Raw genomic sequence first — 72089 nt, 5'->3', positions numbered from 1 at the left:
ACCCTATTTCCTGTTAAGATGTTTATCAAGACAGTGCATGCACAGCGGGACACAGACCCTCATCAGTAATTCTAATTTTGCCTTCACCTTGTGATCTTTATGGCCCGTTGAAGCATGTGATCCTTGTGACATATTCCGTGTTTGTACACCTCCTCCCCTTTCAAAATCCCTAATAAAAACTTGCTGGTTTTGCAGCTTGAGGTCACCATCACAGTCCTACCAATATGTGATGACACCCTGGGAGGCCCAGCTTTAAAATTTCTCTCTTTGTACTCTTTCTCTTTATTTCTCAGACTGGCTGACACTTAGGGAAAGTAGAAAAGAATCTACGTTGAAATATTGGGGGCTGGTTCCCCCAGTAGTTAATCTCTTCAGGATTGGGAGGGCCTAGAAGAAAAAGATCTAGCTATGTTAGAGAGTCTTTACAGATGCAAATTTTCCCCCACAAAGGACAGCTTTGCAGGGCCATTTCAAAATATGCGAAAGAAACATGTTTGGGGGTAAAATATTTTGATTTTCTTCTTTATCACATAATGTTATGACAGAGTCATATTGGAAAGCAAGTTATGATATATAGTGTTAAGTAAAACCAATCTGATGAGAATTTATGGTTTGTAGGGCATGACTCCCCAGATCCCTTAGAAAGGAATTTGGGCATTTTGTAGATGATGAAAAGAAAAATTGGGAGTTCAATAAAACTTTGACTAAAATCCAGGTCTCCTGATTTTCCAAGTGAAGGCAAGATTCTGCCAGTCACCTGCTGTGTCCTTCTTATACTCCTAGAGCATTTGCTTATAAGCCATCTCCTCTCTAGCCTCCACAAAACTGAAACTCCAGAACAGCCTTGACTTCAGATGGAAGAACTTGATTCAAATCACAGCTCCCACGTATTAGCTGGGTGTCCTTGGACAAATTGTATGCTCTCTCTATGCTTTCATTTGCTCCTCTGCAAAATGGGGCTGATGATGTCTAATGTGCAGTGGAAGCAGTGGAAGAATGTATTTTACAGTGCCTGATGTGTAGGAGCAGGGTGACAAACAGCCATGATAATGGTGATAATGAGGGAAAATGAGCATAGTGGACTTAGACACCTGTCCAGAAATAGACCTGCACAGAGAACTTAGAGAAGGGATGTGGCATGAACTTGCCTGAGACCCACGAGGGGCATCTGTGGTTTTTCTGCCTTGGGATAGCAGAAGCAGTAGTTTCCCTGAACTAGGTGTTATCATGAATTTAATGAGCTACTGTTGGATCAATGCACCTTTGGGGTAGGATAGAGGAAAGCAGTAATGGATCTTAAGATTCAGAGATTTCCCTGAGGATAGGGAGATATTAGTTTGGTGCAAAACTAATTGCAGTTTTTGCCATTACTTTTAATGGCATTACTTTTTTTTTTTTTTTTTTTTTTTTTTTTTTGAGACAGAGGCTCACTCTGTCACCCAGGCTGGAGTGCAATGGCACAATCTTGGCTCACTGCAACCTCCACCTCCTGGGTTCAGCCTCCTGAGTAGCTGGGATTACAGGTGCACACCACCATTCCTGGCTAATTGCTGTATTTTTAGTAAAGATGGGGTTTTGCCATGTTGGCCAGGCTGATCTCGAACTCCTGACCTCAAGTGATCTGCCCACATCTGACTCCTAAAGTGCTGGGATTACAGGCATGAGCCACCACACCCAGCCAAATGGCATTACTTCTAATGACAAAAACCACAATTAGTTTTGCACCAACCTAATAGATTTCTCAAAAGGAAAATGGAGATGCACCCCATGGAGATTGGAAGAATAAGACAGTTGATGGGCAGGAAAAAAACCCTGAAGGTAGAAAACAGCAGGAAAAAAAGAATGTGCCACACGGGACCCCTGTGGACAGTTTATCTTCCTGGGGGCCTTCCTGGTGAGCTACGGATAAATTATCCTTGACAGTTTTAAGGTTTTCCCTCCAATGTTGCAAGTCCCCATTTCCACAGCCTAATCCAAGCGTGAGTGATAATATGATGGAGGACAAAGTGTCAGGAGAATAACGGAGTGCAGTGGTGCAATCACAGCTTACTGCAGCCTCCAACTCCTGGGCTCAAGTGATCCTCCTGTCTCCTCACCAAGCCCCAGTGGTGAACTGCACCTTCTCTGTCTGCTCACAACCCTCAGATTGACATATTGGAACTTCCTTTCCCTTAAAGCCTCTTTTATTTTAACCAGCCCCTTGCACCTTGGTAGAAATGAACCTCCTGAGTAGCTTGAACTACAGGTGTTCACCACTGCACCTGGCTAATTTTTATTTTTTTCGAGATGGGGGTCTTACTATATTGCCCAGGTTGATCTCAATCTCCTGGGTTCAAATGATCCTCCCACCTCAGCCTCCCAAAGTGTTGGGATTACAGGCATGAGCCACTGCGCCCAGCAACTCAAGTGTTCTTTATAAAAACCATTGTTGGTGACCTTGATATCCTCAACTTCAGTGATTCCTGACCAGACACCAGCAGGTCAGGAACTCAGGACGATGACTTCACTTCCAGGCCACCCAGTGCTGCGAAGGTGGACAGGAGGCTCCAGATTCCTAGGGATTCAGCTTTCATATCTCCTTTCTGGAATGACTACTGCCGGGTTCCCCCATGGAACTCAGCATGCTCTCCCCCATTCCTCCCTCCCCATGGGTCTCCACAGATTGTCAAAACACCAGCTGGTTCTCCTCGGCTGCTAAGCCTAGGAGAGGAAAGAGCAGGGGAGTTATGGACATGGCTTTGAGGGTTTTGGATCATCTAAGGGTTCAGTATTTAGAGCAATATTGATTCAATTTATCTAGTGTTGTAATGTTCCATTGGTTGCTAGACAACAGAGTTCTTCCTGCTGTGTACTCTGGATGGCTCATGGGAGTTTGACTACCAAAGAGATTACTTTGTGTATGTGGGACTAAATGGACCATAGGTGCCATACATAAGTGTAGGGGGAAATACAGTTTTACTGGGCAGTGTTAAGACCAGTTTTTCTATCACATCTCAGTAGTTGCAATCCAGCCTCCAGAACAAACACAGTAATTCATTTTCACATTCCCTTACAAGATACCCTCTGAGAACAACTTAACACAAAGTTGTGCTGACGCACAAAACCCTATGTTGTGTGCTTACCATTCCATCCTCACAAAGTTCAAACCTGCACTGGAGCAAGGATGGATTTATTCCTCCCCCTTTCCACCCGCCACAAGCCCATGGATAACCAAAAATAGCAACGTGGATTACAAAAGAGCACATTCTGGTTTGCGCTTCGATCCTAGTATGGCAGGGTCTTTCTTCATTTCCCTTATCCCATCTTCCCTGCTCATCCCAAAATTGCCTTCCCTGTTTTTGTTTTTGTTTTTGTTTTGGAGGCTCTTTTGTAAGTCCTTGACACTGATGCTTGCTGTGACTTTAAAATCCCATCAGAACAGCAGGTAATGAGGCACTGTCAGCTTGGGCTATGTGGTTCAGTGACTTGGCATTGATGACGTTTATTTTAGAACCTGCATGATGGCCTGACCTACTTTAGGATCTCCGCTTTCACCTTACTTTCCTCCTCCATTTTTGCAATTAGAAGTGAAGATAAAGGGGAATTGGGGGAGGATGGAGAGGGAAAGAGAGAAGAACCTGGAAAGTGATTCTCCAGAAGTAACATGAGAAGCTGCCCACATTGCCCTTAACATTGGAACCACTGTCATACAGACAATTTCAAGCCCTACTGAATATGCACGAACTGAGGCTGTGTCCGCAAAATGGGAAGAAAGTCCAGAAGCAATTCTCTGACTAGTTGCCAGGTGCAGCCACAAACCAAAGGCCACATTTGGTATTGTTCAGCATTTTCCTCTGTGGGAAGACCTGTTTGGGAGAGAAATGATCCTGTTCTTCCTAAGAGAAAAGGTATCTAGAGGAGAGAAAGGAAGGGGAAGGGGCAGGGAGAGGCAAGTGCAGGCAAGTGGCCAAACAATGCAATTTATAGGGAACAGAAATGGAAAACAGATGCTATGCAGGAGTATAAAGCATTGCCCTGGACCTTCATCAGCCTCTGCAGAACAGTTTCTCAGATCCAGGCAAATCATACAGTAAGTCATTGGGAGCTTCAGACTCATTGTAAGCAGCTCTAAGCAATGGCCCTCCTGGGCTGCCTGGTACCCTGTCTCAACATCTTTCTAGTGGCTGTGCAGTAGCCAGCATTCCTCTGATAACCACTGAGGTTTTCTTGCGTTGTCCACAGTGCAGCTGCCCTGGGTCGTGGATCACCGACCTTGACTTCCTTCTTTCCTCCAAGAGTGCTAAACTCCTTTGTTAGACTCTCCGAATAGTGGCCTTGGTCCTTTTGCATCCTTGTAACTCCCACTCTCTTGGAACAAATTCCACTGGAGCCACTAGAAAATGGCTTACAGAGCCACCATCTCCCTCTTGGAGGTCCAGGTCTTGCTGCTCCTGCAAGGTAAGAAGCTCTGCTGTAGATGAAAACACCCCATTGCTAGTTAAAGAGACAAGAACATCTATTCAGAGGAATGCTGTCTACACAGAAGACAGAGAAGGCAAGAAAGAGTGACTGGAAAAAGGATGGCTTCTGATTTTGTCAATCTATTTTGCAGCTTATGGAAGTTGTTGATTTAAATAATCTATTAAAAGACTTTGTGGATGGGCACAGTGGCTCACGTCTGTAATCCCAGCACTTTGGGAAGCCAAGGAGGGTGGATCACTTGAGGTCAGGAGTTCAAGACCAGCCTGGCCAACATAGTGAAACTCCATCTCTACTAAAAATACAAAAATTAGCCAGGTGTGGTGGGGTGTGCCTGTAATCCCAGCTATTCAGGAGGCTGAGGCAGAAGACTCGCTTGAACCCGAGAGGTGGAGGTTGCAGTGAGCCAAGATCGTGCCACTGCATTCCAGCCTGGGTGACAGAGTGAGACTCCATTTCAAAAAAAAAAAAATAGACTTTGTGGGCTGTGTCTTCAGGAAACAATTTGTTAGCTGGACTTATCACTACATTCAATTTTAGTTTTTTTTTCTCTCTTTTTGGTAGAAACAAGGTCAAGCGATTCTATTAGCTTGGTCTTCCAATGCACTGGGATTATATGCATGAGCCACTGCGCCTGGCCACTGTGTTCAATTTTAGTGACTTGCCAGAGCGGACACTTATTTCTTACTTGTATTTCTCTGCTTATGACTTGCCTGGGCCCTTTATGTTCTTAGGACCCATATGCTCTAATGGACTTGCTTCCTGGCCCACAGCCTGGTCAGAGAAGACAGTTATACCTCTGGCTTTCTAACTCCCAGAATGCTGGGACCCCACACCTTTACATTGCTTATTCTGTCTCTTTTTTTTTTTTTTTTTTTTTGAGACGGAGTCTCACTCTGTCACCCACGTTGGAGTTCAGTGGTGTGATCTCGGCTCACTGCAAACTCCACCTCCCAGGTTCAAGTGATTCACCTGCCTCAGCCTCCTGAGTAGCTGGGACTATAGGCACCTGCCACCATGCTGGCTAATTTTTTTGTATTTTTAGTAGAGATGAGATTTCACCATGTTAGCCAGGATGGTCTCGATCTCCTGACCTCCTGATCCGCCTGCCTCAGCCTCCCAAAGTGTATTCTGTCTCTTTAACTGGGAATGAGGTGTTCCCACATACCCCAGAGCTTCTTACCTTGCAGGAGCAGCAAGACCTGGCCCTCCAAGAGGGAGATGGTGGCTCTGTGAGCCTTTTTCTAGCAGCCCTGATGGAATTTGTTCTAGGAGAGTGGGAGTTACAAGGAAGCAAAAAGACCAGGGCCTCTATTCGGAGAGTCTAACAGAGGAGTTGTAGCACTCCTTGAGCAATGAATGAAGTCAAGGTCAGTGGTCTATGACCCAGGCAGCTACACTGTGGACAACTCAAGAAAACGTCAATGACTATCAAGAAGTGTCAAAGCTTGAACCACCTGGGACCTACCTGCCAAGGGGAAGAAAGGAGTGTAGAAGGTGTGGGTTCCCAGCATTCTGGGAGGTAGAAAGCCAGAAGTACAACTGTCTTCTCTGACCAGGTTATGACCTAGGAAGCAAGCCCATAAGAGCAGGGGTCCCCCACCCTTGGGCCACAGACTGGCACCAGTACTGGTACTGGTCTATGGCCTGTTAGGAACCGGGCTTCACAGCAGAAGGTGAGCCACAGGCAGCTGAGCGAAACTTCACCTGTACCATACAGCTGACCCCCATCACTCACATTCCCGCCTGAGCTCCGCCTCCTGTCACATCAGTGGCAGCATTAGATTCTCACAGGAGCGGGAACCGTGTTGTGATGTGCATGTGAGAGATCTAGGTTGCACGCTCCTTACAAGAATCTAATGCCTGATTATCTGTCACTGTCTCCCATCACCCCCAGATGGGACCATCTAGTTGCAGGAAAATGAGCTCAGGGTTCCCACTGATTCTACATTATGGCAAGTTGTAGAATTATTTCATTATATATTACAATGTAATAATAATAGAAATAAAGTGCACAATCTATGTAATGCACTTGAATCATCCCGAAACCATCCCCTTCACCCCCACTGTCTACGGAAAAATTGTTTTCCGTGAAACTGGTCCCTGGTGCCAAAAGGGTTGGGGACTGTTGCATTAAAGCAAACAGAGGACAGCTCTGCTGAGGGATCCAAGAACATAAAGGGCCCAGGCAAGTCATAAGCAGAGAAATAAAAATAAGACATTAATGTCCACTGTGACAAGTCACTAAAATTGAACATAGTGTCCGAGTGCAGTGGTTCACACTATAATCTCAGCACTTTTAGAGGCTGAGACATAAGGATTGCTTGAGGCCAGGAGTTTGAGACCAGCCTGGGCAACATAGCAAGACCCTGTCTCTACAAAAAAAAAAAAAAAAAAAAAACCACGAAAAATTTCAATTGAATCTAGTGAAAAATCCAGCTAGCAAATTGTTCTCTGCAAACTGAACCCATGGAGTCTTGTCATAGATTATTTAAATCAACAACTTTTATGAGCTGCAAAATAGATTGACAAGATCAGAAGTCATCCTTTTACTAGAAAAAGAGTGACTAGACACTCTTTTTTGCCTTCTCTGAGTCTTCTTTTACAATTTCACATGGCAGGTAGGTGCTGCAATATTTTGGGCCCAAAAATATTTTTGAGGAAAGCAAGCTCAAAATAGCAACCTGTCAGACATTGTCTTAGATTCTTAGCCTGTCTGTTGGCTGCCTTGCAGAAGCTGGCTGGAAATTGGACCACGTGTGTGTTTCCCCCCTCTTTCCCTACATATTTCCTTTTTTTGCCCAGCATATTTTCCTAGGGTTATGATTCACATATTTAAAATCAGAGCAGAAAAAGGAGGGAAAGAGGTGATTCATGTTCTTTCCCCATTCCTAGCAATGCTTAGCCTCTGGAATCTAGATTAACAATGTGATGTGCTGAGAGCCTGAAAGAAAATGAAAGAGAGAGGAGGAAGAAAAGGAGGAGGACAAATTGAAGAAGATGGAGCTCACTGCAAATTATATTTCTGGTTCCCAGACTTAGAAGGACATTGCAACTGAAATTGCTTGTGCTTGTAAAATTCTATCTGCTCAAAGAACCTCTTTTATAGATGAAATCAGGTTTACCAGAGGAATATTGTGTCTTGAATAAATCAGTTCCCTAATGAAATATACCATCAAGCATGAAAAAAACCTAAAGGGTAAGAAGTATTAATGTGTTGATTAAGAGGAATGATGTTAAGGATGTCAGCTTATGGAAAGTAACGCTGTGTCTATATACACAGATGGCTTTGAAAGATATCAACTCTTCCTACAGTTGGATCACAACCAACCAGTTACAAACTGCTTGGTTGCTTGACTGAATTCAGCTGGTTTGGTTTGAAAGTCACCCACACTCTGCCTAACATCATCACTTTCCAAACCACTTTGCTGGGTGGTAGCTTCACATGCCTGCCTGAGTTCAAACTATTGATGGATGACACTTGGGAATTGGCTGAAGAAGAGAATTAACAGAAAGTCCTGAAATCAGGAGAGGACCAAACAAGAGCTGCCAGCGGAAAGCCAGCTTCAATTGAACAGAGATACCAAACCGAGATGGTGAAAGTGCCCGAGAGAAAACCAGGCGATTCTAGAAAATTCCATCCTAAAACATGTGGAGCCTGTTTTTTCCTAAGCACCAGTGCTCAGGCAGTAATCCTTGAAAACAGGAAGAAAGAACCAGCTTGGTGATCTGGTCTTTCCATACGGGAATTTAGTGAGGTGGGATTATTAGTCAATGACACCTTTGCACTCTCCCCAACATGAAATGTCATTCCTATTTTCATAATCCAGAATTTTTTAGGAACGGCACTGTTGATGTACTGCTTAACTGTTAGTTCCAAGAGAAAGATGGAGAAGTACACAGACAGCCGGCTCTTACTCCAAACATTTGGGATGGAGTTGAAATGACACAAATGTAGACATTCATTTCTAGCACCTCACAGTATTCACACAGCTCCAGAGAAAGGCATGGGGATGGATTGCTTTCTAATTAGTCACAGAAGCTTTTGATAAGAGCCCCAAGAGATCCGTGCCCCCAAATATCACTTGAGCACGAGTCCACTAAATGCATCCTGGATGAGATGGATAGGTGGTGCCAAGTCCTAAATCTCCTATGGGGTTTCCCTTGACAGCCCACTCTTAACGATTTACGGCACCATCGGTGGCCCCGATTTGATTCCTCACTTGGTAATTCATCTTCTCCAACAAGCTATGGTTCTTGTTTTGTAACGTCCTTCCATTCTTCTCCTTTGAAGAGAAAGAAAAACAGTGATAAAAGCCAGGCTTTGGGACAGAATTCTAGCTTTTTCCTTCCAGAATTAGCCCTCAGTAAGAAGAAGAAAGAAACAGACAATGAGGTCAACTTAAAGAAAGACTGTACCTATGGGCAAAACAATGACCATTTACATCAAGTATGCCACCTGTATTATTTAACATGTTTGTATAAGTCCACTGACCAGTCATAGCAACATATGAACAAGTGAGTGGATTTTTCAATCTGAACATTCTGACTATTTAAAAGTTAAAAACACATATGGGTTTTTGTTTTTTGTTTGTTTATTTTGTTTTGTTTTTGAGATGGAGTCTCGCTGTCTCCCAGGCTGGAGTGCAATGGCGCAATCTCCACTCACTGCAACCTCTGCCTCCCAGGTTCAAACGATTCTCCTACCTCAGCCTCCCAAGCAGCTGGGACTACAGGGATGCACCACCATGTCCAGCTAAATTTTTTTTTTTTTTTTTTTTTTGGTTTTTCAGTAGAGATGGGGTTTTGCCATGTTGCCCAGGGTGGTCTTGAACTCCTGAGCTCAGGCAATCTGCTCCCCTTCGCTTCCCAACATATGGGTTTTTAAAAGAAAATTATATTTTGACTCTTATTTATATGAATTTGTTAATATATTATGTCTCACAATTCTGTCCTACAAGTTATTACTGCCCTTTTTTTGTTTGTTTGTTTTTGAGACAGGGTCTGCCTCCATTGCCCTGGCTGGAGTGCAGAGGCATGATCTCGGCTCACTCCAGCCTTGGCCTCCTGGGCTCAAGTGGTCCTCCCACCTCAGCCTTCCCAGTAGCTGGGACTATAGCTGAGCACCACTACACCTGGCTAATTTTTGTATTTTTTGTAGAGATGGGATTTCCCCATGTTGCTGAGGCTGGTCTCAAACTCCTCAGTTGAAGTGATCCTCCCACTTTGGCCTCTCAAAGTACTGGGATTACAGGCGTGAGCCACCACGCCTGGCCATTATTGCCATTTTGAATTTTGTTATGTATTATCTGCTTTGGCAATTGTAAGTTCCTAAACTTTTTGCTTTTACAACATTTGTAAGCAATACTTAGTGTGCTTTTATTATAGAAGCAATGCATATGCATTATAGTGAACTTAGAAAAATAACATTTCTGGCTAATATAAAGAAAAAACAGTATACTACTATTACTATATACTAGAAATAATCATTATACATAACTTGTTAAATTTTGTATATTTACATATAACATAACATGTTAGATAAAATATATAAATATTAGTGTCCTCTAATCTAAAGGTAACACAGTAACATGTTGCTTTTCTCTGTAAACTTCCCTCATCCTAGTCAGCCCTAATCAGCCTGTAATAAACTCTATCAGTCTGAAGGGAGTTTATTATCAAAAGAAAGCATAGGAAAACTGAAGTAAAATTCAGCTTCTGAAATTCAATAATGGGATTCTGCATCAGACAATATCTTGCAATCCGAAGTATGTTCCGAAGAAATGTTTGTCTAAATCTCGTAATCTCCCCTACCCTAACACAACCCAAGCCAACTATTTTTGTCATTTAGATTGCAGATTTTTATTTAAGAGACTTATCGCTAGAAAGAGGAAAGGGAAAATCTCGCCCTCTAATATAGATGTGCCAATTTTCCTCTCTCCAGCCTGAGAAGGGCAGCCATACGGATAAATGAAGGTGCTACAGAAGGCAGATATATGGATAAATGAAGGTATTACAGAGTGCAAAGGAGACCCTCAGCCTACATTTCTCATCTATGACTCTACTTCTGAGTCTTGCCTCTCATGTTTCCCCAGCACCATCTTGGGGTGCAGTCACATGAATCTGGTTGCAGAGTATCAGACAGGGAAACACCCTGAGATTTGGCTCTCCTGAGCAGTCCTGGGTTCCTGGGTAGCAAGGATATGCAGTACAGAGCCAAATGGGCTGCCCAGGGGTATGACAGAGCAAAGTGGGTGTATTAGTTTGTTCTCATGGTGCTATAAAGACATACCTGAGACTGGGTAATTTACAAAGAAAAGAGGTTTAATTGACTCACAGTTCTGCATGGCTGGGGAGGCCTAAGATGTTTAGATCCACGGATTTTAAACTTGGCTAAGTTTTTATTTATGTTGAGGGTAGAAGCAAAATATTATAGAACGTGTAAGGACCTAGGAAACTTACCAACTACTTGCTCTTTGTGGGAAAAAAAAAAATGGTTTTGGAAGACATTGTCTAATTGACCTAGAGCTAAATCAATATTATCAACTCGTAAAAGTCAGTGCTCTGACATGCTTTGTATATAAAAATGAAACTTACAATCATGTCGGAAGGCACCTCTTCACAGGGTGGCAGGAGAGAGAATGGATGCTGAAGCATCAGGAAAACAGCCTCCAAGATTCAGTTAACTCCACCTGGTGTTGCCCTTGACCCATGGGGATTATTACAATTCAAGGTGAGATTTGGGTGGAGACACAGAGCCAAACTATATCAGTGGGCCTTCTGCAGAGCTGAGATGGGCCCCTAGGTCAGCAGCCTGGATGGAAGATGAGGCAGAAGCTCCAGAATCATGTTTCTTGAGACAGGGTCTCACTGTGTTGCCCAGGCTGGAGTGCAGTAGTGCAATCATAGCTCATTACAGCCTCAAAGGCTGTAGCAATCCTCCTACCTCAGCCCCCCAAGTAGCTGGGACTACAGGCACACACCATCATGCTGGGCTAATTTTTATTGTTATTTTGGAGGGACAGGGGTCTTGCTGTGTTTCCCCAGCTGGCCTCCAACTCCTGGCCTCAAGCAGTCCTTTCACTTCAGCCTCCCAAAGCTCTAAAATTACAGGAATGAGCCACTGCGTCTGACTAGGGATCATTTTTTATACAAAGAGTGTCAGAGCACTGATTTTTATGAGTTCATAATATTGATGTAGCTCTAGGTCAATTAGACAATGCCTTCCAAAACAATTTTTTTCCCACAAAAAGCAAGTAGTTGGTAAATTTCCTAGATCCTTACATGTTCTATAATATTTTGCTTCTACCTTCAACCACAAATACAAATTCAGGCCAGTTTAAAATCCATGGATCTGGCCAGACATGGTGGTTCATGCCTCTAATCCCAGCACTTTGGGAGGCCGAGGCGGGTGGATCACAAGGTCAGGAGATCGAGACCATCCTGGCTAACACGGTGAAACCCCGTCTCTACTAAAACTACAAAAAATTAGCCAGGTGTGGTGGCAGGCGCCTGTAGTCCCAGCTCCTTGGGAGGCTGAGGCAGGAGAATGGCATGAACCCAGGAGAAGGAGCTTGCAGTGAGCCGAGATCTCGCCACTGCACTCCAGCCTGGGAGACAGAACAAGACTCCTTCTCAAAAAAAAAAAAAAAAAAAAAAAAATCCATGGATCTAAACACCTTTTCTGTAAAACTTGGGGGACATTATTCCATCCCTTTCAGCATTTCATATTAAGGAGTAGAAGTCTGAAGCCAACCTGATATTTTGTTGTCCTGTGGTGAAACTGATTATTTTCCTGCCTAGATATTTCTAGATGTTTGCAAAATCCTGGGCTTAAGTGTTCCTCTGCCTCTGCCTCCTGAGTAGCTGGGAATACTAGGCATGCGCCACCATGCCTGGTTAATTTTTTCATTTTTTGTAGAGATGATGGGGGTCTCACCATGTTACCCAGGCTGGTCTCCACCTCCTGGGCTCAAGCTACCCTCCTGCCTCAGCCTCCCAAAGCGCTGGGATTACAGGCATAAGCCACTACACTGGGCCTGTGTGGCTTATTTTAATCCTTGGAATTTTTTTTTATTGCTAAAATATGAGTGAGAGTGTGTGTGTGTGTTTGTGTTTGAGTTTTACCTGTAATATAACAAACCATTTCAATCTTTAAATTTTGATGTGTTTCAGATCATATAGATTCCTTAAACATACATTTTTTATTTTGTTCCATTTGTCCTGTTTCTTTCCTCAGAAATCTCTATCATTCTAAAGTTTTCTCCATATCTGTCTAATTATTCTGGCTTTTATCTATTAGTTTTTTTCTCCTGAACTCTGAGAGCTTCTCAAGTTTGTCTTCCATGTCATTGTGTTTTTTTTAATTTTAATACTGTATATCAGCTTCCTTGATTTCTTCTGTTAATTTCTCTTTCTTCTTGTTTGTCTCTGCTTGTTAAATCTGAATCTCATCCTGTTAAACCCTTCACCTCGTCCATTTCCTTCTTATGATTTTGCTTCCTCTTTGATCAAGGCAGTCTTCCTGCAACTGTTGTGGTCACCAAACAGTTTTCTAAAAGGTCGTCTTTGTTCTTTCAGTAAATATTTTCGGAACTATATTTTTCTACTTAGTACACCAGGAACTTCTGCCCTTTTCTTATTCTTCAGCATTTTTTCCACCTAGCCTATGTGAATTATCCTTTAATGTTCTCATCCTGAAAATAGGAAAGCATACCTATATTGGGGGCTTCTCAAGAGATTTCATGTGAACTTCTTTGGGCTTTACTCACAAGCCCCATAAGTGCCAGGATGTCCCCTTTTCTTTGTATTAGAATGACCTGAATGAGATTCCCTTAATCAGTGGCTACTTTTACATTGTTTAGCCTGTAGATTTAATATATTGATCCCCTGCAAAATGCAAAATATGTTCGAAGCTACTTTGAGGTTATAGTTTTAAGAATAATTATAACAGTAGTAGTAAGGAGACTCTCCCATCCAAAGCCCCTTGACATTATCTTAGGTAATCTTTACCTAGGTTTAGATCAGAGAAGGGGACGTCTTAGCCCTTACGGGGCTTGTGAGTGCCTAAATGATCCCAGCTCATTCTTAACGATCTTAGATGCATTGATCTAGTCCTAATTTTCTGTTTTCTCCCATCCCCACAGCTTGGTCCTCTACCTTTAAGAAATAATGGAGACCTGGTGCAGTGACTCACGCCTGTAATCCCAGCACTTTGGGAGGCTGAGGCAGGTGGATCGCTTGAGGCCAGGAGTTTGAGACTAGCCTGGCCAACAAGGCAAAACACCATCTCTACTAAAAATACAAAAATTATCCAGGCATGGTGATGCACACTTGTAATCCCAGCTACTTGGGAGGCTGAGTTGGGAGAATTGCTTGAACCCAGCAGGTGGAAGTTGCAGTAAGCAGAGATCATGCCACTGCACTCCAGCCTGGGTGACACAGTGAGACTCCAGCCTGGGTGATAGAGTGAGACTCCATCTCAAAAAAAAAAAAAAAAAAAGAATGGAATATAGACTTACTGTTAGCATTTGTATGCAGTAAAAATTAGACCTAAAAGTTTATAATGGCTCAAATACAGCAGATATATATTTCTAGCTTGTGTAAGAGTTCAAGAGCTGCTGAAAGAGAAGCAGCGCTCCTCCATGGAGTGATTTAAGGACTCAGGCTCCTTGAGTCTCCATCCAGAAGATGGAGGAAAGGAAAGAGAACAAGGAGACAAAATCTCCTCTTAAAAGTTTTGGCCTAGGATGAGCACAAATCACTTCGACTCACATTTCATTGGAAATAATTAAATCATAACTATATTCAGCTTTGAGAGAAGTCTAGCTGTGTGTTCAGGAAAAAGAAAAGAACACTCATCTGGGTGAACAAGTCTGCCACAACATTAGAAACTTTCATCACCAGTACATACTACTATGCAGATTTTTCCTGCCTTCTCCCCTTGTCACCATTGCTTTTCATGGTTGTAAAAAATACAACTCCCAAATTCATTACTGTGACTCTTGCGGCTCCTTCTCTTCCTGGCTATTTTGAGTAAGATGGCCCATCCATCCCAGCCTCAGCCCCTGTGGTGCAAATTCTATAACCAGCTCAGGGAGCCTGAGATCATACTAGAAATTAATCAGAGAAAATTACAAGGAGAGGAGGAAGTGGCCAACATAAGCTAATTCCTCTTCTCTACTTGTTTCAGAAGACTCAGATTTTCTCTGGCAACAGAGGCAAAACAAAGCAAGCCAACACACCCCCAACTCAACAGTTCTCAACGTGTGGTCTTCAGGTCAGAGCCTTAGCATCACCTGCGTACTTATTAGAAATCCAAATTTTCAGGCTCCACCCCAACCTGCTGAATTAGAAACTCGGGAATAAGGCTCAGCAATCTGTTTGAACAAGCCCTTCAGGTAATTCTGTTATACACGATAAGTTGGAGAACCACTGCTCTAAATAAAGCAAGGCTGTGACCTGGGCCCTAGCAAGGAACCCTATGTGAACTAGGAGCAGTTTATTTTCATCACAAGCAAAACATACAAGCAGAATGAAATTCTAATCTTATGAAAGTACAGAATGATGATAGTAAAACTCAAAGCTCTGTTCTGACTTATGAGGGAAACTTGTAAAATTAAAGTCTTCATTAAATAGAAAGATTTCATCACTCACAAATGGTTGCTTATTTGTTTTCTTTGAGGCTAATTATCTCATTCCCTGTGCTAAATCAACATGACCATTGGTTATAAACACAGAGACATAAAATATCTGATGCGAAAGGAATTTCTGTGACCATCAAGTCAATCCCCTTTATTTTATTTACATTATTTATTTATTTTTGAGGTGGAGTTTTGCTCTCTCTCCCAGACTGAAGTGCAGTCAAGGATCTCAGCTCACTGCAACCTCCACCTCCCAGGTTCAAATGATCCTCCTGCCTCAGCCTCCCAAGAAACTGGGATTACAGGCATGGGCCACCACGCCAAGTTAATTTTTGTATATTTAGTAGAGACAGGGTTTCACCATGTTGGGCAGACTGGTCTCAAATTCCTGACCTCAAGTGATCTGACTGCCTCTGCCTCCCAAAGTGCTGAGATTACAGGCATGAGACACCATGCCCATCCAGATCCCCTTTATTTTAGAAACTGGAAAACTGAGGTCCAGGAAGACTAAGTGGATCTTCCAATGTCCCACCCTCTGGGTGCAGGGAGAGCCAGAACTAGTGCCCGAAAGTCCTGATTCTGGACCCAAGCACTCATTCTGCCTACGTTATCTCATGTAATCATGTTTGTGAAACCCTCTGAAACATACAAAGTGCAAAGTGGTTGCATTCTATTAATATTAAATTGGGTTTGGAAAATTTGAATTCCAAATCTTAAAGAGCCAAAATCAAATGTGTGTGCAAATTTGTGCTCTAATCCCTGTCCAAATGCAAATAAAAAATGAATGAACAGTATCGTCATATAATTATAGAGGATTTTGGAGCATTAATGTTGTTATTAAGAAATGTAATGGAGGCAATCCCATCACTTTGGGAGGCCAAGGTGAGCGGATCATAAGGTCAAGAGATTGAGACCATCCTGGCCAATGTGGTGAAACTCCGTCTCTACTAAAAAAACACAAAAGTTAGCTGGGCGTGGTGGCACCCACCTGTAGTTCCAGCTACTCGGGAGGCTGAGGCAGGATAATCGCTTGATCCCAGGACACAGAGGTTGCAGTGAGCCGAGATGGTGCCACTGCACTCCAGCCTGGTGACAGAGCAAGACTGTCTCAAAAAGAGAAAAAAAAAAAAAAGATGTAATGGAAAAGCATCAGGCAGCACGCTCTGATATCTCCTTTTTATGTTTTCCTCTAAAATGCCTGTGGTATCATAAAGATCTCAGAGAAATTTCCATTAACTTTAAGATAAATAGGCCTGAAGAGGGAACAGTAATCTGTGGGCTCCATAGACCTCATTTCACAAAGAGAGAAACCCAGGCATTGTAAAAGAAAGTGAGAAACGTGATTTTTCCCTCATTGACCCAAGAAACTAGAGCAAAAGCAACAAGAAATCTGGATCACACAGATGGTACACAAAACACTCTTTCCTGCCACTTTTTCCTGCCTCAGCCTTCCCATATCATTTCAACAGCCCTTCAGAGACAGCACCTCCTAGGAACCCACCGGCTGACCTGGTCAGAGACATTCAGTTTCCGAATGCAGTAAGAGTCAGAGCCATGCACTGTGGCAGAGCCAGAACATGTCAGAGATGGAGAGCAAGTGAGGCAGTAATGGGCTTGTGTCCCAAGTCACTGATAAATGGAGTTGGGTGACCCTGAGTTGGCTTTATGGGTGGTCTTGCTGCCTAATACCCTGTTGGCTTACACACGGCTGGAATAGCCCTGGGAGCCCTGTTTACTTTGCAGTTGACTTATCCTCAGGAGTGGTGTCCCCTCTCATTTATTTTTTAGGGTGTGAACTAAAATAGTTGTCTCTCTGCCTTAACTTTGTAACTGGCTGAATTGGGTCTTTGACTTGGGAATCATTTTTTAATAGCTTTATTTATATATAATTCACATACCATACAATTCATCCATTGAAATTGTACATTTCAATGGTGTTTAGTATGTTCACAGATCTGTGCGACCATAGCCACAATTTTAGAACTATTTCATCACCTATAAAACCCCATGCCCTTTCACTATCACCTTTCTATTCCCACATCCTTCCTAGGTCTAAGTAACCACTAATTTACTTTCTCAATAGATTTCCTTGTTATGAACATAATATGAATGGAGTCATACAGCACGTGGTCTTTTCTGATTGGCTTCTTTCACTCAGCATAGTGTTTTTATGAGTCATTCATGTTGTAGCATGTACCAGTGCTTCATTCCTTTTTGTTGCTGAATACTATTCCATTGCATGAATTGACCACATTTCATGTATCCATTCTTCAGCTGATGAACATTCGGGTTGTTTCCACCTTTTGGCCATTATGAATCATAGAACTGGAATTTTAGAATTGTCATGTAGTCTAAGGGAAAAAAATTTTTGAATTAGGTAATTTCCTTAATAACTTGCTGCTTTTACATTGTTTAGCCTATTGATTTAATATATTGAGCCCCTGCAAAATGTAAAACATATTGGAAGCTACTTTGAGGTTATAGTTCTTAAGAATATTTATAACAGTAGTAGTAATGTCTCTCTTACAAAGACATTATTATTAATGTCTTCTACATTATTTTAGGTAATCTTTGTAACACTATGAATCTGATATTACCAGTCCCCTTTCATAGAAGACATAAACTCTGATAATTCGGGATCACTAGAAGACAGGTTGGAAGACTTCTAGTTCAGCCTCTTGGTAAGGTATATTTTCATAGAAAAGAAATCCTTTTATTACCATTTTCTGTAACAATTAAGGCTTTTGCAGCCCTAGGTTCTGAATCAGAGACAAGTCTGTTTCCCCTATTCTAAATTCCACTATCTCTTTTTCTGCCTTGTAAAACATCACCTTTTGCCTTTTATCATCACATCTGGGTTTAGGGTTATTCTCTTTGGGGTAGTCCATAGGAGAAAGATTGCATCAGAAGTCCTCTGAGACGGCTGCTAGCCCTAAAGGTTCTGTAGCATTTTATTCAGAGATGTAGAATGATTCCACCATTACAACAATGTCGGTGGCTTTCCTAACAGTCAGTTCCTTTCTGTAAGTTTGGGTAAACCCAGTAGAAATGCTGGCCATGTGGACTCATGCTGGCTGGACCTAGAACCATCGGAAACCAGGGTCTTGGGTGGGTCAACGCCAGGGAGGGTCTTGTGTTTGCTACAGGAATAACATCATGAGGAAGGGAGATTACCACCAGAGCAAGGAATGAGTGAGAATTCAGAAGGCAAAGAGATGAGTCGGAGGCTGGAAATGGAAAGAAACATAAGATGAGTTAGGGCTGTGGATGAATCAAGGTAACTGAAGTCTTAGTTATGTTGTATCTCTGTGTCTTGCTAAAAGGCAGAGTTGTCTAACAACCTAAATGTCCATCAGTTGTGACGAATTAAACTATGGTAAATCTATACAATGGGTAAATCCATACTATCAGTTCTTTAAACAGTGGTAGAAAGCTACACATTTTTCTGGGAAGATATTCATGGTATAGTATTGAGTAAAAACAGGCTATGAAACACCATGTCATTAATGTAAAAATGTGTACGTATATATGTGTATGTAATTATGTGTGTGTATATGTGTATGTAATTACGTGTATGTGTGCACTTGTGTATATAATTTTATGTCTCTAAGACGTCTCTACTTTAAGATAATACTGTTGACCAGACATTCACTATTTGCTAGTTACATGCATTATCTTGTCAGAACTTTACAGCAATTCTCAAGCAAAATATTAATATGTTTTAGATGAGGCAAGCAGGACTTTAGAATGTTGAGAAATTGACCCACAGTCACAGAGCAGGCAAATGACAGAGCTGGAACAGTAATGTCAGACTGTCTAACTCCACAGGAGATGCCCTCAATCAGTGTATCACACCCCTATAAAGAATACAAGAAATACCTAGTCTCTAGTAACGACCATGACAATCCATGAGCATCATTTCCCCTGTTACTTCTTCTCCAGGGACACAGTGAGCAGATCATTATGAACTCGAATCAGCCTTGACAAAGAAAGTTCAGCACTCACAAACCTATTCAAAACTGAGTGACTTAATCCTCTTCATATACCAATGTGATGATTACTTTTATGTGTCAACTTGACTGGGCTAAGGGATGCCCAGATGGCTGGTAAAACATTATTTCCAGGTGCATCTGTGAAGATGTTTCTGGAAGAGATTAGCATTTGAATCAGTAGACTGAGTAAAGAAGACTGGCCCTCACCAATGTGGGAGGACACCATCCATTCCATTGAGGGCCCGAACAGTACAAAAAGGTAGAGAAAGGGCAAATTAACTTTCTTCTTGAGCTGAGACATCCATCTTCTGCTCTCAGACATCAGAGCTCTGGGTTCTTGGGCCTTTGAATAGGATGTAAGTCCTATCACATCAGCAGCATCCCCAGTTCTCAGGCCTTCAGATTTAAACCTGGAGTTAACATCATCAGCTCCCCTGATTCTCAGGTCTTCAGACTTAGACTGAATTACACCAGGGGCTTTCCTGGGTCTCCAGGTTGCACGTGGCGGATGGTGGAATTTCTCAGGCTCCATAATCCTGTGAGCCAATTCCCATGATAAATCTCCTCTCGTATATAAATATATACACATTACATATACATTATATATGTGCATATTATATACATTACATATTACATTATATACATTACATATAATATATAGTATATATACATTATATATAATATACATGATATACACGGTATATGTTATATACACATTATATGCTATATATAATATAGCTGACATATCTATAGGATATACTGTTAGGTTGGTGCAAAAGTAATTGCAGTTTTTTTGTGTTTGTTTTGTTTTGTTGTTTTTTAGAAAGCTGCAGAAAGTGAATTTCTCTTGCTTTTTAAAACAGAATATTTCCCAAACTTGGGCATCAATGCTTGTTTTTTTTTAGGTGGGGGATAAAAGACTGGGCCATCTTCACATACCCTCAGACCCCGGCTCTTGGCAGCCCCATCCGCCAGCCAAACTTCCTACTTGGGGGATGGCTGCTTTCCCGCCACTACCCCACCCCCCACCCCCCCAACCTGCACTGCTCGGTGCAGTTTTGCAGCTACTGGCCTTGCTCAGTGAGGCAAAGTTCTGTCTGACCAATTGTCTGTACTTCCCCATCCTGGCTTCGCGGAAGGCACTGGATTTTGGGTATCACTCCATACACTCTGACAAGGGCATCTTTAAAATCTGCAACTTGGTAGTAATTGACGGATGGTTTTAGCCGCAGTTTTAGGAGCACACTGTTGCTGTCCAGCTCCCTGTAGAGTTCCCGGCTTCTGCTAAAGTACTTCTGGGAGTTGAGTGCGTCCACCACGGCAGCAGAGGTCCCATGCTTCTCCCACTCATGCTTCCAGAAGTGGCTACGATTGGGAAACGAGTGAATTACATCAGGCCACAATGCCTTCATTTCCGGCAAAAGATCCTTAATCTCTTCTAAATTAAAGTGCCACGATCCATTACATCCTTCACTTTTATCGGGCCATAGTCCATGTATTGTCCAGTAATCCGGAGGGTCTCTACAGTCGTTTTCAACTGTCTCGCATACTGTCTCAGGCCAGTGCTGGACCATAGTTTTTTCCACTCATGGTTATCACGCAGGCGCTTGTCCGCACCGCCCAGGAAAAGCAATGCCAGGCAGAGGCAGCCCAGCAGGGCCCCGCTCAGGGCTGCAGGGGCATGGTGCCGACCTGAGGAGACAGGACGCCTCCCGCTGCAGCTCCGGCCCCCACTTCCCACCCACCGCCCCAGGAAGGCTTCTCGGACAAACGCTGTCTCCGAGGACCCCGCGCCGCCGCGCTCCTCCCGCTGCAGCTGCGGCCACTGGGTGCGCCTGAGCCAGCGCCTCGCGTGCCCAGCACTGGCCTCCGGGAAGGGCCGCAGCAGCCCTTGGCGACCCCGGCCCCTCGGCGCTTCCGTCCGGGCTCGGCGCCGCAACCCACTGCAACCCCAGCTCCTCCTCGTTGCAGCCACCGCCTGCCCAAGGCCACAGTCAGTCGCGCTTCCGCCCAGCCCAGAGAGTGCCTCTGGCCTTCACCGGAGCACAGAGCCACGCCCCCTGGAGAGGACGCCCCCCCCGCCCCCCCCTCCGGCGGACACATCCCCACCGGACGCCACGCCCCCGCCCGGCGTTCACGCCTCGCTCCGCGTTTGGTCCGCAGAGGCCGAGGCCGAGGCCGGAGCAGGTCCGTGCTACTTGCGGGCGTGTCAGGCAGCTGAGTTCCTTCGCCACGCATGCGCCCCGCGCCTTTCCATGCAGCTCTGCGCCACTCCCCCACTGCCAGGTCCGAGCTAGCCTGGACCACCCGTGAGGAGCGCCCTCGGGGGGACCACCCTCGGGGTGGCCTATGTCTGCGCCACCCCCCCGCCAGCAAGTGGGTGTGCGGGACCCAGAGCCACCCGGCGCTCCAGGGACAGCCCCCAGCCCAACCCGCGCACTCCGCAGGCCGGCGGCCCGGACGCCGCAACCGCCTTGCACGCCGCCTGGGACTTCCTGACTGCAGACGGTGCGTGGCCGCCCTGGCTCCCTGCAGCCGTCACGTCGGCGCTCCACTGCGCAGCCGGAGGGACGGCTCCAGAATTAGGCAGGGACGTACTCGGGCCACTACCCTGGAAACCTCTGGGTGCTAGGAGCACCAACATTCCTAGAAGGGCCTGGCCTCACCCAGCCCTGGGCCTCATCTAGCGCTGGGCCTCACCTGCCCCTCCCCGCTGGCCCCAGGAGCCCAGAAGGCATCTCTGTGGGGTCCGCAAAGAGCCGCCTCGGAGCGCGACCTGGGAAGTCATCTTGTGAGGGATCCTCTCCCAGAAGGACTGGCCACCCCGGACAGATGAAGGGGACTTCATGTCAGCCCCACCTTGAAGCAGCCAGGCCCAGTCCCAGAGGCCCAGGCGCCTCCCCCAACACGCTGGCCTTCCCAGCCCCTCAAAGGCGCGGGCTCACCACCCCGCGCCGCCCACCCACGTCCCCCTCCGCTCCCCCAACCTCCTCCCCGCTCCCCCACCCCCGTCCTCATCGTCCCCCCCACCACCCACCACGCTTGGCTGCCTAGGCCTCACAAAGTGTTGAAATTACACGCGTGTGAGCCACTGCGCCTGGCCCTTCCTATAACTTTTGATGTAATGTGTTGTGCTGGGTGGGATCATTGTCAAGTTAAACATTAGGATGGAAAACTGACAGCAGGCTTAAGTCCCTTCTAACTCCAAGCCTCTATGAGTCGAATCTAGTCTTTTCCTCATTCATAAAAGAAGCATAGTTATTACCTCCCCTGCCTACTTCACACCACGCCTGTTAGCATTGGTTGTGACCACATTGGTTTGGAAAGTGCTAAAAATTTAAGGGGTATCCTTTCGGGCAACACTCATCATGGTTACCTCATTTCAGCATGCCAACTCCACATGACTTATGGAAGTTTCCAAAACACCTCAAAATAGAAAGAATTCTAATATGACCCCTTCCGCCCATGCCCATCACCCAGTGGCAGAAATTACCAGTATTTTTTTGCTAAGCTCATCATATGGTTTATTGACCTTGTTCCCATCTGCCTTCTCCTGAGCACTTTCTACGTTGCCAGCGTCCCCAGTGAAATGGAATGATTAATGGATTTTAAGCTATTGGAGTAGAGAGCATGTCTGTCCTGTTCATCATGGTATCTCTAGTGCCTGACGCTGCCCTGGTCATGGTAGGCTCTTAATAAAAAATTATTCAACAACTGGTCTTGGCTGGGCACAGTGGCTTATGCCACTCCATCTCAAAACAAAACAATTGAACTCATGGAGCTAGAGAGTAGAAGGATGGTTATAAGCTGAGAAGGAAAGGGTAGTGGGGGTATGTGGGTTGGTTAATGGGTATAAAAATATAGTTAGAATGAGTAAGACCTAGTATTTGACAGCACAACAGGGTGACTGCAAAAATATGCTGGGTGCGGTGGCTCACGTCTGTAATCCCAGCACTTTGGGAGGGTGAGGCCGGTGGATCATGAGGTCAGGAGTTTGAGACCAGCCTGGCCAACATGGTGAAACCCTATCTCTACTAAAAATACGAAAAAAAAAAAAAAATTAGCTGGGTGTGGTGATGCTCATCTGTAATCCCAGCTAATTGGGAGGCTGAAGCAGGAGAATTGCTTCAACCCGGGAGGTGGAGGTTGCAGTGAGCTGAGATTGCACCACTGCACTCCAGCCTGGATGACAGAGCGAGACTGTGTCCAGAAAAAAAATTATCTGGGCATGGTAGTGCGAGCCTGTAATCCCAGCTACTGGGGAGGCTGAGGCAGGAGAATCTTTTGAACCCAGGAGGTGGAGGTTGCAGTGAGCCAAGATCTAGCCAAGTTCGAGCCACTGCGCTCCAGCCTGGGTAACAGAGAGAGACTCCATCTCAAAAAAAAAAAAAAAAATTAAAAGACACCAGAAAGTGTGAGTGTTGCCTTATGGAAGAAGAGAAGCTATTGCCTGTTTGCTTTTTCATGCTCTTTATTCTTGAACATCTGCCTTCTGTCTTATCTCAAGATGCATGGACATCATTGTCAGGCAGACTTTGGTTCAAGTCTGGGCTCAGCCTCTTTTACAGTGGTATGAACATGGTGAGTTACTTAACCTCCAAGGCCATACTTTCTTCATTTGATTTTTAAAATACTTCACTGGCTCTTCGTGGGGACTAAATGGGATATTTAATATTTCACTTACTGTGCTCTACAAAATTCCCGATAAGTTCTCAGTAAGGGATAGCCATTTACATTCTTATCCTCTGTAATTTTCTTCCCTGTGTTATGTTTAAGTAATTTTTTTTTCTTTCATGGAGAAGGTACTAGGAAAGTAAGATGTGGGAAAATGGGACTATTTACATATCAGAAAAGGAAGATTAGTAAAAAATTAATACGTGTTTATTTCCTCTGCTTGTCCATGTTGATTTCTCCTGCAAGAATGAACTTGTCTCTTTTTGCTCATTGCACTCAGGAGGGACAAAACCATGTCCAGAGGTCCCCTTGTTGAGGCTCTGACATGCACTATTTTTTTACTTTGTTTTGGGGCTCACCACCCCTTGGGAACACTGGTCTTGCAGTCTACTGGGAGGCAGAGGTTGCAGTGAGCCGAGATCATGCCACTGCACTCTAGCCTGGGTGACAGAGCAAGACTCCATCTCCAAAAAAAAAAAAAAAAAAAAAAGAAATGAAGGATGGATGAATGGATGAAAGGAAGGAAAGGAAGGAAGGTACCAGTATGTAGCCTGTTAGGAACTGGGCCAGTGAGCAAGCAAAGCTTCATCTGTATTTACAGCCATTCCCCATAGCTCACATTATCACCCTTTCTTTATAAATAAAGATAATACAGTTGTATCCTTTAAACCACTAAGTTTATGGTAACTTGTTATAGCAACAAAAGCAAAGAATACAGTCACCAAGGGTATAATAAACTGTTCAAAGAGGGAGTGGTCGGCAGGGTTCAGTGCCCCTGGCATACGGATGGCCCCAGATGGGGTGGTACTCTAAGTCAAGGTGGGGTGTGCATTTTTTAAAATTAGGGTGGAGGCAACAGGTTGTGAGGGCAAGGCTCAGAGTAAGGAGTGGGACTTCGTTGACCAGGGACGGGAAGGGTGAGCCACGCTGGAAGGGGTTGGGTCTCCGCACCAAGCCCGCCTCCAGGGGTGAGCCAGAGTCTGGGGCCATCAGCCTAGCTGCAGGTACTGCAGCAGCAGATAGAAAAAAAGTAAGGTAATCTCTAGTTGCTGCTTGTACAAGATTGGCAGGTGGGCAGTGCACAGAAATAGAGCACCTGGGAAGGGGATGGGGTGTATCTAGCTGGATATTCCTGCAGACTCTTGGCATTAAGAAGGCCTCTCTGGGACTGGGTATGGTGGCTCATGCCTGTAATCCCAGCACTTTGGGAAGCCAAGGCAGGAAGATCACTTGAGGCCAGGAATTTGAGACCAGTCTGGGCAACATGGCAAGATCCTGTCTCTTCAAAAAATAAAAAATATTAGTTGGGCACAATGGCACATGCCTGTGTTCTCAGTTACTCAGGAGGCTGAGGTGGGAGGCTCGCTTGAGCCCAGGAGGTGGACTCTGCAGTGAGCTATGATCATACCTAGCCTGAGTGCTGTACTGCACTCTAGCCTGAGTGACAGAGCAGGACTTTGCCTCTAAAAAACAAAACAAACAAAAAGTAAATAAATGAAAAAGGCTTTTCCATAGGCAACAGGCTGAGCCACTCACTGACTGGGTTGGGATTGAAGGTTAGCGCTTCAGTCCGAGATGAGGATTAGAATGCTAAATGGGTGACTAGGAGCTGGACTGAAACAGAAAACAAATGAAAAGGTGAGACTCCGGGTAGATCCTGGTTTGGGTGAACAAGGTGCAAGCCTAGGTATCAGAATATGCTCCTAGAAGTGGGGGCAGAGGCACCTATGTGATGGGAAACTGAGGCTGAATGTCAGAGCGAGGCCTGGAGGGAGTTAGTTCTCCTTCCTGCACCAGTTCAGATCTGAGATTGTCAGGAGGGGGATCAAATAGCCACAGTCAGAGCCAGCAAGGCTTGCCATAGAGAGCAGAAGTAATGTCACGAAACTGGGTCAAGGAACAGTTAAGAGCAAAGCAGCACCAACCAAGGGTGAAGCTCTGTCTCATCCACAAGTTCTTCCAGTGCTCCTGGTGAGGCTTCTAGTCTGAGGATGGAGCAGATTAGAAGGTGAAGATAGGGAGGGAAGATGAGTGCATGAATATTAACTTAAGGCCAGGAGTTTGAGACCAGCCTGGGCAACATAGCAGGACCTTGTCTTTATACGGAAAACTATATGCTTTTATTACAACCCTGTTTCAAGTTGAAGATGCTGAGGCTTTCAGAGGAGGTTGCTTTGCCCAGAGCCCTAAAGCTGTTAAGTGGTGAAAACAGAAATGGCTTTGGGTCTTTGAACTCTCGGGCTTGGGCTATTTTCCCTGCAGCACAGCCAGCTCTCCAAAAAGGGCCAGGTCATGATTTGCATCTGGCTTGGGTCCACGTGCACATATTTTATAAGGATTGTACAATCTTGGCTCCTTTTTGGTAGGGAATATTCTATGCATTTGAATCCTGAGATGTGGACACTAGATTTCATAAAGCTATTGCCTTTTCTATATTGGCTATGAGTCAACTGGAGTTGAGATGAGGTGAGAAAGGGCTGGATATAAGAGCTAATGAATTCAGCATGGAGATATGACACTTGCATTTTTCACTCCATTTTAATCTACAGTGAGATGGCCTCCCATGGAATATTTCTGTGATGAAGTCCTGTCCAAAAAAGAAATCACTCATCACAGATGGTAGAGTGAGATGTAAAAATAAATGAAACTGTATATCAATATTTTCTGAAAAACCAGTGTTCTGAAAAGAGGAGGGGGCACAGCCAACTCATGCCTGCCGTCATTTACAATTAGGCACACCTGGATCCCATCCTCAAAGATTCCAACTGGATAGGTTTGCACCCGGACATTCAAAGAGCCATTCTGATGCACGTCAAAGGTTGAGCACCACAATGCTAAGTTCTTCCTTGTGACAATTTCACTTTTGTGGGTTTCATTATCAAGTGGCCCCATAACTCCTTGCATTGCACAAATCTGTGCAGAGGCGGGAATCAGAAACCTGCCCTATGTGAGACCTGTGGTGAGAACGACGATCCCAGTAAGCCCAGCTGACTTCTTTGAATTTGAGTATTGGTTGGTTAGTTAGTCTCTCTATGACTCTACCTCATTTAGGGTCTGGAGTTGTGCTCCAGTTTTTGAAGAAAAAAATGTGCTGGCATAGTACTCACGAACTGGAGGATTTGAATGGTTCCCTTGACAGCATTAAAAGCCTATCACCTAAGCCTTTCCAAGTGTTCTCTTTGCTTACTTGCCACATGTAGGTTTCACATCCGGAATAAGTCACCGGCCCTGAGAACATCTGATTTCCATGATCCTGGCAGTTTCTCTGATGGGGCTTCTCTGGGTGAGCAAATGTATCCTTCTCTCTTTCTTGTTTTACCTGGTTGGCATAGGACGGAAGAAACCCAGCACAGATTTTGGTCTATAATGATTGTGGAATATTTCCAGATGTGAAGTATGTAATCTTGTTGGTTCTGCTGTGTCTGCCAAGCAAGAGTCTAACAACTGCATTACAGAATAGAACACAGAGTGAAACAAATGTGAAACATGATTCTGTTAGTAGGCTGTGCTTGAGGAGAAATGAACACAGTGTAATTAGCATGCATGCTGGGCTGCTTTTTCCCGTTTGTGTGTATTTTTAAATAACTTTGGATGGAAAGATGGTTGAAGGGGGAAGGTAAGGCTGATTTGATGGAGCAAAAAATATTGATGAACAATGTGTTTCTCTGGTTCTAATTCAAGGAGACTGAATTTTTCTGAAAATTGTGGCTCAGTGAACAGGCTCATGTTAACCAGAGAGAAAGAGGCAAGCAGTCATCCAGGAGAGGTGGCGGGGTAAAGAACTGATTACTTGTCTCCTCTCTCTCTCCCTTCCTGGTGTTGACTTGTTTGGACAAGCCTTTCTCAGCAGGGGGACGTGATAGGTTAAATGCAAAACTATATGGGAGAGAGGACTGGGCACAGTGGCTCATGCTTGTGATCCCAGTACTTTGAGAGGCTGAGGCGGGAGTATTGCTTGAGCTCAGGAGTTCAAGACCAGCCTGGGCAATGTGGCGAATCCCTGCCTCTACAAAAAAATTAAAAATTAGCCAGGTGTGGTGGCACATATCCGTAGTCCCAGCTACGTGGGAGGCTGAGGTGGGAGAATCGTCTGAGCCTGGGAGGTCAAGGCTACAGTGAGCTGAGCTGTGATTGCACCACTGCACGCCAGAGCTTGGGTGACAGAGACCCTGACTCAAATATGTGTGTGTGTGTGTGTGTGTGTGTATGTGTGTGTATGTATGCCACCATGCTCAGTATATATGTGCATGTACATACACATATATACATATATACACACATATGTACATATATGTGTGCATATATACATATATGTTTATTTATATATACACATATGTGTATATATTTATATATACATATATATGTATATATGTGTGTATATATATATAACACACACACATGCACATATATACACACACACATATATAAGGGAGAGGTTAGAAAAGTGAACACCTTTCCAGGCGTGGTGGTTCACACCTGTAATCCCAGCACTTTGGGAGGCCAAGGCAGGCGGATCACCTGAGGTCAGGAGTTCAAGACCAGCCTGGACAACATAGTGAAACCCCGTCTCTACTAAAAATACAAAAATACAAAACTTAGACCAGCCTGGCCAACATAGTGAAACCCCATCTTTATAAAAAATATATAAAAATTAGCCTGTAATCCCATCTACTCGGGAGGCTGAGGCAGGAGAATCACTTGAATCTGCAGGGCGGAGGTTGCAGTGAGCCGAGATCGCACCATTGCACTCCAGCCTAGGCGACAAGAGCAAAACTCTGTCTCAAAAAGTTAAATTAAATTAAACTAAATTTAATTTTTAAAAAGTGAACACCTTAATACATACCTGTAATGGAATCTGTTTGATTTCTGACTGTGGGTGGTCTTGGAACCCTGCAAGGTCTCCTGAGCCCAGTACTCAGCCTCGTCCAGAACACTTGTAGCTCTCCTGGAAGTTAGACCCTATTGCCTGCATCACGATGGACTTCCTTGATCCAAGGCTCTGCCTTTCTGCAAGACCTCTGATAATAATAGCCTAGTGTCATGCTTTGCAAATACTGACTGTCCCCCAATGTAGACTGCCTATTGCTTACTCCATTGCATCTCCTTCTGACGACTGCTACCATCATTGATGGGTTTGGTCCTGGGTCTTGGTCAGCTGCACCTCCAACATTCAGTGCATGTCTATGACAGCATCCCCAATACAAGCATATTTTGCCTCCTGTTACACTACCACTGTGATTCATGAATGCTTGACCTGTGTGATGTCTCACTCTGTATGCCAGGCTGGAGTGCAGTGGCATGATCTCGGCTCACTGCAACCTTTGCCTCCCAGGTTCAAGCAATTCTCGTGCCTCAGCTTCCCAAGTAGCTGGGACTATAGGTGTGTGACACCATACCCAGCTGGTTTTTGTATTTTTAGTAGAGACGGGGTTTCGCCATGTTGGCCAGGCTGGTCTCCAACTCCTGACCTTGTGATCTGCCCCCCTCAGCTTCCCAAAGTGCTGAGATTACAGGCGTAACCCACCATGCCCTGCCTCTTTTTTTTTTTTTTTTTGTTGTTGTTGTTGTTGAGGCAGAGTCTCACTCTGTCTCCCAAGCTGGAGTGCAGTGGCATGATCTCAGCTCATTGCAACCTTCACCTCCCAAGTTCAAGTGATTCTTGTGCCTCACCCTCCCACGTAGCTGGGATTACAGATGTGTGACACCACATCCACCTAATTATTTTTGTATTTTTAGTAGAGACGGGATTTAGCCATGTTGGCCAGGCTGGTCTCCAACTCCTGTACTCATGTGATCCACCCGCTTCAGCCTCCCAAAGTGCTGGGATTACAGGCGTGAACCATGGCACCCGACCGGACCTTGTGATTTCTAACTATCTTCATGGACAGTCACAAAACAGTCCTGGGAACCTGGATTTCAGTCTTGGAAGCTTGGATGTGTTGCTTAACTGCTCTCTGTGTTAGTGGCTTTGTCCAAAGAAGGGATTGTGGAAGCTCGACCTCGCACCTTTGCAACTATGTAAACCAAAAGTCAAAAGATGCTTGATAACAATGAACTGCACTAATGCCTTGGTGTCTTTTTTTTTCTTCTTTTATTTATATATTTATTTATTTATTTATTTATTTATTTTTTATTATACTTTAAGTTTTAGGGTACATGTGCACATTGTGCAGGTTAGTTACATATGTATACATGTGCCATGCTGGTGGGCTGCACCCACTAACTCGTCATCTAGCATTAGGTATATCTCCCAATGCTATCCCTCCCCCCTCCCCCCACCCCACCACAGTCCCCAGAGTGTGATATTCCCCTTCCTGTGTCCATGTGATCTCATTGTTCAATTCCCACCTATGAGTGAGAATATGCGGTGTTTGGTTTTTTGTTCTTGTGATAGTTTACTGAGAATGATGATTTCCAATTTCATCCATGTCCCTACAAAGGACATGAACTCATCATTTTTTATGGCTGCATAGTATTCCGTGGTGTATATGTGCCACATTTTCTTAATCCAGTCTATCATTGTTGGACATTTGGGTTGGTTCCAAGTCTTTCCTATTGTGAATAATGCCACAATAAACATACGTGTGCATGTGTCTTTATAGCAGCATGATTTATAGTCATTTGGGTATATACCCAGTAATGGGATGGCTGGGTCAAATGGTATTTCTAGTTCTAGATCCCTGAGGAATCGCCACACTGACTTCCACAATGGTTGAACTAGTTTACAGTCCCACTAACAGTGTAAAAGTGTTCCTATTTCTCCACATCCTCTCCAGCACCTGTTGTTTCCTGACTTTTGAATGATCGCCATTCTAACTGGTGTGAGATGGTAACTCATTGTGGTTTTGATTTGCATTTCTCTGATGGCCAGTGATGATGAGCATTTTTTCATGTGTTTTTTGGCTGCATAAGTGTCTTCTTTTGAGAAGTGTCTGTTCATGTCCTTTGCCCACTTTTTGATGGGGTTGTTTGTTTTTTTCTTGTAAATTTGTTTGAGTTCATTGTAGATTCTGGATATTAGCCCTTTGTCAGATGAGTAGGTTGCGAAAATTTTCTCCCATTTTGTAGGTTGCCTGTTCACTCTGATGGTAGTTTCTTTTGCTGTGCAGAAGCTCTTTAGTTTAATTAGATCCCATTTGTCAATTTTGTCTTTTGTTGCCATTGCTTTTGGTGTTTTAGACATGAAGTCCTTGCCCATGCCTATGTCCTGAATGGTAAAGCCTAGGTTTTCTTCTAGAGTTTTTATTGTTTTAGGTCTAACGTTTAAATCTTTAATCCATCTTGAATTGATTTTTGTATAAGGTGTAAGGAAGGGATCCAGTTTCAGCTTCCTACATATGGCTAGCCAGTTTTCCCAGCACCATTTATTAAATAGGGAATCCTTTCCCCATTGCTTGTTTTTCTCAGGTTTGTCAAAGATCAGATAGTTGTAGGTATGCGGCGTTATTTCTGAGGGCTCTGTTGTGTTCCATTGATCTGTATCTCTGTTTTGGTACCAGTACCATGCTGTTTTTGTTACTGTAGCCTTGTAGTATAGTTTGAAGTCAGGTAGTGTGATGCCTCCAGCTTTGTTCTTTTGGCTTAGGATTGACTTGGCAATGCGGGCTCTTTTTTGGTTCCATATGAACTTTCAAGTAGTTTTTTCCAATTCTGTGAAGAAAGTCATTGGTAGCTTGATGGGGATGGCATTGAATCTGTAAATTACCTTGGGCAGTATGGCCATTTTCACGATATTGATTCTTCCTACCCATGAGCATGGAATGTTCTTCCATTTGTTTGTATCCTCTTTTATTTCCTTGAGCAGTGGTTTGTAGTTCTCCTTGAAGAGGTCCTTCACATCCCTTGTAAGTTGGATTCCTAGGTATTTTATTCTCTTTGAAGCAATTGTGAATGGGAGTTCACTCATGATTTGGCTCTCTGTTTGTCTGTTGTTGGTGTATAAGAATGCTTCTGATTTTTGTACATTGATTTTGTATCCTGAGACTTTGCTGAAGTTGCTTATGAGCTTAAGGAGATTTTGGGCTGAGACAATGGGGTTTTCTAGATATACAATCACGTCGTCTGCAAACAGGGACAATTTAACTTCCTCTTTTCCTAATTGAATACCCTTTATTTCCTTCTCCTGCCTAATTGCCCTGGCCAGAACTTCCAACACTATGTTGAATAGGAGTGGTGAGAGAGGGCATCCCTGTCTTGTGCCAGTTTTCAAAGGGAATGCTTCCAGTTTTTGCCCATTCAGTATGATATTGGCTGTGGGTTTGTCATAGATAGCTCTTATTATTTTGAAATACGTCCCATCAATACCTAATTTATTGAGAGTTTTTAGCATGAAGGTTGTTGAATTTTGTCAAAGGCTTTTTCTGCATCTATTGAGATAATCATGTGGTTTTTGTCTTTGGCTCTGTTTATATGCTGGATTACATTTATTGATTTGCGTATATTGAACCAGCCTTGCATGCCAGGGATGAAGCCCACTTGATCATGGTGGATAAGCTTTTTGATGTGCTGCTGGATTCGGTTTGCCAGTATTTTATTGAGGATTTTTGCATCAATGTTCATCAAGGATATTGGTCTAAAATTCTCTTTTTTGGTTGTGTCTCTGCCCGGCTTTGGTATCAGAATGATGCTGGCCTCATAAAATGAGTTAGGGAGGATTCCCTCTTTTTCTATTGATTGGAATAGTTTCAGAAGGAACGGTACCAGTTCCTCCTTGTACCTCTGGTAGAATTTGGCTGTGAATCCATCTGGTCCTGGACTCTTTTTGGTTGGTAAACTATTGATTATTGCCACAATTTCAGCTCCTGTTATTGGTCTATTCAGAGATTCAACTTCTTCCTGGTTTAGTCTTGGGAGAGTGTATGTGTCGAGGAATGTATCCATTTCTTCTAGATTTTCTAGTTTATTTGCGTAGAGGTGTTTGTAGTATTCTCTGATGGTAGTTTGTATTTCTGTGGGATCGGTGGTGATATCCCCTTTATCATTTTTTATTGTGTCTATTTGATTCTTCTCTCTTTTTTTCTTTATTAGTCTTGCTAGTGGTCTATCAATTTTGTTGATCCTTTCAAAAAACCAGCTCCTGGATTCATTGATTTTTTGAAGGGTTTTTTGTGTCTCTATTTCCTTCAGTTCTGCTCTGATTTTAGTTATTTCTTGCCTTCTGCTAGCTTTTGAATGTGTTTGCTCTTGCTTTTCTAGTTCTTTTAATTGTGATGTTAGGGTGTCAATTTTGGATCTTTCCTGCTTTCTCCTGTGGGCATTTAGTGCTATAAATTTCCCTCTACACACTGCTTTGAATGCATCCCAGAGATTCTGGTATGTTGTGTCTTTGTTCTCGTTGGTTTCAAAGAACATCTTTATTTCTGCCTTCATTTCGTTATGTACCCAGTAGTCATTCAGGAGCAGGTTGTTCAGTTTCCATGTAGTTGAGCGGCTTTGAGTGAGATTCTTAATCCTGAGTTCTAGTTTGATTGCACTGTGGTCTGAGAGATAGTTTGTTATAATTTCTGTTCTTTTACATTTGCTGAGGAGAGCTTTACTTCCAACTATGTGGTCAATTTTGGAATAGGTGTGGTGTGATGCTGAAAAAAATGTATATTCTGTTGATTTGGGGTGGAGAGTTCTATAGATGTCTATTAGGTCCGCTTGGTGCAGAGCTGAGTTCAATTCCTGGGTATCCTTGTTGACTTTCTGTCTCGTTGATCTGTCTAATGTTGACAGTGGGGTGTTAAAGTCTCCCATTATTAATGTGTGGGAGTCTAAGTCTCTTTGTAGGTCACTCAGGACTTGCTTTATGAATCTGGGTGCTCCTGTATTGGGTGCATATATATTTAGGATAGTTAGCTCTTCTTGTTGAATTGATCCCTTTACCATTATGTAATGGCCTTCTTTGTCTCTTTTGATCTTTGTTGGTTTAAAGTCTGTTTTATCAGAGACTAGGATTGCAACCCCTGCCTTTTTTTGTTTTCCATTTGCTTGGTAGATCTTCCTCCGTCCCTTTATTTTGAGCCTATGTGTGTCTCTGCACGTGAGATGGGTTTCCTGAATACAGCACACTGATGGGTCTTGACTCTTTATCCAATTTACCAGTCTGTGTCTTTTAATTGGAGAATTTAGTCCATTTACATTTAAAGTTAATATTGTTATGTGTGAATTTGATCCTGTCATTATGATGTTAGCTGGTGATTTTGCTCGTTAGTTGATGCAGTTTCTTCCTAGTCTCGATGGTCTTTACATTTTGGCATGATTTTGCAGTGGCTGGTACCGGTTATTCCTTTCCATGTTTAGCACTTCCTTCAGGAGCTCTTTTAGGGCAGGCCTGGTGGTGACAAAATCTCTCAGCATTTGCTTGTCTGTAAAGGATTTTATTTCTCCTTCACTTATGAAGCTTAGTTTGGCTGGATATGAAATTCTGGGTTGAAAATTCTTTTCTTTAAGAATGTTGAATATTGGCCCCCACTCTCTTCTGGCTTGTAGGGTTTCTGCCGAGAGATCACCTGTTAGTCTGATGGGCTTCCCTTTGAGGGTAACCCGACCTTTCTCTCTGGCTGCCCTTAACATTTTTTCCTTCATTTCAACTTTGGTGAATCTGACAATTATGTGTCTTGGAGTTGCTCTTCTCGAGGAGTATCTTTGTGGCGTTCTCTGTATTTCCTGAATCTGAATGTTGGCCTGCCTTGCTAGATTGGGGAAGTTCTCCTGGATGATATCCTGCAGAGTGTTTTCCAACTTGGTTCCATTCTCCCCATCACTTTCAGGTACACCAATCAGACGTAGAATTGGTCTTTTCACATAGTCCCATATTTCTTGGAGGCTTTGCTCATTTCTTTTTATTCTTTTTTCTCTAAACTTCCCTTCTCACTTCATTTCATTCATTTCTTCTTCCATTGCTGATACCCTTTCTTCCAGTTGATCGCATTGGCTCCTGAGGCTTCTGCATTCTTCACGTAGTTCTCGAGCCTTGGTTTTCAGCTCCATCAGCTCCTTTAAGCACTTCTCTGTATTGGTTATTCTAGTTATACATTCTTCTAAATTTTTTTCAAACTTTTCAACTTCTTTGCCTTTGGTTTGAATGTCCTCCCGTAGCTCAGAGTAATTTGATCGTCTGAAGCCTTCTTCTCTCAGCTCGTCAAAGTCATTCTCCATCCAGCCTTGTTCCGTTGCTGGTGAGGAACTGTGTTCCTTTGGAGGAGGAGAGACACTGCGTTTTAGAGTTTCCAGTTTTTCTGTTCTGTTTTTTCCCCATCTTTGTGGTTTTATCTACTTTTGGTCTTTGATGATGGTGATGTACAGATGGGTTTTCGGTGTGGATGTCCTTTCTGTTTGTTAGTTTTCCTTCTAACAGACAGGACCCTCAGCTGCAGGTCTGTTGGAATACCCTGCCGTGTGAGGTGTCAGTGTGCCCCTGCTGGGGGGTGCCTCCCAGTTAGGCTGCTCGGGGGTCAGGGGTCAGGGAGCCACTTGAGGAGGCAGTCTGCCAGTTCTCAGATCTCCAGCTGCGTGCTGGGAGAACCACTGCTCTCTTCAAAGCTGTCAGACAAGGACATTTAAGTCTGCAGAGGTTACTGCTGTTTTTTTGTTTGTCTGTGCCCTGCCCCCAGAGGTGGAGCCTACAGTGGCAGGCAGGCCTCCTTGAGCTGTGGTGGGCTCCACCCAGTTCGAGCTTCCCGGCTGCTTTGTTTACCTAAGCAAGCCTGGGCAATGGTGGGCGCCCCTCCCCCAGCCTCGCTGCCGCCTTGCAGTTTGATCTCAGACTGCTCTGCTAGCAATCAGCGAGATTCCGTGGGCGTAGGACCCTCTGAGCCAGGTGTGGGATATAGTCTCGTGGTGTGCCGTTTTTTAAGCCGGTCTGAAAAGCGCAATATTCGGGTGGGAGTGACCCGATTTTCCAGGTGCGTCCGTCACCCCTTTCTTTGACTCGGAAAGGGAACTCCCTGACCCCTTGCACTTCCCAGGTGAGGCAATGCCTCGCCCTGCTTCGGCTCGCGCAAGGTGCATGCACCCATTGGCCTGCGCCCACTGTCTGGCACTCCCTAGTGAGATGAACCCGGTACCTCAGATGGAAATGCAGAAATCACCCGTATTCTGCGTCACTCACGCTGGGAGCTGTAGACCGGAGCTGTTCCTATTCAGCCATCTTGGCTCCTCCTCCTGCCTTGGTGTCTTTATTGGGTCTGTGTTTGCTGTATCTCACCTCTCTAGGATGACAGGCATCCTCAAAGTGGGACCTAAGTTTGTGGTTCAATTTGGAGAGCATGCAGGATGTTCCAGAGGTATTACAGGATGTCATCAGACATGTTTAAAATGTGTTAAATTTTACACAAACATTTTACTTCTATTTGCAATGTCATTGTCTTCTAAATCATAAATCCACTTTTTGAGTCACTTAAATATTTTCAAAACTCATTATCACTTTTGTCCAATATAGGTATATTTTTTGAGACAGGGTCTTATTCTGTCAACTAGGCTGGAGTGCAGTGGCTCAATCATAGCTCACAGTAACCTTGAACTCCTAGGCTCAAGTGATCCTCCTACTTCAGCCTTCTGAGTAACTGGGACTACAGGTGTGAGGTGGCTCAGATAATTAAAACAAATCTTTTTTGGTAGAGACGAGCTCTCACTATGTTGCCCAGATTGGTCTCAAACTCCTGACCTCAAGTGATCCTCCTGCCTCAGCCTCCAAAAGCACTGGGATTACAGGCATGAGCCACTGTGCCCAGTTCATTTTTGTTGAAATCTTTAAAACTTCTATTTGGCAGTGAGTGTGGCTCAAAGGTAAGCAATATAACAAGTATTTTTGGAAAGTGCAAATTGAGCAAATGCAATATGAAATGCAGGGGTAAGTTCATATATAAGTAGTGAACATAGTAAGTTTGGGCTTAAAATAAAGACCCAGTTGTACTATGTAAATAAGAGCATCCTGTGTGTTTCTTTATGGATGGAGTAAGAGGAATTGATTTTGAAATCACCCATGTTAAATTCTTTGGAAGAACTATTGTGTATTTTTAAAATTCTGTTTGTATTTTAAACTCAGTGAAATTCACTCTCTCATATTTTAGCCTGCACCTATAGTAAAAATAAAACTGGCAACTTCTAGTGTTTATTCCATTAGTATTCAATTATATTTCCCAGAGAAACAGCTGGAGGCCATCTCTCCAGTGACAAATGTGTTTGATTTGACTTCATCACCACCACAAGGCACATAATTTACTAACATTTGCTGTAGTACAATTTTAACAAGTAGGGTGATTCACCCTGGGAAGGGAGAGAAGAAGAATGCAAAAACCGAGAGACAAAAACAGAGGCAAAGGTGAGCATGGAATTAGTAAGGTGTCTGTGCCTCTAAAAATCTCTATTTTTACAGAAGCACAACCTTGACACAGAAGCGTGCACAATTTTAAGGACATAGCTCAATGAACTGTCACAATTTGAGCACATCCACATGCCAACATTCAGCTCAAGAAATGTAACACATCAACAATCTAGAACCACCCTTCCATACCCCTCCTATACCTCCCTTCCCCACAGTACCTGAGATTGACTGTGTTTTTGTTGATTTGTTTTTGTTTTTTGTTTGAGATGGAGTCTCGTTCCTGTTGCCCAGGCTGGAGTGCAGTGGTGTGATCTTGGCTCACTGCAACCTCCACCTCCCAGGTTCAAGTGATTCTCCTGCCTCAGCCTCCTGAGTAGCTTGGATTACAGGCGTGTGCCACTACGCCTGGCTAATTTTTTTGTATTTTTAGTAGAGATGAGGTTTCACCATGTTGGCCAGGCTGATCTCGAGCTCCTGAACTCAGGTGATCTGCCCACCTCAGCCTCCCAAAGTGCTGAGATTACAGGCGTGAGCTGTTGCACCCGGCCTTGTTGATTTGTTTTTAAGGATCTTTGCAAACTGTCATTTGAGCAGTTTCTCAGCCAGTCTCTTGTGAGGAAGTCCTGGATGTGTTTGTAGACTAAGGTTTCCATGACTCAGGTGTTAGATTTGGGCACTGTGTTCTGAAGTTTCATAGTGGCTCAAAAGGGAGCAAAGGTTTATGATGAGAGGCACGAATCTACCATCCTTTCCCCTGCTGCCTTGGGAAGCCACAGTCATCTTTTTCTTTCTTTCTGCACTGACTTCTCCAGCATGGACACAGGCAGACACCTGATCTATTTCCTTTCAGGACTGCTGTGAGGCTCTGATGACATGATGGATGTGAGAACACTTTGAACAGGATGAAGTATTGTTAAATGATTATATCCTTTTTTTTTTTCTCAGCAGCACCAGAAACATATACACTTTATTGAATGCCATTGCAGAAAAGTGTGTGAGTATAAAGGGCTGATACAGGACTTGGCTCCAGGGCAGGGCAAGGAGTGGAAGGTGGAGTACATGGGATACAGGTCATGGGCAGAGCTCCAGGCCTCAGTGATGCCTCCTGATCTATCAATGGGCTTGGATGATCAACACTGGGATGACGATGAGCAGAATGGTCATGAGGATGCCCAAAATCAGGGCCCAGATATTCAGGCACATGGCAGTGGAGGCATAGGCCTGGGCCCCGGTCAGGTCGCCAACCATCTTCCTGTCCCTAGACTTCATGGAGTAGGTGAATGCTATGAAGCCCAGGCAGCAGGGGTTCATGAAGAGGGTGTTGAACAGGGACCAGACCACATGGTTGGGCACGGAGGTCTCGCTGCGGATGTGGATCACGTCGGGGGAGCAGGGTTGTGGGGCACCCCTGGCACAGCCACCTCATGCTCCTCCTTGAGCATCTCATAGTTGAGGGGCTGGCCGCTGTTGACAGGAGAGAAGAAGGTTTGGACAGTGTGGTTCATGGTGTCCAGCGAAGACCAGCGGTGGTCGGGTTCGATTATATCCTTTAACCAATGTGATGGAAAGGTACTGATAGTGCAGGGAGTTATCTTGAACAAGAGGAAGGCATGTAAGTATATGTCCAGACCAAAAGAGGTACTGACCCCAATGGTTTTAAATGGCTTTCTATGATTCTCTAATTTTGGAGAAATGCCATTAACTTATTAGCTTTTCAGGGCATAACCCTAATAAGGGCCAGTGACAGAATTATCTCTATAGGAGTTTATGCAGCGGTCCCCAACATTTTTGGCACCAGGGGCTGGTTTCATGGAAGGCAATTTTTCCACGGATGGGGGCTGGGGGTGGGGGGATGTAGTGGGATGAAACTGTTCCACTTCAGATCATCAGGCATTAGTTAGATTCTCATAAGGAGTGCACAACCTAGATCCCTCACGTGCACAGTTTACAATAGGGTTCACACTGAAATGGGAAAAGTTTTTCCTTATCTACCTCGCAGGGCATGCAATGGGGGTGTGGCTCACTTTTTCAGTGCCCTGCTGCTCAAACCCCTAGGGGGAGTGTGCAGACAGGCAAGTCTAGGAGTTAGTGTTTACAGCTCCCAAAGCCCCAGTGGGCATCTGTTACCACGTGCTCTTTCAGCTTAGCCATCCTCAGGCAGCTTGTGTTAATTAGCTCAATTACATTCTCTGCCTTATCGCAAAGACAGAGGGCTTTCTGTATCTGGGGTTCTTGCCCTAGTGTACTGAAAAATTGGATCACAAGTGGACTTGGAGGATGGGGGCAAGGCTTTATTGAATGGTGGGAAGTAGCTCTCAGCAGATGGATGGGGAGCCAGAAGGGGGATAGAGTGGGAAGGTGCTCTTCTCCTAGAGTCGGGCTGCTTAGTGGCCGGGCTCTCCTCTGACATCTGCCGAATTCCCCTTGGTGTCCATGTCATTCCATCATCAATGGCCTGCCAGCATCTGTCAGTGCGTTTTTCTGCCAGTGTGTTCCTCTTGATGTCCAGTTGCTTGTGTGTGTGCCTGCTGGGGTCTCAGGGTTTTTATAGGCACAGGATGGCGGGTGTAGTGGGCCAGAATGGTTTTGGGAAATGCAACATTTGGGTGCTAAAACAGGAATACCTGTCCTCACATAGGTCTGTGGGCACAGGCCTGAGGGTGGAGCTCTTGCCAGGGACCCCACTCCTCTCTACCCAGCACTTCCCTACCCCCTCCCATATCAATGCTCCAGTGAGAATCTAATGCTATTGTTAATCTGACAGGAGGTGGAGCTCAGGCGGTCATGCTCACTGGCCTGCTGCTCACCTCCTTCTCTTTGGCCCAGTTCCTAACAGGTCACAGACTGGTACCGGCCCTTGGCCCAGGGCTTGAGGACCCCTGATCTAATGAACTTTATTCTGTTTTGTAGCTGTTCCTATTTTCCCCAACTACATCCAATCCTAATAGCTTGTAATTAGATGATCAGATTACCAGAAAAATCAAGATATATTAACCTACTAATAGAGGACTATTTTTACACAGATCCCAACATATTCTAATATTTAGGATATGAATGATGACCTTTCTGTGCTTTGCCTAAGCAATTTTTGGAATACAGGTTGGTACCCTATAGATGATGTGTTAGGCCTTGGAAATATAATAGTTAATGAAGTGGTCACTCTCTTTACCCAATGATATTTTAAATTTCTCAGCAAGTTTTTCTTATCTTGTTTAGTTTCCTTCTTATTTTGTTGTGTTTTCATCTCAGCCTCTTCTCTTTTGGCTTTGCATTCCTGGATCATAGAGGTTAGATGTTGCCTATCAAGAATAAGTTTTCTAGGCCAGGTGTGGTGGCTCATGCCTGTAATCCCAACACTTTGGGAGGCTAAGGAGGGTGGATCTCTTGAGCCCAGGAGATCAAGACCAGCCTGGGCAACATGGCGAGACCCCATCTCTACAAAAAATACAAAAATTAGCTGGGCACGGTGGCTCACGCTTGTAATCCCAGCACTTTGGGAAGCCGAGGCAGGGGGATCATGAGGTCAGGAGATCGAGACCATCCTGACTAACATGGTGAAACCTCATCTCTACTAAAAATACAAAAAATTAGCCAGGCGTGGTGGCGGGTGCCTGTAGTCCCAGCTACTGGGGTGGCTGAGACATGATAATCACTTGAACCCAGGAGGAGGAGGTTGGAGTGAGCTGAGATCATGCCACTGCACTCCAGCCTAGGTGTCAGGGTGAGACTCCATCTCAAAAAAAAAAAAAAGTGGTCCTTGATAAGTGATGTTAGCAGACCTCTTTTCCATTTGTCCCCATTTCTAGAGGCTTCCCCAGGCTCCCTGTACTTAGGAGCCTTCATGCATGGTAAGTCCTGCTATGGTTTGGATATGGATTGCGTGTCACCACCAAATCTCATGTTGAAATTTAATTCCACAGTTGGTGGTATTGGGAGGTGAAGCCTAGAGAGAAGTGTTTGGCTTATGGGGCGGACCTTTCATGAGTGGCTTGGTGCTGTTCTCGCCGTAGTGAGTTCTTGCTCTTGTGACACTGGGTTGGTTCTTGGGGGTAATGATTCATTCCTGAGAGAGTGTGTTGTTTTAAAGCTAGTACCCCCTTGGGTTTGGTCTGTCTTCCCTTTGACCTTCTCAGTTATATATTGATACAGCACAAAAGGCCTCACCAGAAGCCAAGCAGATGTTGCTGCCATGCTTTTTTTTTTTTTTTTTTTTTTTTTTTGAGATGGAGTCTTACCCTGTCACCCAGGAGTACAGTGGCATGCTCTTGGCTCACTGCAACTTCTGCCTCGTGGGTTCAAGTGATCCTCCCACCTCAGCCTCCCAAGTAGCTTAGACTACAGGCGTGCACCACCACACCTGGCTAATTTTGGTATTTTTTAGTAGAGACAGGGTTTTGCCATGTTGGCCAGGCTGGTCTTGAACTCCTGACCTCAGGTGATCCACCTGCCTCAGCCTCCCAAAGTGCTGGGATTACAAGAGTGAGCCACCACACCCAGCCAGTGCCATGCTTCTTGTACAGTCTGTAGAACAGTGAGCCAAAGAAACCTCTTTTCTTTATGAATTACCAAGCCTCAGATACTCCTTTATAGCAACACAAAATAGACTGAGACAAGCCTATGGGTTGAGCTCTAACTCAGTCTCTTCCCTAACCCCAAGTTTGCATTTCCAACTGTCCGGTTATCTCTCTGTCTAAGTCAAAGAGGCATCTCACATTTAAAGGTACCAAAACAGAATTCTTGATTCTTCTTTTCCCACCAAAATTCCTCCAAATGGACACCTCCCATTTTCTTACCTCAGCAACCCCATTCTACCAGTTGTCTAACCCAGAACTTGAGAGCCACCCTAGACTCTTCTCTCTTACATCATATTCGACCCTTCAACAAATGCTACAGCTCTGATTTCTGAGTTCTTCCTGAATCTGTGCCCTGCTCACCACCTCCTCCTCTACTTCTCTATCCTCACCTCCTAAATGAGTTTCCTATTTACACTGTTGACTCCATGGAGTCTAGTCTCCTTGCAGCCTTCAGAATGATCCATCTAAAATGCAAAGGAGATCATGTACTTCCTCTGTTCCAAACCCTCTAGCAGTTCCTCATCTCATTGGCCTCATTAAAGAACAAAAAGTGCATTCAGAAAGAAATCCGTGCTAGCAAGGTCTCATGAGATCTTGCCCATGCATCTTCTCTCTTCTCCCTCTCTGCCCTCCTTCTGTTCCCTATGCTTGCTGGAATGTTCTTCCACCAGATGTCTGCATGGTTCAGCCCCTCTTTCCCTTACTTGTGTTCAAATACCATTTCATCAGCAAAGTTTTTTTCCTAATCACCCTGCTAAGTAACACCATCAATCATCCATTCCTTTGACTTCACTTTATGTTTCTTCATGGCACTTGACATGTTATATATTTATTAGTGTGTTGACTATCTGTCTTCCCCATAATTGTGCTCACTGCTATATCTATTTATTTTATTTTTTAAAGACAGGGTCTTGCTTTGTCACTAGGGCTGGAGTGCAGTGGTGCAGTCATAGCTCCCTGTAGCCTCAAACTCCTGGGCTCAAGTGATCCTCCTGCCTTGGCCTCCTAAAGTGATGAGATTGTAGGCATGAGCCACTGCACCCAGCTGCATGGCTATAATCTTTAGTACTTAGAACAGCTCCAGGTACAATTCATATTTGATGCATGTATGGATGAATTGATCATAATACGTTAGTTTTGCTCTTCCCAGGTCATTAAAGACCATCAGTCTGGTTAGTAGTTTTCAAACTATTTTTCTGCTATAGAACATTCTCTGCAAACAAAGTCTCACAAAGAAGACTAATAATGCAAACCAGATGTATTTGGAGTAATGTGATGGAGTGGCAGGTGGCAGCCAGGGAAGGGAGGTGCTTTTTTCCTGCCAAGCTCCTTTCAACTCTTCATCTCCCCTGGCAGCCTGGGTATGTTTGGAAACCGCAAATGTAGATTACCTTACCCAATCCCCATGACTGCCATATGAGGCAGATATAATCACCACCATTCATAAATGAGGTAACTAACAAGGTGGTGTCAGCCGGCCAAGACAACATGGTGAATAAACCTCATGTCTGCCAATATAGTGAAACCATGTCTCTACAAAAAAAAAAAGTAATAATAATTAGGTGGGTGCAGCGGCGCATGCCTGTGGTCCTAGCTACTTGGAAGGCTGAAGCAGGAGGATCACTTGATATCAGGAGTTGGAGGCTTCAGTGAGCTATGGTCACACCACTGCACTTCAGCCTGAGTGACAGAGCAAGACCCAGTCTCAAAAAAAAAAAAAAAAACCTTAGGAAGATTTTTGCTGTAGTTGGGATTAAAAAGCATCAAGAGAGGTGGGCACGGTGGCTCATACCTGTAATCCAAGCACTTTGGGAGGCTGAGGCAGGTGAATCACCTGAGGTCAGGAGTTCAAGACCAGCCTGGCCAACATGGCGAAACCCTGTCTCTACTAAAAATACAAAAGATAGCCAGGCATGGTGGCACACACCTGTAATCCCAGCTACTCAGGAGGCTGAGACAGGAGAATTACTTGAACCCAGGAGGCTAAGGTTGCAGTGAGCTGGAGGTTGTGCCACTGCGCTACAGCCTGAGTGACGGAGCAAGACTCCATCTCAAAAAAAAAAAATTAAAATTAAAAAAAGCATCAAGGGGGTCCTCCAACTATTGATTTTCCCAGGTACTGAAGATTTCAGAATGCTTCTTTGTATTTTTTTTTTTTATGGATTCCCTCCTGAGGTAAGCAGCGGTAGGGGGGACCATCCAGACAGGACTTTGGTCCCCTCTTGTAATGATGGAAGAAAGAGCATTGAAATAACAGCAGCTCCCTTTTAATGAGCAGGGAAGCTCTGCCTTGCATTTGCTGAGGGTGTCTATGCCCTAACTCACCCAACCTTCCCATGAACCTAGTAGGTAGGTACCAACATGATCCCAAAATGGAGGCACAGAGAAATCAAGTGACTTATCCAGCTGACAAAAGGATCTTGAGAGTAACCTTCAGTTTCCTGCTCCCCAAGGTTTTGCTCTTTTTCTTGTTTTGAATTCTCTAGCACCCAGGGAGGCCAGCCAGAGACTGACAAGGGCACTTAGGGAGTGGAAATAAAAAACAAAGGCACCTGCAGAGCCAATTAGTGAGTCAAAATTCAACTCCCAAACCTAAGGGGTGGTCCTTGAGCTAAAGCAGAGAGCTTTGATCACAGTTACTAACTCGTGAATGAACTGACCTCCTTCCCTGCAGGGAAAGGTAAACATTCTTGTGGAAATGTAAACACATCACTAATGGTCTAAAATGGCTGTAATGGAGGCATAATTTCTTTTGGAAACAAGCCTCCCATCAAGGTCAAGGCGGTGGTATTGTTGTTACCCACTGTGGGGATGATCTTTCCAAATCCAGCCAGCAGTTTTTCTGCGGTAGTGACCTGCAGGTCAGATGAAGACTGAAATACTAATTTCCCAACCCCTAATCTGCCCTGATCTGCTTGAAAAATCAGCACCTCCTCTGCTTGGGAGGTAAGTGTCACTCAGTATAGTTCTCCTCTGAAAAGGAGGTAGATAGGTGAGGTTGAGAAGGTATAATTACAGGTGGATCCCGGTACATCTCAGACTGTGATACCAGGCGAGGCTTTCTCTGCCAAGTGCACCCATGAAAGAAGAACCTTCCTCGCCACCATTATCAAAACAGCTGTCAGGAAAGTGCCCCTGTTATTAAATGTCGCTCTGCACGTCTCCATGGGAGGCATAATCACAGGTGCTCGACCTGGAGGGGAAGCTGTTCAAGAGGAGGAAGGAAAGAAAACACAAGAATGAGCAAACTAAAAACAAATAAATGAAGTGTAAAAATTCAATTAGAGCTCTAGAAACAGTGAGACAAAATGGAAAAGTGAGAAATGGGGGAGACTCTCTGAAGGTTTCTTTAGCTCTTTGATGAATGGATCTGTCCTTTCGGTGAATGGATCTGTCCTTTTCTCTTCCTTTTTTTTTTTTAATTGAGTTTTGCTCTTTTGTCCAGGCTGGAGTGAAGTGGTGAGATCTTGCCTCACTGCAACCTCCACCTCCTGGGTTCAAGTGATTCTCCTGCCTCAGTCTCCCAAGTAGCTGGGATTACAAGCACCCACCACCACGCCTGGCTAATTTGTGTATTTTTAGTAGAAACGGGGTTTGACCATGTTGGCCAGGCTGGTCTCAAACTCCTGACCTCAGGTGGTCCACCCACCTCAGCCTCCCAACGTGCTGGGATTTCAGGTGTGAGCCACCACACCTGGCCCCTTTTTGTTTTTCAATCCATGGAGCAGAGGGAGAGGTTCTAGAAAGGTGACCAACAGGAGAATGTGCAGTCCTGGCACAGCCGTGTCTCCCTGGCCCGCCCACCACTTCCTTCAATGAAATAATGGACTGTTAGATCAATAAATTAGAAAGCTATTGGTGGCATGTCTGACCTGGCCTTTGCAGGTCACCAAAAACACAAATGACTATCAAAGACCACTTACCAAGCACAGCTGAGTGAGGGGAAGGGGTAGGTCGGCCACCCAAGATTCAGGCATGAGGAAATTAAGTAGGATTTGTTATTCCCAGAGTCATCCCCATGATGGGCCAGTGAACTAAAGACAATTGCTAGGTGTGTGAGTGTCAGTCACCAATTAATAAAATTGTCTTTGAGCTGTGGCTGCAAACCCAGGTGTACATTAGAATCACTGGAGGGAACGGATGGTTTAAAAAGAATTCAATGGGCTGGGCATGTTGGCTTTTGCTAATAATCCCAGTGCCTTGGGAGGCCAAGGCAGGAGGATTGCTGGAGGCCAGGTGTTCAAGTCTAGCCGGAGCAATATAACAAGACCCTGTCTTTACAAACAACCACACACACACAAAAAAAAAACCCCCACAATTCAATGCTAGGTATCATTCCAGGACAGTTAAACTAGAATTTCTGGGGTCAGGGCTCAAGCAGCCCCTTGTCTCTCTTTTTTTTTTTTTTTCTTTGAGACAAGGTCTGGCTCTCTTATCCAGTCTGGAGTGCAGCAGTACAAGCATAGCTCGCTGCAGCCTTCAGCCCCTGGGCTCAAGTGATCCTCCTACGTTAGCCTCCTGCATAGCTGGGACTACAGGTGTGTTGATATCACCATACGTGGCTAATTTTAGAAGTTTTTTTGTAGAGACAGAGTCTTACTATGTTACCCAGGTTGGTCTCAAACTCCTGGGTTTAAGTGATCTTGCCTCAGCCTCCAAAAGCACTGGAATTACAGGCATGAGCCGCCTCACCTGGCCCTCATGTCTTTTTTATTTTTATTTTTTGAGAGGGAGTCTCACTCTGTTGCCCAGGCTGGAGTACAGTGGTGTGATCTTGGCTCACGGCAAGCTCCATCTCCTGGGTTCATGCCATTCTCCTGCCTCAGCCTCCCGACTAGCTGGGACTATAGGTACGTGCAACCACGCCCAGCTAATTTTTTTTTTTTTTTTGTATTTTTAGTAGAGACAGGGTTTCACCATGTTAGCCAGGATGGTCTCGATCTCCTGAACTTGTGATCCACCCGCTTTGACCTCCCAAAGTGCTGGGATTACAGGCATGAGCCACCGCACCCTGTCAACCACCCCCATGTCTTTTAAAGCTCCCCAAGATGATTCTAATGTCCAGCCATGATGGAATTACCACCTAGAAGGAAGCAGGACTTGTACCTTATCTCCCGGGAATACCCATCCACACCTAATCTAAATCCTCCCACCCTCGAAGGCACAGCTCATATGTCACCCCTGAAAAACAGCCATTACTGAGCCCTTAGAGGGTGCAAGATAATGAGCTACACACTCTCAAGGACACAAATAAGAATAAGACAGTCTCTGCCCAGACAGTTTATAAATGCAGGGAGAGAGAAAGCAAGTGTCTTCTATTTATAAAATAAAAGAATGAATGAATAAATAAGCAAATGACTTTACAATAATAATACAGCAAAGAAGCAAGTATTATGCACAGAAGAAGGGATGATTGATGGGGTGGGGGTGGGGGAGACTGTAAAGGTGGTAGCATTTGAATTGGGCATTGAAGGATTGGTAGTAATAACATGTAACATTTGTTCAGAGCTTTAAAGTTGACAAGTATTTTACATGCATGAACCCATTTAGTGCCTTTCTATAGTGCTTGAGGTTGGCATTGGTTGGTATTTCAGTCCCTACTTTAGAAGTGAGGAAAGGTCAAATGAGCTAACCAAGGTCATGTACCTGGTGAGGAAGGGAGCCCGGGTCTCAAGCATGGAATCCACTGCCTCTCTGTAACACTGCTGTGGACTCAGGACATTCCTTTGGGGGAAGGACATTACAGGCCAGGAAAACAGCATAAGAGAGACATGGATGTGTCATTTTGAGCATGTAGTTTATACATGGAAGGGTGATTTTTTTTAAGGAGGCTTCCTTTTAGGAAGAGTATTGAGAATGCAAGAAGGTCTGGCTGGCAAAAAATGAATGAAACCATGTCCTTTGCAGGAACATGGATGGAGCTGGAGGCCATTATCCTAAGTGAACTAACTCAGAAGCAGAAAGCTGTTCTCACTTATAAGTGGGAGGTGAACATTTGGTATACATGGACAGAAAGATGGAAAATAATAGACACTGATGATTCCCAAAGTGGCCAGGGAGGGAGAGGTTGAAAAACTACCTATTGAGTACAATGTTCAATATTTAAGTGATACGTTTACTAGAAGCCTAATGCTTACCATTATGCAATATACCCACGTAATAAACATGCAGATGTACCCCCGAATCTAAAATTTTTTTAAAAAAGAAGGGTCCAGCTGCAGTGGCTCATGCCTGTAATCCCAGCACTTTGAGAGGCCAAGGCAGGAAGAGGGCTTGAAGCCAGGAGTTTGAGATCAGCCTGGACAACATAGCAAGATCCTTTCTCTAGAAAAAATATAAAAATTAGCCCGGTGTGGTGGTGTGCACCTGTCATCTCGTCTACTCAGGAGGCTGAGGTGAGAGGATTGCTTGAGCTCAGGTTACAGTGAGCTATGATTGCACCACTTCACTCCAGCCTGTCTCTAGAAGAAAAAAAAAAAAAAAGGCTGGCAGGGAGAGCTGAGATGTTGGTGAAGGTGTCCCCCGAGACTCCTGAACCCCCAAAATCATTAACATTTCTCTTGAGACTTGTCACATCCTGCCAGGCATTCTTCTTGAATGAATTTGTCTCATCTCTCCTCCTATATGATAAACTGCCGAGACCAGCTCGGACAGGGAGACCCTAATCCAGTGGCGCTAGAGGAATTAAAGACACACACACAGAAATATTGAGGTTTACAGTGGGAAATCAGGGATCTCACAGCCTTCAGAGCTGAGAGCCCCGAACAGAGATTTACCCATGTATTTATTAACAGCAAGCCAGTCATTAGCATTGTTTCTATAGATATTCGATTAATTAAAAGTATCCCTTATGGGAAATGAAGGGATGGGCCAAATTAAAGGAATAGGTTGGGCTAGTCAACTGCAGCAGAGCATGTCCTTAAGGCACAGATTGCTCATGCTATTGTTTGTGGCTTAAGAATGCCTTTAAGTGGTTTTCTGTCCTGGGCAGGCCAGGTGTTCCTTGCCGTCATTCCAGTAAACCCATAACCTTCCAGCATGGGCTTTATGGCCATCTTGAACATGTCACAGTGCTGCAGAGATTTTGTTTATGGCCAGTTTTGGGGCCAGTTTATGGCCAGATTTGGGGGGGGGGCTTGTTCCCAACATGTCCCCCTTCTTTGATTTGCAAATTGATAAAAGCAAAGGCAGATTTGTCATGGTGAGCTACTTCTCTCAGGAGTCAGGATCCACATCTGCAGACTATACAAAGACAAACAACACAGATTAAAAGCACAATCATCATTGAAATCACAGAGCTTCCAAGTGTTTTTATCCATTTTAATGGGTTACTAGCTGCTAATCTGTCTGCAGCTCCTGTAAGCACTCCAGTTCTTGGCATTAACATCAGGTGTGCCTGGGATGCTTTAAATATTTGTTCTTTTAATTTTGCTATATCCAAAAACAAGTTTGTAGAGTGTACTTCTAGGTGCTTTTATACTCTTTCCCAAATTTTGATCTTATTAAGAGCTATTAATAGTTTCCACAAGTCCTTAATGTTTAGCTCCTACAGTGGGCCATATCATTTGAGGTTGAGGTGCCACTATACCTGCATGGTTCCAGACAATAGGAACTCTTGCCATACTTCTTATCATTTCTACCATCTGACCATTTTGTTCAGACCAGCTAAATATAGAGTGGCCATGGCACACAGACTGAGAGGTGTAGTTCAAACTAAACATCCCCTTAGGGGACCAACTAATAATGATTCCATAGTAATCGTTGTGCAGCACCTCTGCCTGTTCTCCAATGCAATCTTCCCAAACAACTATGTTCATTATTTCTGGCCAGGTTCAATTTTATTTACAAATAGGTTTTTGAGGGTAGTATGCCTCAATTATAGGAGCAGATTTATTATGGTAAATACTGAGATCAGAAAGCATGTGTAACTATGTCATAGAGTGATTATATCCAGGCATTATTACCAGCCAAGATTGATAAATATGTCCATAAGTATAATTGTTCTCTGTGTCAGCCCTTATTGAAGGAATACTCATGGCAGCGGTGATAACCACTATCATAGCTACCATTAAATTACCCATTGTGACTGGTTGTCCCGCTTTCCTCACGTTTTCTTCTGCCATCTGTGACAGCTTCTTGATCTGTCCCCAGGTGGGTGGCTGTGTTCAACAGGTGTTGCTTGTGACAGCTGGGGTCCTCCTCAGTGTCAGTCTCACCATGGCTGCAACTGAGGGGTCCTTGGGATCCTCCCAGAATCTGGCTCATGATAAGGTTTCAGGTGTCTTGATGGTATCCAAATCAGCTGTTGATTTTGGCCTGGAGAAACACAAGCATAACCTCTACCCCAAATTATTATTTTACCTATTTCCCAACTTTTTGTTATTGGATCTCTCCACCAAATCAGTTGTTCTGCTTCTGTCTTTGCAGCTGGTTTCTGTAGATGCTGTTCAGCTGCTGATAACATTTGGCCTTTTGGGCAGGCTCAAAAAATTTAGTTAATAATGCTAGATTCAGTTTCATCTGCAGGGTTCCATATTCTCTGTCTCCCCCTTTCTGCTTTTGCAACTGCTGTTTTAGGGAAAGATTCATTCTTTCCACTATGGCTTGTCCTTGAGAATTGTATGGGATACCAGTAATGTGTTTAATATTCCACATAGAGAAAAATGTAGCTAGAGCTTGGCTAATATAGCCTGGGGCATTATCTGTTTTAATAGAAGCTGGAATGCTGATCACCACAAAACACTGTAAAAGATGATGTTTAACACAGGCAGAAGACTCTCCTGTTTGGCATGTAGCCCAGACAAAGTGAGAAAAGGTGTCCACACATACATGTACATAAGCTAGTCTCCCAAATGAGGGAACATGTGTGACATCCATTTGCCAAAGAGAGTTAGGTTCCAATCCTCTAGGATTAACTCCTCCTGTAAAAGATGAGGAATATACCATTTGTCAAGTTGGGCATTGCTGGATAATAGCTTTAGCTTCTTTCCAAGTAATGCTGTATCTGCGTTTGAGACCACAGGCATTAACATGTGAAAGTGTCTAGCATTGTGAAAGTGTCTAGCATTAGATACTGCATTAGCAACTAGGCAATCGGCCATTTGATTCCCTTCAGTCAAAGGTCCTGGAAGAGGTGTATGAGCCCTAATGTGAGTGATGTAAAAAAGGTGCATTCTACTTCTAACTGCTGTTTGCAATTGGGTAAATAAAGTTATTAGTTGTTTATCTGTATGAAATTGTAACTGAGCATTTTCAATTAACTGTGTGGAATGAACCACATGTGAAAAATCAGAAATCACATTAATAGACATATCAAAAGCAGTCAATACCTCAATTACTACTACAAGCTCCGCTTTTTGAGCTGAAGTACAGGACATCTGGAAAACTCTACTTTTCGAGCCAGAATAAGAAGCTTTACCATTACTAGACCCATCTGTGAAACAATGAAAATGCTTAGCAGGCTGCAAGTTGTTTACTGCAGGAATTGTAAATGCAAACCATTCACAGTCTTGCTCAGCTAAAGGGATAGTAAAGAAACAGTCTTTTAAATCTATGACTATTAAAGGCCAATTTTTTGGAATTATAGCAGGAGAAGGCAATCCTGGCTGTAATGCTCCCATAGGTCATATAACTGAATTGATGGCTCTTAAGTCAGTTAACGTTCTCCATTTACGTGATTTTTTTCTTAATTATGAAAACTGGAAAATTCCAAGGGGAAAATGTTGGAGTTATGTGCCCATTTTCTAATTATTCAGTAAATAATTCCTCTAAAGCCTCCAGTTTCTCTTTACTTAGCAGCCAGTGTTCTATCCAAATTGGCTTATCTGTTAACCATTTTAAAGGTATAGGTTCTGGAGGCTTAACAATGGCTGCCATCAAAAATTATTTCCTAATTTTTGGCAGGAACTTTGTTTTTCTGCTTGAAGAGTTTCTTTCAAACCTTGCAAATTTTTTTCTAGTCCCATACCAGGGACATATCCCATTTCATGCATTGTATGTTTACTTTGAGGGCTATATAATTGTTCTGGAATTAGAACTTGTGCTCCCCATTGTTGTAATAAATCTCTTCCCCATAAATTTATAGGTGCATAAGTTATAATTGGTTGAATAGTCACATGTTATCCATCGGGCCCTTCACAATGCAAAATATAACTACTTTGATATACTTCAGGGACTTTACCAACTCCAACTATGTTAAATTGAGTGGGTTGATTTGGCCACACAGATGGCCAGTGCTGTAAAGAAATGATTGAAATGTCTGCTTCTGTATCTACCATACCTTTAAATTTCTTTCCCTGTACAGTTATTTCACAGGTAGGACATTTATCAGTAATTTGATTTACCCAATAAGCTGCTTTGCCTTGTTTATTTGTGCTTCCAAATCCTCCTGTTCATTTAATTTCACTTTTTCCCATTCCTACATACGGCACAATCAGGAGCTGTGCCATACGCTCTCCTGGCTCTGCTTTCCAGGGAACAGAAGTAGATACAACAATTTGAATTTCCCCATTATAATCTGAATCAATGACTCCTGTATGTGTTTGTATGCCTTTTAAATTTAAACTAGACCTTCCTAAAAGTAATCCTATTGTTTCTGCTGGCAAGGGTCCAGAGACTCCTGTTGGGACCTTTTGCAGGGGTTCCCCAGGCAGAAGGCTCACAACTTTCGTGCAGCATAAATCTACTGTGGCACTACCGGCTGTGGCAGGGGACAGACATTGTACAGGGGTGAGGGAATGGCCTGAGCTGGAAATGCCCTGGTTTAGAATGGGGCCCAGGATGGGCCCCTCATGACATTTCCCGAAATCAGTTTCCCTTCTTTATCAAACTTAGAGTGACATTGATTAGCCCAATGTTTTCCTTTTTTACATTTGGACATATTTCAGGATCAGCAGTTTTCCTTTTTCCCCTGTCTGGTGGCCTGACTCACTGATTTTTTTCTACATTCTTTTTTAGTATGACCATGCGTCCCACAGTTAAAACAAGCTCCAGGAAATGGAGTATTTCCTTTATCCACTCTCAGTCCTGCCATTGCCTGTGCTAGCAGAGTAGCTTTATGCAGATTACATCCAATACCATCACAGGGCTTGATATAATCAACTAAATGTGCTTTCCCTCTGATACATTGCAGAGCAGCCTGGCAATCAGGATTAGCATTGTTGAAAGCTAATAACTGCAACACTATATCCTGAGCAGCCGAATCTGCAATTATCTGTTTAAGAGACTCCTGTAACAGAGCTATAAAATCAATGTATAGTTCTCTTGGTCCCTGTTTTATAGCACTAAAGGAATGGTATTGTTCCCCACCTGAAGTGATTTTTTCCCAAGCTCTAACGCACACTCCTCTAAGCTGTTCTAAGGCATCATCCTGCATCAGCAGTTGTGCATCTAAACCAGCCCGGCCCCAACACCCAAAAGTTGGTCTGCAGTTATATTAATTTGAGGGTGGGCCTGGGCATTGTGAGCAACCTGAATGGAAGCTTCATCTGCCCACCAAGTTTTAAATTGTAAGAACTGAACAGGAGTTAGACAAGCTCAAGTAAGAGTGTCCCAGTCAGTAGGAATCATCTGACTAGAAACAGCAATATTCCTTAACAGTCCCATTGCAAAAGGATAACCTGGTCCATACTGATTTATACCTTGTTTAAATTCTTTGAGTAATTTAAAAGGAAATGGCTCAAACGTAGCTATACTATTTCCCTGTTGATCTGGGTGTTGTATTCTAACAGGGAACTGCCAAGCCTCTAAATCACCCTCTCATCTAGCTTGCTGAATTCCTGCCTGAATAGAACTGAGAGTGCTCTCTTAAAGTGCTGCTTGAACAGTCACTGGGGCAACTACTTTTCCCCCAGTGTCCTCCAGAAAAGAAAGATCTTGAGGGTTTTTATCTTCAAAATAATAATGAGGGGGTGCAAAAGGGTAGGGATGAACCTCTCCTTCCTTTGCTGCTTTAGCTTTAGCTGGTAAATAAACATGTTCTGTAACCTCTTCTGTTACTTCACTATACTCTCCTTCCTCCTCATTATCAGTGTGAAAAAGTTCCAACACGGAACGAACCAGACCCCACACTTGTCCCATTGTTACCCTGACACTTCTGAGCTCCCCTTCTTACTCACCATGGGGATTGCTTTAAGAGTACTCAGGTGTCCTCCAGCTATTTCCACATCCTCCAACTGTCACTCTGGCGACCCTTCAATCTGGATTCAAGCCCCACGTTGGGTGCCAGCTCAGTCAGGGAGACCATAACCCAGTGGCACTAGAGGAATTAAAGACACACACCCTAACCCAGCAGCGCTAGAGGAATTAAAGACACACACACAGAAATATTGAGGTGTGAAGTGGGAAATCAGGGGTCTCACAGCCTTCAGAGCCGTAAGCCTATAAATATTTGATTAACTAAAATTATCCCTTATGGGAAACCAAGGGATGGGCTGAATTAAAGGAATAGGTTGGGCCAGTTAACTGCAGCAGGAGCATACCCTTAAAGCACAGATCACTCATGCTATTGTTTGTGGCTTAAGAATGCCTTTAAGTGGCTTTCTGCCCTGGGCAGGCCAGGTGCTCCTTGCCCTCATTCCAGTAAACCCACAACCTTCCAATGTGGGCTTTATGGCCATCATGAACATGTCACAGTGCTGCAGAGATTTTGTTTATGGCCAGTTCTGGGGACAGTTTATGGCCAGATTTTGGAGGGCTTGTTCCCAACAATAAACTCCTTCACCAGTCACTGGCCACATCTGTATTTAAATTTCTCTAAAATTCAGCCAGGGTGGATGTAGGTTTTGTGGATCCTGTAGCTTATACAATTTGAAAAGCCTTCTTTAAGAAAAATAATCTAAAATTATAAACACCAGATTCAGTACAAAGTGATTATTTATTTAGAATGAAGGAAGAGCACACTACCAATTACAAATTTTAAAAATAGACAAATATAACAAAACCAGGAAAAGAACAGATATGTTTATTTCTTAACTACCTGACACCCCTTTGTAATACATTTTTAACCTCCAATTTTTTGGCCACATAAATCTTGATTGCCTTTTGAAATGATTTTTAAATTTGTAATATCATTTTTGATAGCAAGCATGGCTGACTAAAACTAGGTTTGTATTATTGAGGGTTTGCAAATGTTTATTTGAGCATTATAACTTGTTAATAGTGATATTATGTTTATAAAGTTAATTCATTTGATAACTGTAAGATTTGGAGACATTTCTTGCACAAGGACAAATCTCAAATACTCTGTCTTGATGACTCTGAGAGATAGGAAAAAAAGAAAATCACACATCACTCAACACAACACTTCTGACATCAGATGTGTAGGATATGGAGGGGGGTGTTTCCCCCACACACCAACCAAGCAATTCTCCAGCAGACACCAACTGGAGGTCCTATAATTCAATTCAATTCAGTTCTGATACTATCTATCTGGAGACAGCATCAGATCCCACAGGTTAAAGACTCAGTCCAAAAACTGCCTCCCACTTCAGATGCCAATCACAAGCCCTAGGTTGTGATTTGTGCTTCTGACCAACTATCAATCAGGGATTCTCACAATCCCCCCTTGAGTTCGATTAATTTGCCAGAACAGCTCATATAACTCAGGGAAATGTTTATGTTCACCTATTTATTGCAAAGGATATTACAAAGGATAGAGATAAACAGCCAGATGGGAGACGGGCGTGAGGCCAGGCATGTGGGAAGGGGAGGGGAGCTTCTGCACTCTCTCTGGGCTTACCGCCCTCCAGGAACCCCAACATGTCCCGCTATCCAGAAGGCCCCTGAACCCTGTCCTTTAAGGTTTTCATGGAGGCTTCATGACATAGGCATGATTGATTACATCATTGGCCACCAATGATCAACTCAACCTTCAACCCCTCTCCCCTGTCTGGAGGTCGAGGGTTGGGCTGAAAGTTCCAACCTTCTAAACATGTGGTTGTTTCCCCTGGCAACCAGCCCCATCCTGAGGCTGTGCAGGAGCCAGCAGCCACCAGTCATCATATTAGCCTACAAAAAGACACACTGCAGCTGGGCGCGGTGGCTTATGCCTGTAATCCCAGCATTTTGGGAGGCTGAGGCAGGTGGATCACCTGAGGTCAGGAGTTCAAGACCAGCCTGGCCAACATGGTGAAACTCCATCTCTACTAAAAATACAAAAGATTAGCCAGGTGTGGTGGCAAGCACCTGTAATCCCAGGCAGGAGAATCACTTGAACCTGGGAGACAGAGGTTGCAATGAGCCAACATGGCACTGCTGCACTCCAGCCTCAGCAACAAGAGCAAAACTCGGTTTCAAAAAAAAAATATATCACTTTGGAGATTACAAAGCCTTTTAGGAGCTATGTGCAAGGAGATGGGGGAATGTAATATATATGTCTTATTATAAATCACAATTTTACAATGACCCTCATTTACCAATACATCATAGATTGTTCTTTCAGTGGTGCTGTATCCTTCATGTTATCTTTTTTTTTTTTTTTTGAGACAGAGCCTTGCTCTGTCACCCAGGCTGGAGTGCAGTGGCACGATCTTGGCTCACTGTAACCTCTGCCTCCTGGGTTCAGGTGATTCTCCTGCCTCAGCCTCCTCAGTAGCTGGGATTACAGGTAAGCACCAACACACTGGCTAATTTTTGTATTTTCAGTAGAGACAGGGTTTCACCATGTTGGCCAGGCTGGTCTCTAACTCCTGACCTCAAGCGATTCCCCTTCCCCGGCCTCCCAAAGTGCTGGGATTATGGGTATGAGCCACCATGCCCAGCCCCCCACCAAAGGAAAATCTTGAGTTCCTTCAAGGGAAATTCTAGGCACCTAGCCAGCTCTGAGATGTAAATGAGCAACTTGATAAACAAGAAGGTAATAGTGGCTTAAAATGATAGCCAAGGAAGTTACAGTGAAGAGATGTTTGGTCCCCTGTAGAAACTAAAGATAACATCTTAACATATGACCCCAAGTTGCTTTTCAGAAACCCAGACCCTCAACAAATGGATGCACTGACACAGAGACCTCAGATGAGGGGAAGCTGAGGCCTGAACCCTGACCCCCGTTGTTCTAAATTTCTTCCTGCAGGACCTGGAGGAAGCCATGCTCACAGGCCAGAGCTAACATTGTTTTCTACTGAACCTAATTTTTAAACAAAGCTTTGCCTCCTGAACCAATTTCAAATCAGAAAACCTTTGAAATCAGAAACCACCTATTACCTGTGCCCCCATGCCCCCATTTTTAGATGTCCCATGTTTTTAGGTCAAACCAACGTAGAGCCTCCATGCATTGATTTATGGTTTTGCCTGTAACCTCTGCTTTCCCATCTTTAGAAACCCCTCCTTGCAAGCCATCACAGAGTTCAGGTCTTATGCATGAGTTACCTGCTTCTGCTTGCTTGGCACCCTGCAATAACCACTTCGCTTTCTCTCACTGAAAATCCCCATGTCAGTGTTTGGCTCTGCTGCGTTGGGTGGGGGAACCCAAGTTTGATTTGGTAACAATGACAGTTATAATGTATTAGGTTTATGAATTTAGGAAAAACATATGAGAATGCAAACACATTGCTGAGGCTTATCCAACACCTTGGAAGAAAAACTGAGGGAAGAAAGGAGTTTGAAGCTTCAGTTTCATCAGCTTCAAAGTAGATCCACCTTTGAACACATTACAGTGCTTTTGAGAGAATAAGTGCTGAATGAATGAATGAATGAATGAATGCCTTTTTCTCATAATGTGGAAGCCTAGGCTCGAGGCTGAGATTACAGAACACTCCAAACAAGGGTCCTGCAGGCAGTCTCTTCCTGATATGTGTCCCAGGTTGGTGGGTCCAGCCCAGAATTAAGCACAGTATTCCAGGAGTTATCTGGGTCTGCAAGGTGGGCAGAGTGCACCTGTTGCCTTGCTCATTCCAGGCCATTTGCCTCTATTAATCCAAACTAAAATTGCTGTATTGGGCTTTTCTTCTTTCCTTCTCTTTTTGGCCAACCACTCTTTACATGGATGCATACTGAGCTTGTAGTCAACTAAAACCTTTCAATGAGGCCAGGCATGGTGGCTCATACCTGTAATCCCAGGAATTTGGGAGGCTGAGGCAGGCAGATCACCTGAGGTCAAGAGTTCGAGACTGGCCTGGCCAACATGGTGAAACCCTGTCTCTACTAAAAATACAAAAATTAGCTGGGCATGGTGGTGCACACCTATCATCCCAGCTACTCAGGAGGCTGAGGCAGGAGAATCGCTTGAACCTGGGAGGTGGAGGTTGCACTGAGCTGAGATCATGCCACTGCACTCCAGCCTGGGCAACAGAGCAAGACTCTGTCTCAAAAAAAAAATAAAAATAAAAAATAAAACTTTCAATGTTTCACACTTGCTAAACTAGGTCTCTCTCAGGCTGTAACTGAGCGACTTAAGGTGCAAATGTATGATTCCATATTGATTTCAATTAAATTCCACATTTTTATGCTTAGCTCACCACTCTGACCTCATGAGATGGATTTCACTCTCCAGTGTGTCATCCAGCATGATGACTATGGCTACCCTTTCTAGAATATCTAAGTCACTGATTCCAAGACATCAGATGTGGCTCTGAGTGGAGCCCTGAATCTCATCCCCCTGAACTTCCACTCTGGCCTGACATTAATTCACCATCAATATCTTTTTAGTCCAGATGTTTAATCTATTTTGAATCCATGTGGTTGTAATGTCATACAACCCAAATTTCAAACTTAGAAAATATCAAATGCCTTGGTAGACTCTATGTATATTCCATAGTTCCACATTCCAACAGTACAGATATTCCATCAAAAAAATTAAATGGGCCAGGTGCAGCGGCTCACCATGTAATCCCAGCATTTTGGGAGGTGGAGGTGGGGGGATCATTTGAGGTCAGGAATTTGAGACCAGCCTGGCCAACATGGTGAAACCCCATCTCTACTAAAAATACAAAAATTAGCTGGACATGGTGGTGTGCACCTGTAATCCCAGCTGTTCCAGAGGCTGAGACATGAGAATCACTTGAACCCGGGAGGCGGAGGCTGCAGTGAGCCGAGATTGTGCCACTGCACTCCAGCCTCAGTAACCAAGAGAGACTGTCTCAAAAAAAAAAAAATTAAATGCAGTTGGTAGAAGATGCCTTTTTTCTTAGCACATCTATTCTTTTTCCTGTTTACCATCACTTTTTTTTTTTTAACAAGCACATGACACTGGCTTATCAGCATCCGATGTGGTTTGAATCTGTGTCCCTGCCCAAATCTCATGTCAAATTGTAATCCTCAATGTTAAAGAAGGGGCCTTGTAGGAGGGGACTGGATCATGTGGGTGGATTTCCTGCTTGCTGTTCTTGTGATAGTGAGTGCTGTTCTTGTGATGGTGAGTTCTCACAAGATCTGGTTGTTTAAAAGGCTGTAGCCAGCACTTTGGGAGGCTGAGGTGGGCAGATCACAAGGTCAGGAGATTGAGACCATCCTGGCTAAGACGGTGAAACCCCATCTCTACTAAAAATACAAAAAATTAGCCGGGCGTGGTGGCGGGTGCCTGTAGTCCCAGCTACTCGGGAGGCTGAGGCAGGAGAATGGCGTGAACCCAGGAGGCGGAGCTTGCAGTGAGCCGAGATAGCGCCACTGCACTCCGGCCTGGGCAAAACAGTGAGACTCCATCTCAAAAAAAAAAAAAAGTGGGTAGCACCTCCTCCTTCGCTTTCTTCCTCCTGCTCTGGCCATGTGAAAGATATGCCTGCTTCCTCTTCACCTTTCATTACGATTGTAAGTTTCCTGAGGCCTCCCCAGTTATTCTTCCTGTACAGCCTGTGGAACCATGAGCCAATTAAACCTCTTTTCTTTATCAGGTACCCAGTCTCAGGTAGTTCTTTATAGCAGTGTGAGAACGGACTAGTGCATCTCATTAGCTCATCTGACTCATGGGTCTCTCCAGGAACAACTCTTTGCAATAGGTAATAATACATCTTCCCATGTCTTTTAAGGTCAATGATTCCAGAATGTATTCATATGCAATTATTAATGTCATAATAATACTTTGAGGCTGTGCAGTTTACAAGGCTCTGTCTTGTACAATCTCATTTAACAAAAAGCTACCTAAGAAAAACTACGAGAATTCTACGTTATGAAAAAGAGTAATGAATTCTAATTACTAATGCCCTGTCCAGCCCCAGGACATTTCACTCCAAAAGTCAGTGAAATTGTACTTCCCAATTGAGCATTCTCAAATCCAGATAACATGATACCAGGATTCTAAAAGCCTTCATCTCCATGACACTGTCTTCATTAGAGCACGAAGAGAGTTCTACAAAATACTGATTTCCAAACTGCATGGGCAGCCTCTGTTAGGAATTAGAATGTGCCTACACTGACCTTTCCCAAAGACCTATAATTTGCATTCAAATAACGGTATCAGATTGGAGACAGGATGAGGTGTTAAATAGAGTCAAGGAAACCAAGTTCAGAAAGTGGACAAGTTGCATGTTTTACAATAGGGATAAAGCTCCTCAGTCTTGAATTTGATTTCTTATTCACTACCTGGAGTTCAGTGTAGACTATGAGAAGAATGGATTAAATCAATGTAGAGACCTGGAATATGTGGACTTCTTTGGAAGTTAAGAGCACAACCATTCCTGGCATGCTTCTCCTTCAAATGGGAAGGAAGCCAGATGGAGACAGAGAGCCTGGAGTTGCAGTCAGAAAAGAGGAATTTAAATCCCCAGCTCTGTCACTTAGTGGTGGCCACTTTGGCAAACCATTTTGTCCCTTTTGCTCGACATACATTCTTTCTGTAAAACAGGAATGATTTCCCCCCTTGCTGGGCTTTTCCTGAGATGTCAGAGTTCCTGGCACCTAATCTAGTGGTTTTCAAACTTGGTCTCTGGACTAGCAGCATTGGCATCAATGTGGAACTGGTTAGAAATGCAGATTCTCAGACCCTTTCCCAATTCTATTGAATCAGAAACTCTGGAGATGGGGCCCAAGAATCTGTGTTTCAACAAGCTCTCCAGGGGATTCTGGTGTATGCTAACATTTGAGAACCTGACTTAATATAATATCAGTAAACATTTATTTTATTTTATTATAGATTCGGGGGGTACATGTGCAGGTTTCTTCCATGGGAATATTACATGATGCTGAAGTTTGGGTTTCTGTTGACCCAGTCACCCAAAGAGTGAATATAGTACCCAATAGGTAGTTTTGCAACCCCTTCTCCTCTCTCTCCCTCCCCTCTTTTGGAGTCTCCAGTGTCCATTATTCCATCTTTGTGTCCATGTGTACCCAGTGAATAGCTCCCACTTATAAATGAGAACAGTCAGCATTCAGTTTTCTGTTTCTGCATTAATTCCTTTAGGGTAATGGCCTTCAGCTGTATCCATGTTGCTACAACAGACATGATTTCATGCTTTTTTGTGGCTGTATTCTATGGTTTACATGTATCACATTTTCTTTATTCAATCCACTGTCGATGAGCACCTATGCTGGTTCTAGGTCTTTGCTATCGTGAATATGGCTGTGAAGAACATACAGGTGCAGGTGTCTTTTGGTAGAATAATTTATTTTCCTTTGGGCATATACCCAGTCATGGAATTGCTGGATCAAAAGGTACTTCTACTTTTAGTCCTTTGATTAATCTCCAAACTGCTTTCCACAGGGGCTGAACTAATTTACATTCCCACCAACAGTGTATAAGCGGATTTTTTTTTTCCTACACAACCTTGCCATTATCTGGTGGAGTTTTTTGACTTTTTATTAATAGCCATTCTTACTGGTGTGCTGTGGTATCTCATAGTGGTTTTGATTTGCATTTCTCTAATGATTGATGATGTTGAGCATTTTTTCACATTTGTTAGCCACTTGTATGTCTTCTTTCAAAAAGTGTCTGTTTATGTCCTTTGCCCCCTTTTTAATGGGGTTATCTGGGGGTTTTTTCTTGTTGATTTGTTTAAGTTCCATATAGAATCTGAATATCAGTCCTTTGTCAGATGCATAGTTTGCAAATATTGTCTCCCATTCTGTCAGCTGTCTGTTTATGCTGTTGATAGTTTCTTGTGCTGTGCAGAAGCTTTTTAGTTTAATTAGGTCCCAGTTGTCAAGTTTTGTTTTTGTTGGATTTGCTTTTGAGGTCAGTAAATATTTAGAGTCTGCAGATGAAACACTGGATCACATCTGTGGTCACTTTCCCACTAGCACACAGCTTGTGCTCTCTGCCGCTAGGACTCTCCAAAGTTAGACTCCTGTCTCCTGTAGGAGGACCTGTCACAATGGCCCACATTCAGAGGCTGCTATTAGCAAGGGTACTAGTGGTTTACCAGGAAAGGCATGAGCAGGGTCATATACAACCCCCGACCCAGGGAGGTGTGAAAGTAGCTGAATCAACTCTGCATGGTTTGGTTGTGCTGAGCCCTTCTTCACCACCACTAGCAATGTCACAAAGCAGAATACATGCCAATCAACTCCTTGTTCTATTATATATGGGCCCTACAAGGAGTATACACTGTGCTGGGAGGCTAAAGCAGCCTCCTTTCTGATATAGGGTGTGTCTGTCTAAGTACTTTCTGCCCCATCTCTGACCCTTTAAATCAAGGCAAAAAGTCAGGTATCAAGGGTGATCAACCATCCCAGTTTGCCCGGGACTGAGGGATTTCCCAGGAGGTGGGTTTTTCAGTGCTAAAAGCAGAGATGTCCCAGGCAAAACAAAACAGTTGGCCAGGCCAGGCACGGTGGCTCATGCCTGTAATCCCAGGACTTTGGGAGGCCGAGGCCTGTGGATCACTTGAGGTCAGGAGTTTGAGACCAGCCTGGCCAACATGGTGAAACCGCATCTCTACTAAAAACATGAAAAATTAGCTGGGTATGGTGGTGCACACCTGTAACCCCAACTACTCTGGAGGCTGAGGCCAGAGAATTGCTTGAACCTGGGAGGCGGAGGTTGCAGTGAGCTAATATGGAACCACTGTACTCCAGCCTGGGTGACAGAGTGGGACCCTGTCTCAAAAAAACAAAACAAAACAAAAAACAGTTGGCCACCCTACAGTGAGATAGCACACACTGCAGACAGGCTTCTTGAGAGATGTTTACCACATTCATCCCTGAGAAGGAGCAGGGAACCTTCTTAGAAGCCTGCTGGGCCCCCCAAGGATGGAAATAAAGGAAAATCTTGAGTTCCTTTAAGGAAATTCCAGGCACCTAGCTAGCCCTGAGAAGTAACTGAGCAACCTGGTAAGCAAGAAGAAACCCAGGCCCCACCAAACAGATCTGCTGGTATATAGATCTCAGATAAGGGGGAGCTGAGGACTGAAATTTTGCTGCAATTATTTGTTCTGAATTTCTTCCTGCAGGGCCTGGAGGAAGTCACAACCACAGGCCAGGCCTTAACGTTCCTTTCTGCTTGACCCCAAATTTTTAGACAAAGCTTCGCTTCCTTAACCAATCACAAATCAGAGTCTTTGAATCCACCTCTGGCCTGCAAGCCTCTCCACTTCAAAATATCCTGCCTTTTTGGGCCAAATCAATGTATAACCTTCATGTATTGGTTTAAAATTTTGCCTGCAACTTCTACTTTCCTGAAATTTACCCCTGCCTTTAAAAATCCTTGCTTACAAGCCATCGGGCAGGTCAGGTCTTAAGTGTGAGCTGCCCAATTCTCCTTGCTTGGTGCCCTGCAAATAAATGCCCTCCTTTCTCCTGCTGCAAAACCTCAGTGTGGATGTTTGGCTTTACTGCACTGGGTAAGGGGACCCCAGTTCAATTTGGTAACATCCTGAGTCTTCTCTGATCCAGACACATTTACTGGCCAGAGCTCTGTCTTAGTCTTTGATTTCAAGCCTGTTTCTATTAATAGTTTTTTGGACCTGATGACTATACTCTGTCTTACTGAGGTTTCACCATTGGTTTCCCCTACTACATTTTGAGTAGATCCACATCTCTGGTTCTCACAGATGGTCTCTAAAAAAGCAATCCTGGCTGGGCATGGTGGCTCATGCTTGTAATCCCAGCACTTTGAGAGGCCGAGGTGGGCAGATCATTTGAGGTCAGGAGTTCAAGACCAGGCTGGCCAACATGGTGAAACCCCATCTCTACTAAAAATACAAAAATTGGCCAGCCATGATGGTGCAGGCCTGTAATCCCAACTACTCTGGTGCTGAGGCAAGAGAATTGCTTGAACCTCAGAGGTGGAGGTTGCAGTGAGCCAAGATCATGCCACTGCACTCCAGCCTGGGTGAAAGAGTGAGACTTTGTCTCAAAAAAAAAAGAAAAGACAAGACAAGAAAGCAATTGTGTTTCCAGTCATTAAGCCATCTATCCATTCTCACTCCCACACACTCACAAGGGGGATATCTTAGCACTCACAGATGCATTTGGGGTTCAAAAAAGACAAGCACTTTGATTTAGATTCCTCTAGAAGGAGATGCATTCAAAATTGACTGTTTTGCCTTCCAATTAGCAATAACATCAACTGTTTCTTGCATACTCTACCCCACTTTCAACAAGTTTGCATGGATAGACACTTATGCAAATGGACTCCTCAAGGAAATTGTGAAATTTCCTTGGGCCTTGTGTTTTGGAGTGGCCAGTATGTCAATAGCACAAGAATCATAAAACAGAATTCTAGAATCAGGATCTCCTCTACCCTTCCCTGGGGTCCTCTGACATATGACACGTAACTGGCTTAGAGAATAGAAGCTAACTGGGTGTGGTGGCTCACACCTGTAGTCCCAATTGGGAGGCTGAGGCAGGAGAATCACTTGAGGCCAGAGGTTTAAGACCAAACTGGGAAATACAGTAAGACACTATCCTAAAAAAAAAAAAAAAGTTTTTTAATTAGCCAGGCGTGGTGGTGCACACCTGTAGTCCCAACTACTTGGGAGGCAGAGGCAAAAGAGCAGTTTGAGGCCAGGAGTTTGAGACCAATCTGGGCAATATAGTAAGACTCCATCCCTAAAAATTTTTTTAATTAGCCAGGTGTGGTGGTACACACCTGGAGTCCCAGCTACACAGGAGTCTGAAGCAGGAGAACCACTTGAGGTCAGTAGTTCAAGAAAAGCCTGGGCAATAGTGAGACCCCACCTCTAAAAATTTTTTTTAATTACCCAGGAGTGGTGGTGTTCACATCAGTAGTCCTAGCTACCTAGGAGGTTAAGACAGAAGGATCACTTGAGTCTAGGAGGTCGGGGCTGCACCGAGCTATCATTTTATCACTAAACTCCAGATTTGGTGACAGAGGGAAACCCTGTCTCTAAAAAAATTTTTTTTTTAAAAAAGAGAAAGATAGGAGTCAGCAAGGGAACCTGAGGACCAAAGATAGATGACACCAGGGTCTTCAAGAGCTGTGATCATAAGAACAACCAGCATCTGTCACATTCACCGTGCACACTGGGACACATCACATTAAAAAAAAAAAAATTTGCCAGATGCAGTTGCTCACACCTCCCATCCCAGCACTTTGGGAGGCCAAGGCATGTGGATCACCTGAGGTCAGGAGTTCAAGACCAGCCTGGCCAACATGGTGAAACCTCGTCTCTACTAAAAATACAAAAATTAGCTGGACATGGTGACATGTGCATGTAGTCCCAGCTACATGGGAGGCTGAAACAGGAGAATCACTTGAACCCAGGAGGTGAAGGTTGCAGTGAGCTTAGATTGTGCCACCGCACTCCAGGCTGGGTAACAGAGCGAGACTCCATCTCAAAAAAAATTTTTTTTAATCAAAATGTTTTGTTTTGGTTTGGTTTGGTTTGGTTTTGAGTCAGGGTCTCATTCCATCACCCAGGCTGGAGTACAGTGGTGCAATCATAGCTCACTGCAATCTCCAACCCCTCAACACAAGTGATCCTCTTGCCCCAGCCTCCCAAGTAGTTGAGGCTACAGGGGCATACCACCATGCTTGGCTAAGTCACATGTTTTAAGCCTACCCTCTGTGCTCCATTTCTTAGCATTCTTAACCTATAAAACAACTTTCACATATTATCTCAGTATGACCTTATGATAAATCTGACACCAACCCTATGAAACAGAGAAAAAGGTACCATTGTCCTTTTTCTGATGAATCAATAGAGGCCCAGAAGAAACAAGTGACTTATGACCTCAACAGTTAAAACCATCAGTTAAGCTGCTCTTGATGTTGTGGGTCAGAAAGTCTCAGCTGATGGTGCATCTCTGCTCTCCATGTCACAAGCTGGGCAGGCAAGGACTAGAGGATCCACTTCCAAGAGGGCTTCCTCACCCTCATGTGTGGTGCCTCGGTACTCCTTGGCCTCCATCATTCTACAGGTGCCACATCTTCCAGGCCTCTCCACATGACTTGGACTTTTTACTACACAGAGACCTAATGGTGAACACACTTCTAAGGCAGATGGTTCCCAAGAGGCAGGAACTGGAAGCTGCCAGGCCAGCAAAGAGCTATGCCTGATCTGACCCAGAGTCATTTTTTCTGTGCCCTCTTTATTAAAGTAGTCATAAGGCCTGCTTGGGGTCAAAGGGATAGACACTCTCCAATTCCTGATAAGGTAAAGTCAGGCTGAGAGATTATTCTGGTCACCTTTGCTCCATGTCAGGACTTTGATTTCCAAAATCCCATTTCCTAGTGCTTCCTGACAAATGACACTTTTTCTTTTTTTTTTTTTTTTTTAGACTGGGGTCTTGCTCTATCATCCAGACTGAATTGCAATGGCTCACGCCTGTAATCCCAGCACTTTGGGAGGCCAAGGTGGACAAATCACCTGAGGTCAGGAGTTCAAGACCAGCCTGATCAATATGATGAAACCCTGTCATCATAGCTCACTGCAGCCTTGATCTCCTGGGCTCAAGTGGTCCCCCAGCCTCTGCCTCCTGAGTGGTTGGGACTACAAGTGTGTGCCACCACACCTGGCTATTTTTTTTTAATGTGTTGTAGAGACAAGGTCTTACTATGTTGCCCAGGCTGGTCTCCAACTCCTAGCCTCAAGCACCTTGCACCTTGGCCTCCCAAAGTGCTGGAATTGCAGGCATGAGCCACCATACCCAGCCAGATAATACTTCTTGATTATGTACCAAATGTAAATGATGCACATACATTTACCTTAGCAGAACATAAGTGCTTCATTCATCCCTTGTCTAACATTTTCCCCAAGAAAACAATTTGAATTTAACCCAATTTTTGGCAATTATAAATTCACAAGTGAAAGGTAAGTTTTTGCAAGCCAATAAAATACACATCCAGAATCAGCTCTTCTGAAATTAGTAGCGATTCTAGAAACATGTTTGCAAACCAAATGATCAATTCTAACAAAATCAGAAGGGGAAAAGTGAATCTACTTAAGAAAATTAACTCTGGATACTTAACATTCACGTTATCAGCATCATTTGCATGTAAACATTCTGCTCTTTTCAAAGATTCTTATCAGTCATTAAAGTAGGCCTTGTACTTGGCTAAATGCTTGTCATAATTTCACATTTTCACTCACTAGGGCTGTCCACCCTTCAAGATATTCCAATTAAGAGTTTATCCCTCAGGCTGGGCACAGTGGCTCACGCCTGTAATCCCAGCACTTTGGGAGGCCAGGACGGGTGGATCACGAGGTCAGAAGTTCGAGACCAGCCTGGCCAACATAGTGAAACCCAGTCTCTACTAAAAATACAAAAAATTAGCTGGGTATGGTGGCAGGCACCTGTAATCGCAGCTACTTGTGAGGCTGAGGCAGGAGAATCACTTGAACCCAGGGGGCAGAGGTTACAGTGAGCCAAGATCATGTCATTGCACTCCAGCCTGGGTGACAGTGTGAGACTCTGTCTCAAAAAAAAAAAAGAGTTTATTACTCTGTCACACTTTTAGCAGCCTGAGTAGACATATAGTAAAATTCTATCTAAAGGATGTATCCCAGGCTATAGCTGCTCTGCCTCAGTGCCATTTTTTTTTTTTTTTTGGCCTTGGTTTTCTAATGAAAATAATCTATTGATCCTGTTCAAAAGAGGAACACACAGCTCCAAATCATTACCTCCTGGCAGTAACTGATTTTTCAGTCCTATCTGCTTCACCACACTCCTTTAATGGCAGTTGAATAAATATCTAAAATGCAGACTTTTCAGTCCTTTCTGAAGGATAGTGTCATCCAAGAGGGGGGCGAAAATCAATAAAACCAACAAATATTTACTGCACATCAAACGATGTGTTCAGTGCCAAGCTAGACACCCTCAGGGTCTTTGTCCTTAAGGAGGTTACACACAGCAGTGGAAACTGGATAAGGTCAAAAGGATAATTCTGAACTGCCTGAAAGAGACCTCTAACCTGCCATTTGACCTTCCCTTGATCCTGTTCAAATAACAGCTCAGGGGACCAGGGAGGGACATGTGACCAAAGCCAGCCAGTGTGAGCCATTGCTTGTGTGTGGCCCAGCTCAGGGAGACAAACTGGTACAATCCAATTCTCACCAGAATTTGAGCTAAAAGGCATAGAAGTTTTTGCCAACAGGGGTGGTGAGCACTAGAGCTGAAAGGTCATATCGATTTAGGGAAGAGGGCAATTTTCAACAACAACTAAAAGGGCTAATCAGCACAAAGAGATGAATTGCACAAACCCACAGCACACAATCAGAAAGAGAAAGAGAAGACAGGCTTCAGTTTGTGATGCCGAGACACAGTTCCCCAGAGGCTGCTTCTATTTCTAGTCCTTTCCTCGGATTCTGTGAGATCGCTTTACAAGACAACAGCTCCTTTTTGGGCCTGAGATGATTTGACTATGTTCTGTGCCTTAGAACCCAAAAGCCCAAAAGAAGCTCATGCACTTATGTACTAAATGCTGCATTGGCCGGGAGCAGTGGCTCATACCTGTAATCCCAGAATTTCGGGAGGCTGAGGTGGGAGAAACAGCTGAGGTCAGGAGTTCGAGACCAGCCTGGTCAACATGGTGAAACCCTGTATCTACTGAAAATACAAAAATTGGCCAGGCGTTTGGTGGGCACCTGTAATCCCAGCTACTTGGGAGGCTGAGGCAGAAGAATCACTTGAACCAGGGAGGTGGAGGTTGCAATGAGCCGAGATTGTGCCATTGCACTCCAGCCTGGGCAACAAGAGTGAAACTCTATCTCAAAATAAATAAAGAAATGTCGCGTGGACAATGTTGACAATTCTTGCAACCAGTGTTCACTTGACAGTGCTGGCTTTGGGCTGCAGTTGAGGACTAGAATTTGAAAACTGAGCACAACTTGAAATGATGCAGATTACACTGGCTCTTTCTAAGCCCAGAAACCTTGGATGTTGGCAAATAGCATGCAACAAGAACTCCTAACAAAACCTGCTACATTGTCTTAGAATAAAGGACTGGCTTGCCAGGGGGCAGGGGTGAGCAGGAGACTTAACTGGGGCTACATACCTTTTTGTGTCTTTCGGAATTTTGTTAACATATGCATATTCAAAAAATAAATAAGCAATTTATTTTTTCACAGACAGCACACTTGGGCATGAACAAAACATGTAGCAATACGTTTTCATGAAAACAACATCTCGCCCTAGAAAAACATTTTGTTATTTGACCTAGTTACCGCGTCTACCATGGTCTGGTTCAAAGTAATTTACTCAATCCTGCCGCCAACTGCCCACCTTCCAGAACATTCCATTGCAGCCACTCTGGTCTGATTTTAAAAAGTTGCCTTTTCAGGAGAATGGCGTGAACCCAGGAGGCGGAGCTTGCAGTGAGCCGAGATCGCGCCACTGCACTCCAGCCTGGGCGACAGAGCGAGACTCCGTCTCAAAAAAAAAAAAAAAAAAAAAAAGTTGCCTTTTTCCTGTATTTTTTAAAATAATAGTACTCTCTTGCAGATCTACCAATATAATAAGTCCATTTAGAGTCAATAAGTAAATATTTCAAGAAACTAAAAATCCAGAAACAAACTTACACATAAAAAAGTGTCTTCTGGATGGGCATGGTGGCTCATGCCTGTAATCCCAGCACTTTGGGAGGCCGAGGCAGGCGGATCACAGGTCAGGAATTTGAGACCATCCTGGCTAACACAGTGAAAACCCATCTCTGCTAAAAATACAAGAAAAATTAGCCAGGCGTGGTGGCACATGCCTGTAGTCCCAGCTACTCAGAAGGTTGAGGCAGGAGAATCGTTTGAACCTGGGAGGTGGAGATTGCAGTGAGCCAAGATCGTGCCACTGTACTCCAGCCTGGGCGACAAAGAAAAAAAAAATTGTCTTCTACTTTCTCCATTCTGAGGTTTTGCTTTTGAGGTTCTACTCAGGAATGCTTTTCTTACCCCAGTCCCTCACCCCCATGCCCCTCACTCCTCCACCCCCTGGTGCTACCCACCTGCTTTCCAGCTGTGAAAAGTTTTCCTCTTAAAGCCCTCCCAGATCCCACCAACCCATTTTCCTACTTCATCTATAGTTTGTTCAGGCCATTTGTCAATTTCTCATGTCTCTTCCAATCAGGCACTGTATATTCTATAACCCTAAAATAAATATTAGTTTTTTCTTGGCTTAAACCATTGTATTGAGTGGCTACTGACATTGTATTGCTGTATAAGCTCTCACAGGTAGACCCTGCTTCCCTAGAGATCAGGGTCTGTGGTCTACTTCAAATTCCCTAACTGAATATAGAAGGTTCCCAGTAAATATATATCAATTAATTGAAAGCTATGCATGAAAAACTTTTATTAGTGCACACACATACAAAAATTAGAAGACCTGGGCCAGGTGTGATGGCTCACACCTGTAATCCCAGCACATTGGGAGGCCAAAGTAGGTGGATCACCTGAGGCCAGGAGTTTGAGACCAGCCTGGCCAACATGGCGAAACCCCTGTCTCTACTAAAAATACAAAAATTAGCCAGGTGTGGTGGCACGTGCCTGTAATTCCAGCTACTTGGGAGGCTGAGACAGGAGAATCACTTGAACCCAGAAGGTGGAGGTTGCAGTGAGCAGAGATTATGCCACTGCACTCCAACCTGGGTGACAGAGTGAGAACACATCTCAAAAACATAAAAAATAAAAAATAATAAAAAAATCAGAAGATCCACATTCCCAACTCATCCAGCTGCACAAATCATTCACTGTGTTTCCATAATCTTCTCAAAGAGCTACTATAGCCAATTTCCAATTATTTGTGTCAGTGGGGAACAGGAATAGTCTGAAAAATGAAACCCACATAATCCATACATTTAATTTTGGTGGATGCTTCCAGCCAGTATGAAAATTTCCCACTGTGAATGTCACTGTATTTTTGTATTTTTAGTGCAGATGGGGTTTCACCATGTTGGCCTGGCAGGTCTCGAACTCCTGACCTCAGGTGATCTACCCACCTCGGCCTCCCAAACTGTTGGGGTTACAGGTGTGAGCCACCGTGCCTGCCCACCTCTTGACTTTTTATAGTTGTTGTATTATTTTAATCTTGAGTAAATAAATGCTAGCTGAAATGATGCAGTTCAGGAGAATCTTCTGCTTCTGTTACTAAAAAATATATATATATTCTTACAAGTCCAATAAGGTTACACTAATGTTTATGTTTGGAAAATATTACCTCTTCTGCCGGGTGCATCACTATTGTTCCTGCCCCTCCTCTCTGGCAGGACTTTGGGAGGCCAAGGTGGGAGGATCACCTGAGGTTGGGAGTTCGAGACCAGCCTGACCAACATGGAGAAACCTGTCTCTATTAAAAATACAAAATTAGCTGGGCGTGGTGATGCCTGCCTGTAATCCCAGCTACTCAGGAGGCTGAGGCAGAATCACTTGAACCTGGGAGGTGGAGGTTGTGATGAGGTGAGATCGCAGCATTGCACTCCAGGCTGGGCAATAAGAATGAAACTCCATCTCAGAAAAAAAAAAAAAAAGATTTCTTAAAATGATATTTTCCGTATTTTATAGATGATGTGTGAGTAGCAATCTTAATAGGATGTTACCTGACACTTTAGGGGACTGGAAGATGACCGTGGCAGCTGATTCGATCCAGATGTCTCTAATTCTTTTTTTGTTTTGTTTTGTTTTGTTTTGTTTTGTTTTGTTTTGGAGACAGAGCCTGGCTCTGTTGCCCACGCTGGAGTGCAGTGGTGCTATCTCACTATCTCAGCTCACTGCAACCTCCACCTCCTGGGTTCAAGCAATTCTCCTGCCTCAGCCACCCGAATAGCTGGGATTACAGGTGCATACCACCACACTCAGCTAATTTTTGTATTTTTAGTAGAGACAGAGTTTCACCATGTTGGCCAGGCTGGTTTCAAACCTCTGACCTCAGATGATCTGCCTGCCTCAGCCTTGCACCTGGCCCAGATGTCTCTAATTCTAACATGATGTGTATTGGAGAATCATAGCAGAGTGAGTTGCTGGTGTATCCACAAAGAAATGAGCATGGAACTCTCACGACAGCTGTCCTGAGTAGTGTGTGTGTGCTGTTCTTGAATATCTCACTGCTGATTTATACACAGGCTTTCTGGTGACTGAGTTAACAGTATCTGTTTCATAAATAATGTAGCCTTATTTCTTTCTTTCTTTCT

The 72089-nt window shown here is 44.0% G+C and overlaps 1 protein-coding gene, 1 long non-coding RNA gene and 1 pseudogene across 2 annotated transcripts; all 3 read right to left on the bottom strand.

Annotated features, from left to right (window-relative positions):
* Window positions 1–19826: 19826 nt before the first annotated feature.
* On the bottom strand, window positions 19827–21941 carry LOC129523882 (uncharacterized). Its single transcript, XM_055347840.1, is given in 4 exon segments — window positions 19827–20669; window positions 20672–21126; window positions 21203–21647; window positions 21794–21941. Coding segments are annotated over 4 exon segments (1560 nt in total). The 3' UTR covers window positions 19827–20157.
* A 16229-nt stretch (window positions 21942–38170) lies between these two features.
* Window positions 38171–38607, bottom strand: LOC101137978 (interferon-induced transmembrane protein 3-like; annotated as a pseudogene).
* A 9750-nt stretch (window positions 38608–48357) lies between these two features.
* On the bottom strand, window positions 48358–50769 carry LOC129523691 (uncharacterized). Its single transcript, XR_008667266.2, has 2 exons — window positions 49728–50769; window positions 48358–48892 (listed from the first exon to the last, which is right to left on the bottom strand). It is a non-coding gene; the product is annotated as an uncharacterized lncRNA (long non-coding RNA).
* Between the last annotated feature and the right edge of the window lie 21320 nt (window positions 50770–72089).

The sequence above is a fragment of the Gorilla gorilla genome, chromosome 6 (assembly GCF_029281585.2).
Source record: "Gorilla gorilla gorilla isolate KB3781 chromosome 6, NHGRI_mGorGor1-v2.1_pri, whole genome shotgun sequence".
Taxonomy (NCBI): domain Eukaryota; kingdom Metazoa; phylum Chordata; class Mammalia; order Primates; family Hominidae; genus Gorilla; species Gorilla gorilla.
Note: the sequence above shows the minus strand (reverse complement) of the source record. Positions and strands in the feature narration are given on the sequence as shown.